A 72,089-nucleotide genomic window follows, 5' to 3' on the forward strand; every position below is an offset into this window, starting at 1 on the left:
TGGTATTAATAAAGATAAGTTGCTGGTCATTTTCTGGTACAATGGTGTTTGTGAGTAGTACGGAAGTTATGATAGTAGAGTGGTTATTAGGAATATAAGGAAGGCATGGAAGGGTCGAAATGACAGAAGGAGTGGTAGGAACTGGCGGAAGATGAACAGTTGCGGACGCCATTAACAGTGACGTCGCTGGAAGGTTAACTGAACTGGTAATGGTCGTTGTTGGTGCAACGGAAGACTGTGTGATTTGCTCCATGTATAGAAAGATGGTGCTGGAGGATTTAAAAAAAAAATTAGAGATGTCGTAAGGCAAGCAGCTCCGATACCATAAAAGATTTAGAAGATGGTTGAATTCCTTGTGTATTATTCACATAATGGTTCAGTATTTATACAGGAAATCAAGAGAAATATCCTACCAAAGATAGAAGATCCTAATTATAATGAAATCCTAATCATGTTAAATACAACCAGATTACAAGGGATTATAATCAAATCATATCAGATTATAATTAAATCCTATCAATCACTTGAGAATAGGGTGATTTCCTTATAGTCCTCGAGTAAGCACTAAAATCACTCTCAATAAATCAAGCTTAGGAACACCACCATTTTGGTTGATACTAAAAATTAGGCCATATAGTAATTCACAACATCATATATACACTTCCCGATCATCATGCAAGATATACAAGTCAACTCAATCGGACAACAACCTTCTAACTTTGTAATCTCAGAGACGGACTCTAACTCATTAAACTTAAGCTCGCTCACCCACTTTGTCAAAAAAAAAAAATCTAATAACATCACCTATCTATCATTAAACAAGTGCCCTCACAAGAATAAATAGTCCACACACTCAAATCAAATAATCGAATATGATTTAAGACTAGCATCAAAGAACAACTCTCGCACTCTCAAAATAATTCACATGTATATACAAAGAACCATAGGTTTGCCCATTATGTAAATCTCTACTAATAAAGTGTGCTCAAATAGAATCAAATAGGACTTTAACGGGTTGTAATGTTGACTAGGAGATGGGTAGGACAACTATATGATAGTGACTTACACTTCCCTAAGTACTTTGTAATTTTAGACTTCAACACCCATTATTTTCATCTCTTTACTTTATTTTTCAGCCATCTCTTCATCAATTATTCCACAAGTATTTCTCATCATATCAAGAACGATTCAATTTTTTTTTCTCAAGCAATTTTTTTCACTTTTTTTTTTTTCATGTCACGTTCTTTCTAAGAGGGCCTTTTCATCACTTTGCAGCTATCATTGGTTATCTTTTACACTTGACCATCCCTTTTCTTCAGATTTATCAATTATAACACAGTCTAAGCTACAGTGCTCAAGGAAGTAGGGTGCAAAAACTAGGGATTCAAATAAAAGGATCTAGGAAAAAATACGGCTAACAAATGAAAGGCTATAGGCTCAAAGGGCTAACTAGTGGTATAATTTCTGAAAAGGCTAACATTCACAAAACATATAAAAGAAATCCTATAATCATCTTCTAAACAGAGCAACACTTTTACTTTGCTTCAATAACATGCAGGGCAAGATCTAGATTAAGAAGCAAAACATGAAATATATGCAAGAAAATCCTCACCACACATGGCACAATTATCAATCAAGATGGATAAATTCTATTCTAAGACAGATAGGGTCATGGCGAACTACGAAATAAGAATAAGCTATATACAAAGTCACAATAATGAGTGTAGGTGTCAGTAAGTCTGCTATCTTTTACATTACTCAAGCACTCACAGGAAAGTACTACTGAAGTTCAGGCCTAAATATGCTAGTATCAAAATAAGTCAAAAGGCTTTCTGCTCTCTCCTTTATTACTCCTAAAAAAATCCTAAAATTCTAAAAAATTACCGGATTCAAAGGCCCCCCGGGGAAAGAACCGAGGCCATAAGAAAATTCAAGGGGGTGGATGATCTATGCCACTAAAAAAGAAAAATAAGCTACAAAAGAAACAAACAAAGTAAAAATCTTTTCGAATTTTAAAAAAAATATATTTTTATATAAGGCTAAGAAAATAAAAAAAAAATCCGATGGCATAATCATCCTTGACCTCAAAAATCAGAAGTACCCACCCCACACTTAAAAGTATGCATTGCCCTCAATACACGTATAACAGAGAAAAAATTAAAACAAGGGTGAGAAATGCTCCATGAGACCCTCTAGGGCCTACTTAGCAGCACAATCCTCAACATCAAGGGTCGGCAAGACCCCACACTTAAGCCCAAACATGCTCCTCAGCTTCATTTCGACTACTCAGACTTTCCCTAATCTGCAAAACACAAATTAAAAAAAAAAACGTAACACTATAAAAATAAAATGAAATACAAGTTGGGTTGCCTCCCAACAAGCACCTTAGTTAACGTCGAGGCCCGACACCATCACCTTCACCACTTTTCCTTCCACTTTGAGGACATAAATTGCGCCCCCAATTTTGTATCAAATTTTCTATCACATTCTTGGGGCGGTGTGGTGCAAATAAAGGAACCAAGCAGTAGATGTCACATCTTGCACTTCTTGGCCCTTAAGTGAGGAATATTGTTCTGCCTCTTTAGTCTGGAAAATTTTAGGATATAAGAGTCTTGTTCCTCATTTATACAATTCTCCAAAGGATTAGAAGGCTCGATTTCCACGTCGTCAACCAAACATAATATAGAAAAAATTTTAGAATGAGGACTGACACGCCCCAAGTCCAAAACTGCATTATTTTTGACATCCTCACTAATGTACACCTCCTCAACATTGGAATCATCAATAAGGATCTGATCTAATGATTGGTATTCTCGTTTTAGCTCCTCAATTTGGCTTTTAAGTGCTTTTTCAACTATACACGACTCGTCACTAAATTGTTGAGTGTAAAACCCATCAACCTTTGCACTCAAATCCCTATTCAAGTAGTGAACAACCACACAAAAATCTTCAACCGCATGGTAGAACTCAATCTTTTCTCTAGCTATGTGATTATCCATTTGAGAGTCTATCACGTTGAGCAACAGATATTTTAAAGTTGTACTCCAAAGATGCCAAGTAATGACAAGATGAAAACTCCATGTAAAGAAAAATACACAAAACAAAGCAAAAATAAAATAACAAAAAAACTTGCAAAAATAAAAGAAAAAGTCTAATCTAGAAAAATAGGTAATTTCTAAGTCCCGGACAACAACGCCAAAAACTGTTGCTCTCAAATGCACATGCAAGTATACGCGGTCGTATAAGTAATATAGGAATAAAGTCTAGCTAGCGTACCCACAGGGACTTATGATTAACTGTCAACTAAATTAAACTAATGCTAATTATCTAAACAAGAAATAAATCCAAATTTATTTTTATAAACTAACTAAAAATAAAACAAAGCAAATCATGAACTTCAACCAAGAAAGAGCGGATTTTTATTGGAGAAGAGATTAATCTAGGGCTATAACCACTAACCATCCGGTTGAGTCTTTAAATCGTTCTACATATGAGTTATTGGTTGACGGGTTGATGCTAACTTTATAAGTATCTTCTGAGTTGCTCCCAAGCCTGTAGATGCTACTATAACGCCTCTATTCCTATGATCACCAGAGGTAACAAGAACGCATTTATATCTCTGTATTCAACCAAGTGAGGCTAAAGGATATATTCCTATGCCCAGCTAAATGATTAATCGAACAAGCTCTATTTATTCTTATTACACATGCAAATACACTATTCCTATTTCAATTCACACACCACAGATAGTGTCTAACTATTTCGTCAAATAATCAAACAATTAAGATCAAGAATAATTAAATATCCCAAAGATGGAAAATCAATAGATATAAACGATAATCAAACGTCAACTTTCATGTTTGAACCAAAACCCTAGAACCAAAGAATTTAGCTCCAGATAGACATGGAAGAAAAATAAGAAATCATCCGAATAAAAACGTAAAAATCAGTATTACAAAGAAGAGAAGGTAAAATCCTATAATTACGGCCTCCACGGTGGCTCCAAGCTCTCTCTAGGTCCAAAGATTTGAACTAAGGGTTTCAAGTTATCCAAAGTTATGTAAAACCATGTCTTATGGACTATTTATAAGTGTAGGAAAAAACCTAAATAAAATAACTGAGTTCAAAATAAAATAGGAAGAAGTAAATTCTGAAAACTGCCTCTCCGGGTCGCGCTGTGCAAGTTTTTCAGTATACTTTGTTGGACGATGCTATTTGGATAGAAAACTGTGGGCAGAATTTGAGCAGAAAATGTAAAATGATAGAGACGCACTTAACAGCCAAAACTTATTTAACCAAGCGTGGTTAAGCTTAACTAAGCAAACGGCTGTTAAGCTTAACTAAGCTTCTTAAGCAAACGGTTGAATTGTTATTTAAAATATTTTATTTTTATTTTTTCTATACGTACTTTTTAATGTTTTATTTTTCCTATATGTGTATTAGACATTCATTTTTCTGCCCAATATACTTGTCAATATACATATTTTATACTCTATATTAGATTAAAATTTTCCCTTCATTTATTCACTTGACCTATACATCTCCTCAACTCATCACACAAACTCACTCCCTATATTATAATTGAGTTTTGTGTTCTTACTTAAAAAATGAACCTCAACAATGATCATATTAGGATTGCGTTATACGAGTCTCTAGGGTTGATGTCAAAAAACAGCTTGATGAATGAAGATAGTGAGTTCAATGATTCAGTTGGCAGTCACAATAGCGGGGAAGATACAAACATGGATCGACAAGCTGAAGAGATTTCTGCTTATAGTGGAGAATCGGAGAAAGTGTACTCTGATGAGCAAATATTAGCAGGTAAGTGTACTCTGATGAGCAAATATTAGCAAGGTCTACTGACAGGTATGTTTTTCAAATCCGTTGAATCGGTGTTTCGTTTTTATAAAAGGCATGCGAAATAAGAGGATTTTGTGTGTTGAAAAGAACACTTTCTAAGAATTATGATCTTTTTAATTGTGACAAGTCTAGAAAACCAACAAAATCAAAAACACACTCAGAGGATTGTTTGCGAGGCAAGAGTTAATGCCTCTACAAAGCGAGATGGTTCATGGAGGGTCACTAAGGTGTGTAGAGACCATAATCATAAATTGGACTCTAGCCTGTCACGGCAGATGGCTGGACACAAAATATTAGTAAATCTGTGAAGAGGATTCTTGAAGCTAATGACAGAGCTGGCTTAAGATCTTGCAAAAGCGTGAGATTTTTAGAGGTTCAATCTGGTGCGCCAGAAAATATGGGTTGTATCTGTCACGACCCAACCCCGTAGGCCGTGACTAGTGCCCGATCTGGGCACCCGAACCCATCTATTAAATATTATCTCAAATTCTATCAACTCATTCTAGTATATGGCGGAAGCCGACAAGGCTTTATTTCAAATTTAGGTAATTTCCAGAAAAATTTCGGCAGAGTTTCCTTTGTTTTACGGACTATCCAATATACCCTGCACGCAGAAAATACCAACGAAAGCCACACAGGGCTAACCAAGCAATATATAAACATATGCGGACCGGCCGCCTCGGCGTATAGGGTCGCCCAAACAACATATGCGGACCGGCCGCCTCGGCGTATGGGATCGCCCAAACGACATGTACATACATTCATACAGAAAGACCCTAACCCACAAACATGTCCACAGACCTCTAAACAGACCGACAGAATCATATGACGGGACAGGGCCCCGCCGTACCCATGAACGAATATATACAAATGCACTAATAAATATATATACCAAAAGTATAAGCTCCGGAAAGAGAGGAGCACTCCGAATAGCAGAAAGGGTGTCCTAAACAGGTGGATCACCAGGCTGTGCGTTTGTACCTGCGGGCATGAAACGCAGCCCCCGGAGAAGGGGGTCAGTACGAAATATGTACTGAGTATGCAAAGCAGAAGGTACAGAAATAAATCTGAATAATAATCGAATCAGATATATAGAAAATAATACATATCAAAATGTTTATTTCCAAAGTATAAATTATGCATAGGGCACTGGAAAATGTGGTCGCCCGCCTGTCGATGGCGCCACAACACAGCATAACACCAGAAAGTTTCAAATCTCCGAATCCCCGTCACACATCACAACACAGCATAACGCCAAACACAGCATAACGCCAAACATAAGTGGAACCCGGCCCTCGAGCAAGGAGCACGGTGAACCATAAACACAGCATAACACCGGAATATATCAAAAAGCGCACGACAACAGAACCGACCCGGGAACCGGCGAACGATATCATAGTAGGCACGAGCGGAGTAGTGAGGAATCATATGCATAAAATCATTATTATAAATCCGAAGGATAAGTAAAATAGTCATATTTGAAATCGGAATAATAATTATCACTTTTTGATTCAAAGTTGTCGAATTTACATAAAGGGCGTCGCGGGACCCACGGACGAGTATAGACCCGAACTGAGTCTGCCTATGAAAAACATACCCATTATACATCAAGCAAACTCCTATAAAAATTATTGGAGCGATCCGAGCCTCTATGCGAAAAATATGGCATTCAGAGATTACAAAATTCCTTAAAGCGAACATTTTCTATGCGAATTTCGGAAAGCGATTACTTCAAATACATCATGGTTCATATTTCATAAAAACATACATAAGAGTGCCAAAGAATATATATATATGGATCATAACATGCTCGGATATCGAATTTGGAATTCCCTTAAAGCTCCAATCTAGCCTATGTGAAACTAAGGCATGCCAAAAGAAGGAAGGTTGCTTTACATACCTCAAACGCTCTCCAATATGATCCAACTCAAGCTAAGTCCAAACTATGATTCGGGATGCCCAAGGTCTACAAACAAGCCATAAAATGCCAAACATTAGCTAAAGACTTTTTGGGCATTAAATTCCAATTTCGCCCTTAATTCTACAGAAATCCGGGCAGCATTTCCCCTGTAAATAGGCTACCCCGAGAATTTAACTCGCTCAAAATCAACAAAAACAACCACAATATCGTTCGTACATTTGATTATTAACCCAAACCCATACTAACAACATTCAAGGGCATTCTAAGCAATTCATACCACATTTCCAACAACCCGATTTTTTTTTCCAAGCTGGCCGAAAACAGCCCCAACCGAGACAGCCCTTTAAAAAAAAATTTTTTCTTCATTTCCAAATCATGGTTTGTATCCTCAAATTACATTCTAACAATGCTATCTCATCAATATACCAATTACAATAAATATACAATAACCTCCAAAAACAGTCTGCACATTAACAACATCATTTTGAGTCAACAAACATTCATTTCCAACATAAGATTCATAGCGACGGCGATTAAAACATTAAGCGACGTTCATTCGTTCATCGTCATATAATGTGACCCATTTCAATCAACACTATATATACACATATATGGAGGATTCTCAATTGTTCTTCACCTTACAATGATCCCAATCAACTAACTAAACATTAATTCATAATTTCAATCACAACACAACAACACCCATCACACGACCCACTCCCAATCATACTATATTTCATGATTTCCAACCACTATAAGATACTACAACATGAATATAACCTTCATAACACAAAAACATAATGAATGCTTACCTTCCTTCTTCACTTCCTTCAATAGTTAGGGTTTGCAATTGGGCACAACTAGTGGTTGGATGACCCAAACAACTCTTCCACGTTACTTAGGGACTTCTAAATAGTTGATTTATACCAAGGAAATAATTTTGGGGTGGCTTGATTTGGATTTGGTTTTTCTTGGTTTGTAGCCGAGAGGGGTGTTGAAGGTGGTCTTCAACTCCTTGATTTTTTTTTTCTAAGTCTTGCAATGGGGAAAAGATGACTACTTGGTCATACTTTAGGCTCATATAGTTGTTGTCCAAGTGTCCTTGGCCCACACATGGAGTGGACCAATTAAAATTGGCCACACAATGTGTGGGACCAATTCCCATTTACATGGCCACCAAGGAATTTATTTTTTATTTTTTATTTTTTTGCACAACATTTTAATTCCAATTTATGAATTGTGGTCCCAAATTTTTCCTAAGTGTTCAATGCCAACAATTCCATATATAACTTATGCCTCGAAATAAAATCAAAGGTCAAAAGTCCCGACTTCGAATCCCGGAATAGTCTTGGCTCTAAATTATCATAATTAATCCGGGTTGTCCCAATGTATAAAAATACGGGGCGTAACATCCTCCCCCCCTTAAGAACATTCGTCCTCGAATGTTGAATTAGTTCTACGGATCTTACTCAAATCCGGGGGAGTTGCTTTTATAGCCATCATATACAAATCATTCATAAATCAACATAGTCAGACAAAGAATTTGAATTACCTGAAGGTACTGGGAATAAGTGAGGATACTTTTCCTTCATCTGCTCCTCAGCCTCCCAGGTCATTTCTTCGCGGTTATTATTCCGCCACAGCACTTTAACCGAAGCCACATCTTTATTCCGCAACTTTCTCACCTGACGATCCAATATGACTATAGGCTGCTCCTCGTAAGATAGCTCCTCTGTGACCTGTATCTCATCTGAAGGAAAAATTCTGGAAGGGTCACCAATACACTTACGAAGCATGGAAACATGGAATACCGGGTGAACCGCTCCCAAGTTAGCTGGCAAATCCAATTCGTAGGCCACCTTGCCTACTTTGCGAATAATCAGATAAGGCCCAATATATCTCGGACTGAGCTTTCCTTTCTTGCCAAATCGCATAACACCTTTCATCGGTGACACTTTCAGGAACACCCAATCGCCAATCTGAAACTCTAACGGTCGACGTCGCTTATCGGCATAAGATTTCTGTCGGCTCTGGGCTGCCAACAATCTTTCTCGAATACGTTTCACCTTATCCACGGCCTGCTGGACCACATCTGGGCCAATCAACTCAGTCTCCCCAACATCAAACCAACCGATCGGTGATCTACACTTCCTGCCATACAAAGCCTCATATAAATAATGTCTCCACATCTTCAAAGCATGAATGACCGCGGCCAGCTCCAAATCATGAGTAGGATAATTCTTTTCATGTTTTCTGAGCTGCCAGGAAGCATAAGCTATCACCCTGCCGTGCTGCATCAACACACATCCCAAACCAATACCAGAGGCATCACAATAAATCACATACCCATCTGGACCCTCCGGAAGAGTCAGGACTGGAGCCGTAGTCAACTTCTCTTTCAGCAACTGGAAGCTACGCTCGCAAGCATCTGACCACTGAAACTTAGCTCCCTTCTGAGTCAGCCTTGTCAAAGGCGCTGAAATGGAAGCAAACTTCTCCACGAATCTCCGATAATAACCAGCCAATCCCAGAAAGCTACGCACCTCTGTCGGCGTCGTAGGTCTAGGCCAATTCTTTACGGCCTCGATCTTCTGGGTATCCACCCGGACGCCATCAACCCCAATAATATGTCCCAGAAATGCCACTGAAGATAACCAGAATTCACACTTAGAAAATTTAGCATATAATTCCTGGTGCCGAAGTGTGCCAAGTACCGTCCTCAAATGGTCTGCATGCTCTGCTTCTGACCGAGAATACACCAGAATATCATCGATAAATACGATCACAAACATATCCAAGAACGGTCTGAATACCCGATTCATCAGGTCCATAAATACTGCTGGGGCATTTGTCAGCCCAAAAGACATAACTCTGAACTCATAGTGCCCATATCGGGTCCTGAATGCTGTCTTGGGAATATCAGCCTCTCGTACCCGTACCTGATGGTAACCCGATCGCAGGTCTATCTTCGAGAAGTACCTGGCACCCTGCAGCTGATCAAACAAATCATCAATCCTGGGGAGGGGATATTTATTCTTGATGGTTACCTTATTCAACTGCCGATAATCAATGCACATCCGCAGCGAGCCGTCTTTCTTCCTCACAAATAATACTGGAGCTCCCCAGGGTGACGCACTAGGCCGAATGAAACCCTTCTCCAATAAATCTCTCAGCTGCTCTTTCAATTCTTTTAATTCTGCAGGTGCCATTCTGTACGGAGGAATAGAGATAGGCTGAGTGTCTGGCAACAGATCAATAGCAAACTCTATCTCCCGTTCGGGAGGTAGACCCGGAAGCTCATCTGGGAATACATCTACAAATTCATTAACCACTGGGACTGACTGAAGAGTCGGTGCCTCTGCCTCTAAATCATGAACACGGACCAGATGATAAATATACCCCTTTCTGATCATTTTCTCAGCCTTGAGGTATGAAATAAACTTACCCCTCGGCGATACTGTATTACCTGCCCACTCTATAACTGGCTCCCCTGGGAATTGGAATCGGACTATCTTCTTTTGACAATCAACATTAGCATAGCAAGAAGCTAGCCAATCCATACCCATAATCACGTCAAACTCGATCATATCTAACTCTACCAAATCCGCCTTAGTGCAGCGGCCACAGATAATCACGGAACAATCTCTATAAATCTGACTGCTATAACAGAATCCCCTACTGGTGTAGCTACCTCAAAAGGCTCTATCGGTTCGGATTCTATCCCAATTTTATCAGCAACGAGTGGAGATATAAATGATAATGTAGAACCAGGATCAATCAATGCATACACATCACGAGAGAAAACCAGTAATATACCTGTGACGACATTAGGCGAAGCCTCCTGGTTCTGTCTGCTGGCTAAGGCATAAATGCGGTTCGAAGGACCGCTAGAACCCGAAGCTCCGCCACGACCCCTGCCGCGGCCTGCTGGTGCTGGAGTACCTCGCCCCGCAGGGCGCATCGCCACCGAGGCTGAAGATGAACCACCGGCTGACCCGGTAGACTGAGCTGAACTGCCTGTACCACCTCTAGCCGGACAGTCTCTCATCTGATGGCCCTGACGGCCGCACACAAAGCATGCACCCGTAGCTCGGAAACACTCTCCCGGGTGCTGTCTCCCACAGTAGGAACACAAAGGTCTGGGTGGCCTCATCTAACTGCTGGAACCTCTGTTCAACTGTGAACCTGAAGCCCTGGAGCTCGGGCCTGCCCCTGAATATCCGACACCCTCAGATCTCCTGCCGGTAAACTGTGGGGGTGTACCCCGGCCTGACGGAGGAGGATGTCTGCCTGACTGCTGCTGCTGAGGCTGTCCGCCTCGAGAATCTCCAGAATAACCTGCGAATCTGGCCCTCTTGGGCGGCCTCCTGTCCCGATCTCTGCTAGAATAATCAGCTCTATGTCGGTCCTCCATACCCAGGGCATAAGCCTGTAGTCGGGCAATATCCATGTCTGCCTGCAATGCCACCGCCATACAGCCATCAATCAAATAGCGGTCTAACCCCATCACGTATCTGTGCATCCGATCGGCCATATCTGCTACTATGGCAGGTGCATACCGGGCCAAAGAATCAAACTCCATATTATACTCACGGACGCTCCGACCACTCTGCTGCAGATGCAAAAATCGGTCAACCCGCGCTCGCCGTAACTCTGGGGGCAAAAAGTGGTGAGTGAAAGCAGTCACGAACTCGTCCCAAGTAGCTGGGGTAGCACCCTCACCCCTGGATAGCTCCCAGGACTCATACCAGTGAGCAGCAACATCCCGTAGTCTATGCGAAGCCAACTCAACAGACTCAGTCTCTGAAGCCCTGACCAAATCTAGTGAGCGCCGCATCCCCCGAATAAAGTCATGGGGGTCCTCGTCGGGCTTAGACCCGTAAAACTCTGGAGGGCCACATAATAGAAACTCTCGAACCCTCAGGCTGTCACGCCTATCGTCATCATCATCATCTCTCCGCCCGCGTCTGCGAGCCTGTCCCGCTACCAGAGTGGTCAATAACTGCACAGCCTCTCTCAGTGTCCTGTCCTCCGCCCCTTGCTGAGGAGCTGGAGGCGCGGGAGCTGAAGCCCCTGGAGCTAATGGTGAAGCTGCTCCAGACTCCTCTGACGATGAAGACGTAGCAGAGTCGGCTGGCCGGGACGTAATATCACGCATCATCTGAGCAAGGGTTCGAGTACCCTTCTGAGCCCGGCTGGTCTCTCCTACTACGCCCTTTTTCTTCTGGGCGGCCGTCGCCTTTTTCGGAGGCATCACTGAAAGAAAAACAACAACAGATCAAAACAGAATCATCCTAATAGCACAGTTCTATCGCACGATCTAAGATCAGAAGAAAAGACAACATCCTAAATGTCCTGTAGCCTCCTGTTTATAGATGTGGTGCACAACACACCGATAAACAAGACTCTACTAGACACGATCTGTGGACACTCCGAGGACAAACCGCTCTGATACCACTTCTGTCACGACCCAACCCCGTAGGCCGTGACTAGTGCCCGATCTGGGCACCCGAACCCATCTATTAAATATTATCTCAAATTCTATCAACTCATTCTAGTATATGGCGGAAGCCGACAAGGCTTTATTTCAAATTTAGGTAATTTCCAGAAAAATTTCGGCAGAGTTTCCTTTGTTTTACGGACTATCCAATATACCCTGCACGCAGAAAATACCAACGAAAGCCACACAGGGCTAACCAAGCAATATATAAACATATGCGGACCGGCCGCCTCGGCGTATAGGGTCGCCCAAACAACATATGCGGACCGGCCGCCTCGGCGTATGGGATCGCCCAAACGACATGTACATACATTCATACAGAAAGACCCTAACCCACAAACATGTCCACAGACCTCTAAACAGACCGACAGAATCATATGACGGGACAGGGCCCCGCCGTACCCATGAACGAATATATACAAATGCACTAATAAATATATATACCAAAAGTATAAGCTCCGGAAAGAGAGGAGCACTCCGAATAGCAGAAAGGGTGTCCTAAACAGGTGGATCACCAGGCTGTGCGTCTGTACCTGCGGGCATGAAACGCAGCCCCCGGAGAAGGGGGTCAGTACGAAATATGTACTGAGTATGCAAAGCAGAAGGTACAGAAATAAATCTGAATAATAATCGAATCAGATATATAGAAAATAATACATATCAAAATGTTTATTTCCAAAGTATAAATTATGCATAGGGCACTGGAAAATGTGGTCGCCCGCCTGTCGATGGCGCCACAACACAGCATAACACCAGAAAGTTTCAAATCTCCGAATCCCCGTCACACATCACAACACAGCATAACGCCAAACACAGCATAACGCCAAACATAAGTGGAACCCGGCCCTCGAGCAAGGAGCACGGTGAACCATAAACACAGCATAACACCGGAATATATCAAAAAGCGCACGACAACAGAACCGACCCGGGAACCGGCGAACGATATCATAGTAGGCACGAGCGGAGTAGTGAGGAATCATATGCATAAAATCATTATTATAAATCCGAAGGATAAGTAAAATAGTCATATTTGAAATCGGAATAATAATTATCACTTTTTGATTCAAAGTTGTCGAATTTACATAAAGGGCGTCGCGGGACCCACGGACGAGTATAGACCCGAACTGAGTCTGCCTATGAAAAACATACCCATTATACATCAAGCAAACTCCTATAAAAATTATTGGAGCGATCCGAGCCTCTATGCGAAAAATATGGCATTCAGAGATTACAAAATTCCTTAAAGCGAACATTTTCTATGCGAATTTCGGAAAGCGATTACTTCAAATACATCATGGTTCATATTTCATAAAAACATACATAAGAGTGCCAAAGAATATATATATATGGATCATAACATGCTCGGATATCGAATTTGGAATTCCCTTAAAGCTCCAATCTAGCCTATGTGAAACTAAGGCATGCCAAAAGAAGGAAGGTTGCTTTACATACCTCAAACGCTCTCCAATATGATCCAACTCAAGCTAAGTCCAAACTATGATTCGGGATGCCCAAGGTCTACAAACAAGCCATAAAATGCCAAACATTAGCTAAAGACTTTTTGGGCATTAAATTCCAATTTCGCCCTTAATTCTACAGAAATCCGGGCAGCATTTCCCCTGTAAATAGGCTACCCCGAGAATTTAACTCGCTCAAAATCAACAAAAACAACCACAATATCGTTCGTACATTTGATTATTAACCCAAACCCATACTAACAACATTCAAGGGCATTCTAAGCAATTCATACCACATTTCCAACAACCCGATTTTTTTTTTCCAAGCTGGCCGAAAACAGCCCCAACCGAGACAGCCCTTTAAAAAAAAAAATTTCTTCATTTCCAAATCATGGTTTGTATCCTCAAATTACATTCTAACAATGCTATCTCATCAATATACCAATTACAATAAATATACAATAACCTCCAAAAACAGTCCGCACATTAACAACATCATTTTGAGTCAACAAACATTCATTTCCAACATAAGATTCATAGTGACGGCGATTAAAACATTAAGCGACGTTCATTCGTTCATCGTCATATAATGTGACCCATTTCAATCAACACTATATATACACATATATGGAGGATTCTCAATTGTTCTTCACCTTACAATGATCCCAATCAACTAACTAAACATTAATTCATAATTTCAATCACAACACAACAACACCCATCACACGACCCACTCCCAATCATACTATATTTCATGATTTCCAACCACTATAAGATACTACAACATGAATATAACCTTCATAACACAAAAACATAATGAATGCTTACCTTCCTTCTTCACTTCCTTCAATAGTTAGGGTTTGCAATTGGGCACAACTAGTGGTTGGATGACCCAAACAACTCTTCCACGTTACTTAGGGACTTCTAAATAGTTGATTTATACCAAGGAAATAATTTTGGGGTGGCTTGATTTGGATTTGGTTTTTCTTGGTTTGTAGCCGAGAGGGGTGTTGAAGGTGGTCTTCAACTCCTTGATTTTTTTTTTCTAAGTCTTGCAATGGGGAAAAGATGACTACTTGGTCATACTTTAGGCTCATATAGTTGTTGTCCAAGTGTCCTTGGCCCACACATGGAGTGGACCAATTAAAATTGGCCACACAATGTGTGGGACCAATTCCCATTTACATGGCCACCAAGGAATTTATTTTTTATTTTTTATTTTTTTGCACAACATTTTAATTCCAATTTATGAATTGTGGTCCCAAATTTTTCCTAAGTGTTCAATGCCAACAATTCCATATATAACTTATGCCTCGAAATAAAATCAAAGGTCAAAAGTCCCGACTTCGAATCCCGGAATAGTCTTGGCTCTAAATTATCATAATTAATCCGGGTTGTCCCAATGTATAAAAATACGGGGCGTAACAGTATCTCAAAGGACTGTAGAAATTATATTGAACAACAAAGGAGGTTGCAAATGCTAGGAGGTGATGCAAACGCTTTATGTCAGTTCTTTAGTGACATGCAGATAAATGATGGTGAATTTTACTACTTCATGGACATGGATGGTGCTGGTAGGATGCAGAGCATCGTATGGGTTCACTCACACTATAAATATGCATATGAGGAGTTCGGTGATGTAATACGCTTCGATACAACTTATCTTGTGAATATATATAACATGCCATTTGCTTCTTTTGTTGGTATTAATCATCACGACCAGTCTATCCTTTTGGGATGTGCTCTTCTTACAAGTGAGGACGCTGAACAATATAAGATTATTTTTAGCAAACGGAAAAAATCCATGAATAATGTTGCTCCAAAGGCTATCTTGACTGACCAATGTGAAAGCATTAAGGTAGGTGTTAGTGTGGTGTTTGAAAACACAATTCACCTATATTGTATTTGGCACATATTCACTAAGTTGCCTATGCATCTAAAGGTGACGGATGGTGGATATAAAGCGGAAAAGAATGAATTCAATTTGTCATGTTCCTATGCATCTAAAGGTGACGGATGGTGGATATAAAGCGGAAAAGAATGAATTCAATTTGTCATGTTCAAATTCCCCAAGTTCATTTTTCCTTATTGTAAACTAAAGATGCATCAGCGCCTTTTTTTTCATCCTAAGGAATTTATTATTTAAGGTTGCTTTGCAAGTAATTGTCGTTGGATTCTTTATACTAAAATTTGTTCATTGGCTTGCTGTTGCCAGAAATTGGTTAACGGATCATTAGTAACTTTTTCTTGAAATGTCTCTTCCTTACATTTATGTTTTCATCTCTTTGAGTTCTCTGTAAGCACAACTTGCAGAACCTTCAATTAAAACATTTAATACATAGGAATTAAAGCATTTAATACATAAGATCCATGGGATGAAGCAGAAATAAAGAATTCAGATGGTCAAATCGGATAAAAAACTGAGAATCATCCCTCTTATCAAGAAAAATCTACAACATTCAATAAAAATCAAAAGTCGTAAAGAGAGATTTTTTTTTTTAAAATTCCAGGTGTCACATATCGATTTGTCATATTTGCTATGTCACCACGTGTTTTGTTGAGTGATTTTCAATTATGTGTTGACTAGGCACACATTGACTTAGGTTAAGCCGTTCAGGCGGTTAATAGGAACAATTCTTAGTACGAGTATCTAAATGAAAATTTCAGTCAAAGTTAAGAGGCTGCATATGTATTCAGCCTAGAAAGAATGAGTCATTTATAAGCTTGTCTTATAATAAGTGATGTTATTAAAGTTAAAATTTTCTGATTGAATGAGCTTATACACAAAATTGACTTATACTAAGTGGTGTCATTAAAGGTTGAATTTCTTATTGAATGAGGTTATAGACAAACTTGACTCATACTCAGTGATGTCAGAATTGATAAATTATTTTTTAATAAAATATTTGAATAATGTTATGAAATTATGGTTACAGATATTAATGTTTTGTCAAATATGTAGTCCATGATGTTCTCGCAAAATGTGTGCTTAATTAAAAAAAATTATCAATTAATTTAACTAAAACATTATTTATTTGAACCTATATATCAATTACTTTTACAATATTAGTTACAATTCTATAATTATTTAACATTATATTTTTAGAAATAATATGTCACGGCCCAATTTATGATTGAGCCGTAACCGAAACCCGGTACCTTAACTTTATTGAGCGAACCTTCTAATATATTTTTTCTATTCTATCAAGCAAGTCATCGTGTAATACCAAATAAATTATCTTTCTTAAAATCCTAAAAAAGTGTATTTTAAAAATAAATAAAAAACACTGAAAATCTGTTTTGGGAGTCAAATATAAAATAAACATGATGACATCTGAACTTTGAAATCTTTGACCGAACTACACTTATGAAGCCTCTAAAAAATCTGGGCAGATTGCTGGGGAAACACCTAACCAACTGAGATCAAAGGTAATAAACTTTATGGCCTGGAATGGAGCTTACCAAAAGCATATAGTAAAGGATTTGTAAATGTTAGCAAATGGGATACTATGTTGATGAACTTTTTCACTATTAAAATGCTGGTTTGAAATGTTTCGTTAAATCATTTTGGCAACCAAACCCCATATCAAAGTGAATAATTTTTGGAGAAATATTTTCCTTCAGGCCAAGCACGTCTTTCATATACTGGCCATGAGCTCGGCTGCATGAATCTCAATTCTCAACCCATCAGACAAAAAATCGTGGAAGATTTTGGATTCCAAGCACGTCTTTCATGTATTGCATCCACCTCGACTATACACTAAATATCTGCTACAAAGAACTGATCTTGACTGTGTATGCAGTCAAAAATGGGTCTTTTACTCGTAGATATTGAACCATCAAGAATATGCTCATAAAATAAGGTGCTCGCTGCATTCAAGCTACAGATTACAAATTATAGAGTTTCAAATTCTATGAATCAGCAAAATCTAATATGATTATATGAAAGCCTTCATAATCTAATGCCTCCACGTTGATCTCATGGAGTGATTTCAATAAATAGATGACCAGTATAGCCAACAACATAACCAATTGTAAGAAGCGTTTCAGGCTCTGATACATAATTGAACTCAGGAATCATCATGAAAATCGATGACCATATGATACGTACTGAACCAATGTTGTTGACATTATTATAGTCGAAAATTATCCACTATCAACTTGTCTACAACTAAAGAATTAGAGTAAATACTTTGAGCGAAACAGATAACACTAGTGAGGCTAATAAAATACCTCCTATAAGCAATCAATGCAAGTATCGTGTTATCAGATTCATAAAATGTTATAGCCAATGAAATGGCAGTGTTAGAGAAAATATCACATTACCCTAATCGATTATATAAGAGTTTCCAATGGGGTTCATACTGATTTTGAACTGCTCCTCCAACCAGAGGCAAATCTGAGATTTCCAGAACATAGGTGCACTACCAAATAAAGTAGAAATAAATGCATTAGTGGGATTTGATACTTGTTCCTCTTAGTAAATAACTAAACTCTTAACCAAGTGCACCATTAAGCCTTTTTGTAGCATGAGTGCCATCAAGAAATATTAGATGAATTATGTACATAAAATATCTTGTTCTACGGAAAGACTATGGGTTTACGTGCCCAAAATTTGCACATAAATTCGCCCCTGCCTCCCACCATTATCCTAAAGCTTTGGATTGAATGCTCAGATATTTGACACCTACATATTAGGCAAATTCCAGCCATTCTTGACCAAGTTCGTAGATATCCCTTCTTATAGTACAATATTTGAACATTTGTGCAGCTTAACAAGTTAACATCAACATGCTATGTAAATTTAAAGTGATGACACCAGTGATTTTAAATAATAAACGCAAGAAATGAAGTGCACGCACCAACAGATGTTTCACAAGGAAGGAATCTGAGAGAATTCCAAATTTCGAGTACTTGTATCATAAATCAAGGATTAGGTTAAACTATTGACATCACCAACTACAAGAACATCTGCTTCCACAATGCAGCAGTCTTCGACAAGGTAGCCTTTTTTTGGATTCTTGAATTCATGTAGCGGCATGAATGCTGACCAACCCCAAGCGGCTACAGCAGCTGAAAACCAATGTGAAGAATCTGCAAAAGAACGTAATCCAAAAAAGATTCTATTCAATTCATATATCCAGTTACCTAGTAAATGACGAAAACTTAATCAGTTCCATTAAATAACTGTTAGCTATTTGTTAAATGAAACTGATCAATCCTTACAGAAGTTTGAAGTGAGAAAAAGCATTTGATCAAACCAACCCTGAAAACAAGTACTTATTAATTACCCCCACTGATTTTACTTTTCCTTTTCTGAACAAAAATAGGGACCCCGTGGAATTTCCTCCAAGAGAAACTCAAACAACGTCTACATAGATAACGCAAACGGGCAAGATAACATACTTAAAAAGACTAGAACATAGAACTTTAAAATTTTGTCCAAATGACGAAAATCCAAACAAAACTAACAAAAATTGTACATGCAAAGCAAAATTCGTATTACCAAAAGTATGTAATTCTACCATATAGCACTTGCTGTGGTTATCCTTTTACTCCCTCTATCCTAATTTATGTGGCATTTTTCATTTTTCGAGATTCAAATGATTTAAACTTTGACCAACATTTCAAAATGTATTATTTCATCATATTGACATGAGAAGAATTACAATTATAGTACTTTTCGTAATATTTAAAGTTTAATTTTAAAATATTGAGTTAATTTAATTCAATATCGTTTAAAAAATTAGTCAAATTAACTCTCGGAAAGGGTAAAATGCCACATAAATTGGGATGGTGGGAGTACTATGTTCACATGCTTTGCAAATGCTTTTTTCCTAGTTCTGTAAGGATCCGTTGCCGCAAACTTAAAGGATCATATGTGCTCAGATAATACAACATGGGTAAAAATAGATCTACCCTAAAGTTCAATAGACCATTTTGTCAAAGCTCACGTAAAACATATCATCAATTAATTTGACCCATGTGTATGATTCTGTCCACTTCAAATTGAGTATAACCAAAGACAAACAAAAGATTAGTTGTACTTTATGGAAGTCCAATTTGCTAAAGATTGAAAATGGTTTGTCTCATAAAGTTTACTTCTGACTTAGCTAGCTACCTTATCCTTGATGACTTTGCATTGCCTGTGTAGTATAGTATATGATAACCTTTCTTTTTTTCTTTAGCTCTTTTTAATTACATAGAGAATCAAGGGAAGGGAAATAGCATGCCTGAGAAGGATGATATTGTTGATCAAATGGATCGCATTCGTAAGGAAAAACTTCTATTCCATATAGACAGAAGTGCAACAAATTAGGGAACAAAAGAACGTAACTCTTACGATGTGCACCACTAATCTGATCCTTTACAGAAATGCTAAGTATTGCCTTGACCCTTTTCTGGCGACCAAAACTTCCAGCATCAACTGATACAAGGTAAATGGATATGCTATGGCCCTTTTCACGAGCATGACCTGCAGGATAGAGCAAAAGCTTCCTACATCCAACATAATTAACGAATTTTATTTACATTACAAAGAGAAACATCGAATGGAAAATGTGAAAGAAGAATATATACGTTATGTATAAGAAGGCAAGAACAACACACCATTTGTAAGCCCCTACAGGAAATTCTTCTGAATACAATTTATCCTTTAATTTTGAGAATCCAGAGATCTCCCATTTGTGCTTATAAGACTTGGTCTCATTCAAAAAGGACACACATTCACCTACTCCTGGCTCTTGATGACAGATACATCCACTCCAAAGATACATTTGTCATTAACAAGGTAACCCTTAGAGGGATCTCTGATTGTTTCATGAGATATACATTTCGAGACACCCCATTCAGTCTTGATATTGTGAAAACGTTGAGCCATTCCTGCAATAAAGTATTGTCTTAGAAAGTCCTTTCAAAATACATTAAGAATCTCCTATTTAAAATTGAAATGGTCTATTTACGTTTTTATTTTAATTTTTGATAAGTTAAAATCATGTATTTATTTTACTTTCATGTTTAGAAAACCTCAACAGACTTCAAAGAGGAAAATTTCTGGAGCAAAGAAAACTATACCTTTCATTACAAGAAATTTGTCATGAATTTGATCAAATATCAAGAAGCTAAATGTGGCATTAACCTCCCAACCAGCCTGTAAAGAGCTTATATCGGCAATGGCCAAGTATACAGAAATATGATCACGCCCGCACTTCCATCTCCGTTAGGATAGATGATCATTTTCCTGTCCAAAATGCATGAACAGCAAAATTCATAACTACTTGTGAATATGCTGGATTCTTGGGAAAAAATAAAAAATATCAGTCTGTTTCAAACTATTCATACGTCTAATTCATTTAGAGAAACTTATTACTGCTATACCTACTCCACGCCAATTTGTAGGCACTATTTCCTCCTTTTTGCCTGTCCTAAAAAGCTTGGCAAGTTTCTCTATTTGTTTGAATCAGTAAGCACCTTTTTGTATTTAGTAACCAGTTAACTTTGATATTCCAATTGACATGATCGTTGTAAGCCTAAACGAATACCAACAAAAAATTATTTGATACAGCGCGGAACTTTTGAAATGTTATTATGATATGTATCCTATGTGTCCTATCAAACTATGCCAAACAAGTAGGAACAGAGGTAGTAACTATACTAGTTTATAAGCTCTCTGGAAAGAGCAATGCCTCCAGCTTTCTCTCCCTAGAAAGTCAAAATCAGAATAAGAAGATAGAAGGGGATAAAAGACTTTGCGGTAACCTGTGAAGCTTTCACGACCCAATTTGCGAGTCGTGGTGGCACCTATACTATCCCTCCGAGTAGGCGAACCACATTACTATTAACAAGTTAAATAAGCGGAAAATTGAATAATAATAAGTTATCAAGTCTTAAATACTTATCATAACTAGAAATGTCACGACAACCCCAAAATTTGGTCAAAGGACACAAGAGCGCTAACATAGTTTGGAATAAAAGTCTGAAAATACCCGAAGGCTACATACTGTCTGTCGAACAAAAAAAACAGAATTAAATAAGAGGGTCCTTCAGGGGCCACGGATGACCAAGTAGCTCACCCTGAATGACCGAAAGATGTCACCCTCGCGTATCAGCCACGGGGCGTAGAACTGGAGCCTGAATCGTACTCTGCACTCAACAAAAAGTGCAGCAAGAGTAGTATCAGTACAACTAGTACCGGTAAGCATCATAGGCCGACAATGATTAGATAACGCATGAAGAAGTTGAAACCAACAAATAACACATAGAGCAAACAGGTATGGTCACGTATCATATACAAGTGAAGTGTAAAGGAATCATGAAATCAACCAAGACAGATATAATTCACCAAATGATCAGTCAAATATATGAGTGGATGAATGCAATGCAATGCAATAGTCATCTCGCTCACTCCACTCTCGTACACGCATGCTAAGGGCAGTGCCTCAAAGCCATGACCCATGAAGGACCCGCGAAGTCCATGTACCATTCGTGCTCTCCGGCAGAAACCTCGGAGGCTTTCAATCACTCTCAATCTCCGACAAAGATCTCGGAGTCTCTCTGTCACTCTCAATCTCCGGCAAAAACCTCGGAGTCTCTCAATCACTTAGCTCACCATCATCACAAGAATAATATGGAAGGCATGTCATGCATGATATCAGTCTCAACAATATCACCAATAGACAATCAACAAATACAAGTCATATTAATGCTACCATTCCTTTTCATATGATGAGTGAGCTAGTATGTGACAGAGATACAGACAGGTGATAATCACAGAAAATAACACATGGCGACAAGCCCACATAACAGCTGACAGAGCCAACTTAATTGGAATCCACCTCCACTCCATGCCCAAAGGCCTATATGCTATCCCCGTCACTTTCTACAACTACATACGATTCTCTAATCAGAGTCTAACTAAAGTAGACCATAACCTACCTCAATGCCGAGCGGGTGACACGAACAATCAAACTAATGCCTTCCCTTTGCGTAGAGCCTCTGAATGATCAAAATCTATCAAATATGCGATCTACGTTAGAATACGAATCTAAGAACACCCATATTGTTATATTTATATTCGAAACTCAAAAACGCACCCCGAAAAGTGACCTTGGGCCCACAAGGGCAAGATTGAAATTTTATTGAAAAATAATTTCACCCATTATCTAAGGATCATATATTTTGAAAATTAGTCAATTTCATCCATAAATGGTCTCTCAAATCATTAATTCCCATTTTTTAAGACTAGGGCTCAAAACTTTCAATTACCTCAAAATCTTAACTTAGGATAAAATCTAACTTCCCACATCTCAAATACCATGAATTTAACGGTGTTTATATGAACAATACACCTAATATCCAGTTACATATACCCAGTATATCAAAATGTAGTCACATAATGGAAATCAAATGAAAAATATTCAAACCCATGAAAATTTCGGAAGTTGTATCTAAGAAACATTCTTTTCGTACATTAGTGTTTGCTACATTCATCTTTACTGTTAGCAATTAATCCATCATGAAATAATCATTAGCCTTCATTACATTAACTAATCATCATCACTTAATTAAAATGGTACATCAAACATGATATGTACTATTAAAGATATCTTAAAGTAAGCCCCTTACAGTACAACGAAATTGAAATGGAAATTCACTGCAACTTAAATTTGATGCTAATCATTGGATGAATAATTACTCCAATCACAATGGCCCACCATTTAGTATTAATTATTATGGTCCAATTATTAGCCAACCCATTATTCAATGAATGTCAACATAAATAGCAAAATATCACACCAACTTTCTGCAATAAAGGGTACCTGATGCCTTGATAGTTTGATAAATTGATGCTCCCTGACTTTTTGTGCACAGTTGAAACGTAACTGCCCTATAATTGTTTCTCTTTTCAGACCATATACTGATTTGAGGACTAGATATAGGGAATTTTACATAAATGACTACACTTTGGGGGTTTAAAATTTGCCATAACTACAGTTTCAATATTTACATTGCGTAGCTACAGTTTTCTCGCTGTATTCAAAAAATGGCTCGTTGTATTCATAAAACGACCTAGTTGTATTCATGAATACAGCGAATAAAAAAATTTCAAAAATTCTTTTCACTGTATTCAAGTCATATGTATTCAACTCAACTGTATTCATGTCAAATGTATTCAATTCAGTTGTATTCATCTATAGCTACTTTTACATTGTATTCACTTTATTGTATTTAAAAATCAGTGGTATTCAAACAACATAAATACAAAAAAAAATTGTATTCAACTTGCACAACTGAGTTGAATTTTCCCAAAAAAATTAACGAATACACTCAAATACTAATACAAAAAATAAAATTCAACAGATCTGGAGGAAGGAGAAGATGATGACCGAAGAAAGAAGGGGAAGGAACAATGCCGATGGTGGCGACAGATCTGGAGGAAAAATGAGATTGTGTGGAGAAGGTGAATGGATGGAGATCGATAAGAAGGGGAAGGAGCTGAGGATGGTGGTGACGTCGGCCATGGTGGTGGCGCAATGGCAGTGGAGTGGCGGTAAGGAGAGAGAAAATGGAAGAGAGAGCAGAAGGGAGGGAGAAGTAGTGGACTTGAAGAACATTGAATATTTTTCATGGAAGAGAGAGCAGAATGGAGGGAGAAGGGAGGGAGGAGAGAGAAAAATGTGGATACAAGGGTTGCTTTTTTATTTTAACCAATTTTGTATGTTTTAGTTATGGAGTGTAATTGATATACAGCTTTTAGCTATGAGGTCTAAATTAATTAAAGTATAGCTACTAGATAAAAATAAGGTCTAATGTTAGTTACACCATGTAGATTTCCCCTAGATATAACCCTTAAGGCCCTTGCACGTAAGGAATATAAGGTGGGCCTGGCCCAATAGCTTATTACAATATTGATCCACTTCACTTATTCACTTGGCCACTTTGAGTACTTTAAAAATTTACATACTCCGTCAAATAATCTATTTACTAAATTATGCCTTATATGTGTGCAACTCATATTCCTATAAGTAGCTATTCACACACATTAAATAAATATATTTCAAGAATTACCCATCAATTATATAACCGTCACCTATTCCCGCAAGTTAAGAATACCATTTAAAGCTACGAAAATGGTATTTTAGCGAAAATGATTTCAAAGTGCTAAATGACCAAACGGGTTGTTACAGAAGCCTTCATAAAAGTCCTCAAAATATTAAAAAGGGAATTGTATAATGCAAATACTTGAAAAAATTGGACATTCTCCTGGAAAAAAAACATATATATTCTTGTCTTCTAACCTAAACTCTTAGGAAGCATGAACTCAAGGACAAGTATACATGCATATATACATGCATCAGTCAATTTATACTTATGTTATCATCGAATTTTGAATTAGACAAACTACTTTAATATACTTTGGAGGAACTTAAGAAATTGCAGAGACACCCTTTAGTAAGAGAGGAGTCATGCTACACAACTTTGCAATAGATTTTCTGCTATGTGTAGACGATATTTGTTTATAGAAAAAAGTACATATACACACTTCACCGACTTGAAAATAACACAAAGTAAACGATAATTGTAACCGGAAATAAAGCCATAAAAACGCAATTCTAGACTCAACCACTTAAAAGCGGGATTGCAATAATAAGCCGACATGTCACTAGAGGCAGATGTAGCCTTTGGACAATGCGTTCAACTGGTCCAAATAGTTTCGTCACAGATCATAGATACATATGCGAAAAATCATTAAAATTTCAAGCTATATTAAATTTTGAACCTATCATTCATAAGTACAATGAGTTAGAGCCTTAAGAAGTGTTTGTCCTCGTACTTAAGAAGTGTAACAAGTTCAATCTAAGAGTCTTAAAGATTGGATCCACCAAGTCAGGCAAGGGGGTTCAATATCTACTAAATATACATAAAAATAATATTAATCTTGCATATATAGTGTAATTTCTCGTCGTAGGGGGTTTGGATGAACCCCTGGGCCTAACCTAGCTCTTCCCCTAGCCATTATACTTAAGAAACACCATAACCATATTAGTATATTACTATTGACATCATATGTCAAGGTAAGTGAATATTGTTCATACCAAAAACTGAAAAACTGATCAATTAAAAGAAAAGAGAAAAAAAAACCCGGAGCACTAAGCTCCCGCTATATGCGGCGTATGGGGAAGGACCGCACTAAAAGGAATAGAATATTTTTCTCAACGTTTTCCATTGAAACCTTGGAATATATACAGTATACATTGCATATAATTAGGCTTAATCTAAGGCTACTAAATATATACAATCCTAAAAACAATAACAGAATATATATTTACATATATATCTTAACACACCCCGCAGTCGAAGTGAGAGGTTGACGGACACTTAGACTGTCCCGAAATTCTTCAAACAGAACACGCGGAAGACCCTTAGTAAAAATATCCGCGATTTGATATCGTGATGGAACATGAAGAACTCGAACTTGTCTACGGGCAACCTTTTCCCGTACAAAGTGAATATCCATCTCAATATGCTTGGTACGTTGATGTTGCACCGGATTACCCGATAAATAAATTGCACTAACATTGTCACAATAAACAATTGTAGCCTTTTTAATCGGACAATGTAGCTCCAATAGCAAATTTCGTAACCAACAGGATTCGAATATTGCATTTGCTACACCCCGATACTCGGCCTCAGCACTCGACCGAGAAAGAGTGGGTTGTCTTTTGGAAGACCAAGAAATCAAATTATCACCCAAAAATACACAATAACCAGAGGTAGAACGTCTTGTATCCGGGCAACCACCCCAATCAGCATCAATATAAGAGACAAGAGATGATATCGAAGATGAATAGAGATGGAGGCTGTCACGACCCGACTAGGGGCCGTGATGAGTACCCAATACTTGTACCGAGCACCCCTTATCTATCGTTTTACCTTTACTTCTCAGCAGGCCGTAGGAACTGTGCCATATATTTTTTTTTTAACATTAACATTAGCAGCATCATTATGAACATAGACTAGTAAACTTCGTTATCACTTTATACAACAACATTAAAATGCCAACACACCATATATCTAACTGTACTTGACTGACTGGGCATATCTGTCTACGAGCCTCTAGACATAGTACACTTATACATAGAAAGGGCCGGGTACTGCTGTGCCCGAATATACATACACAAAATAGTACCACGGAAGTGAGGCTCCGGAACAACTGGAGCACTGTAGAGTACCGCTGGTAGAGCTCCTAAGGATCAAGTCCACCTGTCTGCTGACCTGCGCGGCATGAAACGCAGCGTCCATAAGAAGGGACGTCAGTACGAATAGTGTACCGAGTATGTAAGGCATGGAAGACAATGCAAGCAATAACATAGAGTGCGATTAATAATATCATGGAGTCACAGGACATATAACGAGGCAAGAAAGTAACCTGTACATAGGAAGGCCCCTTTTTGGGCGGCTATCATGCATGGCTTGTCTTTCCCTTTTAAAAACGTTTCCCCTCCATGAACGTAGAAAATAGAACTTATATTATGTCGTATCTTGTCGTATCGTGTCCTATCGTGCCCTATCGTATCCTATCGTGGCATATCGGGTCGTATCCTATCGTGGCATATCAGGTCGTATCCTATCGTGTCTTATCATGGCATATTATATCGTGTAATGTCATGTCTTACTACAGCATGTCGTGTCGTGTTATATCATGTCAATGTCATAGTATAGTGTGTCATAGTGTATCATGCCATAGCGTAACTTGTCATATCGTAGCATAGCTTATCATAGCGTATCATATCATAGCTTAGCTTTCCGTTGAAAATCTTTTCTTGTTCATATATATATAAAAATAGAACATGTCATATTGCCGAGGCGTCGGCAGCCGATCCATTTAGCCATAAATACACATCCCGCGTCCGGGCATCCCGCGTCCGGGACGATATCATGTCATGTAATGCCAACTGATCAGGTGGCTATGCGTGTATAACGCTCTGCCCTTATTCCCATCTTCCCCGTATACATATGCATACATCATGTATATATATCAGCGTCTATAGCGCTCTGAATCTTTTATCATATACATATACTGGTATCATGTACGTATATCAGCGACTATAGCGCTCTGGATCTTTTATCATATACATATACGTGTATCATGTACATATTTTATAAACATATAAATATTTCCATTAGAATGGTACAGTACTTATCGTTTGATAATCGGAACGAGGATCAAAAGTTTCCTTTGGATTCTACTCCAAAATAAGTCAAACGGAGCAATAGGGAAAATCCGGGAACAATGGGCCCACCTCGGGTCAAATGAGGCGGCGTACCAAATTTACGTACATTATATTTCATGACGTCACTTGTGAGGGTTTTAAGGTAGTCGGGTCATATTTATGCCAGTTCTAGATGTTTAGGAAGTTTCTCCAATATTTTACACAATTTCTAATTCAATTCTACTGAATGAAAAAGGGGAAACTTTAAGTGCGGATTCCGGGAAATAGAGTTGTCCCTGAGGCTCGTACCCAACTTATTACGTTTAAGGCATGCCATAGAAGGAAGGGTGAAGCCTTACATACCTTTTCCGCTTCATACACGTCTCCAAAATCAAGTTTCAAGTTCGCCAAAATCTACAATTTGGTCACAATTACCAAATGTTAATTGTAAGGCTTTAAGATTTCAATCTTAACCAATACTTGTCTACAAAAATTTGTGCAGCATCTCCCCTATAAATACACCATCCCCAAAATTCAACTTAGCCAATTTTTATCAACAACAATCCGGGAATTCAACCCGGCCAAACTATCAACACAATGACAACAACCATGACTACAAAACACAATATAACACAACTAGTCTTCTTTCCAACATAATGCAATAGCTTTCATTCCAACTTCACATTTCCAAAACCAATCTCAATGTTTTTACATTCATTACTAATCAAGATCATTACAATATAATTCGGAAGCATTTCATATCATTTCTACCAAATATTCACAAGATATACAAAATATACAAACTTTCTACCAAAACCATAATCCATCCAAAACTTCTAATCTTCAATCTACATATTCCTAACATATTTCCATCTTCCAATTTCATCAACCATAATCATAATTTGCACCTTAATAATTTCATTTTCATAATTACATAAATCTACCATAAAATCACAAAACTTCTCATAACCACTTAACAACCAATCTTTCATGCCAATATGGACTATTATCCTTCCAAATTCATCAACTAACATAATAATTCACATTTAAAACTCCACTTCTATAATTACATAAAAACTTCATTAAAATCATATAATTTCCTATAACTATTTCCAATAATTTTCCATGCCAACTTGAACCATTTTCTTCCATTTCCAATATAAATTTCACCATAACCACAACTAGAATACAACATAAAACTCAACTCATATTATTTATACAACAATATACATATATGTCCACTTACATATATGCACACCCACTTTGTAAACTTCCATATTTCCATAAATTCTACTCATTTCTGCATACTACAACATAAACCAACCTTCATAACATAATAAAAAGGGATTAATTCTTACCTTTTTCTACAATCTTCTTCACTTGACCAAGTTGTCAACTTGAAGAAACAAGTGTTCTTTCTTCCAAAATAATTACACCAAGTTGTAAAGGACCCTTGAATTAGTAGGAATACCACAAGAAAATAATTTTTGGGAGAAGATTTCAAAGGGACAAAAATTGGAGAGCATGGCCGTATGCCATGTCTCCTTTGCTCTTCATTTGTTTTGTTTTTCTCCTCTTCTAATGTTCTTGAAACTTCTATATGTTTCAAGACAACTAAATGACCCCTTTTATTTAATTATCACATGGAAATTAATTAGAATCCATGGGCTTGGGCCATTGTATGGCCGGCCACCCCTCTTTTGGGCCTAATTTTTTTTTCTTCATTTTTTTGGGCCAACTCGGTTGATCCCGAGTTGGGCCTAGCCCACTGACCTTTCGACCTTAAAACGTCCATATCTCCTTGTACCGATGTCACCTGGGAACCCACAACCTATGGTTGGAAAGCTAATTCAATTATCTACAACTTCTATTTCTTGATATTTTTCCAAATTCCAAACTTATAATACCGTTTTTGCCCCTACAAGTCAGATCACCCGAAAACGTTTTCTTAAAAATATTCGTTTGGAGGACTTCCACTTTGATTTGGCCCAAGGGTCCTTCTTGAGTTGTGTTTAACTTCACATATGTGATTCATATGACTTTTCAGATGTCCAAAAAAAAATCTCGATGTGTGGGCCCCACCTCAGCTTACAAATAATCCGACGTAAAAAAAATACGGGATATAACAGAGGCCATGATCAAGCGTACCTTGAATGTACCGGATAATGCGCTTTAGAGCTTGCATATGGTCAACTCTCGGATCATGCATATGTAAGCACACTTGTTGAACAGCATACGAAATATCCGGTCGGGTGAATGTAAGATATTGTAGAGCCCCGGCAAGACTCCTATAAAGAGTGGGATCCTCATAGGTAGCACTAGAAGTAGCACTAACCTTTTCCTTTGTGTCAACAGGAGTAGGAGATGACTTGCAAGAGGACATTCCGGCCCGCTCAATTATTTGTTCAGCATACTTGCGCTGTGAAAGAAGCATACCACCCTTATGTCGGGACACTGCAATGCCAAGAAAATAATTCAAAGGACCAAGATCTTTCATAGCAAATTCCGAGCTAAGAAGGCCCATTATAGACAAACGGAGAGCATTAGAAGAAGCAGTCAGGATTATATCATCAACATACAACAAGATATAAGCCATGTCAGTCCCCTTGCGAAAAATAAACAATGAGTTATCACATTTGCTATTTGAGAAACCAAGAGAAATGACATATTCAGCAAACCGCTTATACCATGCACGGGGTGCCTGCTTAAGACCATATAATGACTTTCGCAAAAGACATACATAATCCGGATGGTTACGATCCCGATAACCCAATGGTTAATGCATATACACTGTTTCTTGTAGCTCACCATGAAGAAAAGCATTTTTCACATCCAACTGATGAATTGGTCATGCTTTTGAAAGAGAGAGAGAGAAAGAACCGTACGAATCGTAGCCGGTTTCACCACCGGGCTAAACGTTTCGTCACAATCAATGCCAACCTGCTGAGTTTTCCCATCACCTACAAGACGGGCTTTATGCCTCTCAAAAACACCATTAGATTTTTCTTTATGAGCAAAAATTCACATAGAACGAATAACATTAACATCAGGTGGGCAGGGCATCAACTCCCACGTCTTATTTTTAATAAGAGCATCATATTCATCATCCATGGCCATTTTCCAATTCGAGTCACGAAGGGCCTCGACCGGGTTATGGGGCAAGGGAGAACGAGTAACTGAAGCCTGCATAGCATATTTTTTATTTGGCTTAAAAATGCCCATTTGACTTCGGGTTACCATGGACGGCTGAATTGTGTGGATGAAGTAGATGTTGGCTATTGGGTCACTGATGCATGTAGAGGAGTAGGATTTGGCCTTAGAGAGATAGGGGAGTTGGTTTGGCTTGTAGAGGAAGGAGAAATGGTGGAATCTGGGCTGCCAGAGGAAGGCCGTTTAGCATTTTGTGAAGGTGGGCTGACCGGCCTTATTGGAGATGGGCAGCTGGCGGGATCTGGGCCACCAGGCTGGGTCCGGTCAACATGGGAAGTTGATGGGTTGACTGGGCTCAAAGGAGGAGGCGAGTTGGTGGGATCTTGGCCACCAAGTTGAGTTTGGGCCATTTGTTCAGGCTATTGGGCTGACTGGTGACCGTCCAAAGCATTGGATTGATTTTGTATGTGATGAAGAGTATAAGGAGAAATGCTATCACACAAAAAATCATAAGCATTAGAAGAAGGGGTATGCAACTTTGCAAATGGGAAAACATGCTCATCAAATAACACATGAGGATAAATAATAATTTTATTGGAAGATAAATCATAACATTTGTAGCCACGATGATTCGAAAGATAACCCAAAAATACACATGGAGTAGACCGGGGTTGCAATTTATTGATAGTAGTTGACTGAATTAAGGGATAACATAAGCAACCAAATACCCGAATGTGAGAATATGAGGGAACCCTTTGGTATAGAATTTGTAGAGGAGATAGATTTCCCAAAAGCTTGCTCGGAAGAATATTAAGAAGATACATAGCCATTTGTAAATCATGATGCCAAAAAGAAGGAGGAAGAGATGCATGAGCAAGAAGAGTATGAGTGATATTATTTATAGTCCGAATTTTCCGTTCGGCTTTACCATTTTGAGAAGAAGTATGAGGGCAAGAAAGACGGAAGGACATGCCATTAGTTTTACAAAAATCCCAAAAAGGACCATTGTCAAACTCCCTCCCGTTGTCACATTGCACATTTTTGATATTACGTTCAAATTGGGTGAGTATGTGGGCTTTAAAAATTAAGAATTTCTCAAAAACATCCGATTTTCTAGCCAACAGAAAAGTCCACAAATTATTAGAATAATCATCCAATAATAAAACATAATATCGATGTCCCATAGAACTCAAAATAGGTGATGTCCAAAGATCACTATGAATAATATCAAAAGTCATAGAAGTGCTTGAATTAGAAGAACCAAATGGCAACTTAATATGTTTTCCGAAAACACAAGATGGACAAATACTAGAACTAGAAACCCGATTACAATCAATGCTTTTATTGAGCCTAAGAGCATCTAAGATAGGAGCACTCGGATGACCCAATCGATCATGCCAAAGTGTAGGAGAGACGGCTGCAAAAGTTGAGTGGAGAGCTTGATTGTTGATAGAAGTGGTAAGAGGATAAAGGTCACCCCGGCTATCACACCTCAGTATTGGCATCCCTGTCCAAATATCCTTCACAGAAAACCCAAAAGGATCAAACTCAACAGTCATATTATTATCAGTAGTGAATTTTCTAACTAAAATGAGATTTTTGATAATTTTGGAAGCATGAAGAACATTGTTTAGGGATAAGGGAGGACTAGGGGAATGCAAACAAGTATGACCATAACCATGAATTGGAATAGAATGACCATTACCGACAATAATACCACTATTATGATTGCTCAAATCAAAATAAGACGAGAAATTACCATTGGAAGATGTCATATGAGAAGTAGCTCCGGTGTCCATGTACCATGACGGATCGGGTGGATTAAGAGACATAGTATGCATTGCCGCTTCGATGTTTGTAGGAGAGTAGGAAGCGGACTGACCATTCGGGTTTGCCACAAAAGCCTGCTGAGGACGCAGCCCAAGGATCCCAGGCTGCTGCTGCTGTTTCTGGGCTGCTGTACCACGAGCCCACCCTTGGGTTGGATAAGGGCAAGGAGGGACAGCCCATGGTGACATCCAAGCCCAAGGTGGGAAATTTCCCCATGGAATCTGATTCGCCCACTGCTGCCCCGGCTGCTATCCCGACTACTATTGTTTCTGGCCACCACCACCGCGGCCTTGCTTCCCCCCGCCCCCGCCGGAACCACGACCAGCACCGCCGGACTTCCGGCCACCGTTTTTCCAGTTGTCGGATTTCTTGCCTCGGCCCTTTGATTAATCCGAATGAGAGAATCCATTATCAACATCTGAATTCGAGGCGGCCACCATTGCGGATTTGGAGCCCGTGGCAGCCTCCTTCGCCAATCCGGCCTCCTCGAGCGTAAGCATCGAACGAGCCTGATAAATGGAGGTAGAGGATCACTTTGTCGGATCAATGTCCCCACACCCCTATAGGCCCGAGTAAGGCCGGAAACAAGTTGAATGACGAGCCGACTTTCCGATACCCGTGCTCCAACATTCTTCAACTGATCAGCGATTGTCTTGAGACGCTGACAATAGGCCGATGCATTTGGAAAATTCTCCATTTAAGTATTGGAGAATTCGGCCTCTAAGGTTACCACACGGGAATTTTTATTGTCTTGGAATATATCCCGTAACCGGTTCCAAGCATCCATGGTCGTAGCATCGGGTTCAATGATTGTATGCAAAAGATCATTGGAGATGGTAGCATAAATCCAAGAAAGAACCGTAGCGTCAAGGGTCGACCACAATTCCTTTTCATCCTTGGTAGAAGGGGCCTTCGCCTTGCCATTAGCAGGAGGAATAATATGGTGAAGGACCTTGTGAGAACGTGCGGTAATTTTGAAAAGCTCCGCCCATGTCGAGTATTGAACATTCTCCATTTCAAGAGTTATGGAGATATGGTTGCGAATATTAGACATCGCGAGAGCCGGATGAAACGAGCTCTTTGAATCAGACATGGCGGTGAGAAGAAGGATAGAAATGAAAGAGAAGAAGAAACGGACTGCTAGGGCGCTGCGAAAGAGAAAGACGTTCGTGAAAAAAATGCCCTAGAAATCTGATACCATAATAGAATATTTTCCTCAACGTTTTCCATTGAAACCTTGGAATATGTACAGTATACATTGCATATAATTAGGCTTAATCTAAGGCTACTAAATAGGCAAATAAATATATACAATCCTAAAAACAATAACAGAATATATATTTACATATATATATCTTAACAAAAAGGTCTATTGTACGCAGTCTTACCCTGCATTCTTGCAAGAGTCTGTTTCAACGGCTCGAACGCGTAACCTCCTGATCAACAACAACTTTACCACTTACTCCAAGGCTCCCCTTCATTAGTAAAGATAAAATATGACTTGGAGAAATTAATGATGAGCAATACCATTTATAGCCGCTGGACTCGAACACAGTTGATTCATACTTGTTTATACCATTCGCTGAGAGCAACGAAAAAGATTCAAACTTCAACAAGTAACGACCTGGTGATGCATCTCTATTTCCAACGTTAACTTCAACAAGTAAAGAGACAAACTTAGAATCCAACATAAATAGAAGAACAACAAGAAAAAGAATCACATGATAATGGTATACCATCACTTTCCAAAGGCACGGGCACCATAGTTGAAGAGAAAAAAGAGCCTGAAGAAATTGCCCGACGGCAATAGATTTTGAGCGATCTTAGTCTCCTCGTTATTTGTGCTAGCGTGGATCACTTAAATTAGATGTTAAAGAGCCCGTTTGGATTGGCTTATAAGTTGCTTATAAGCTGTTTTCAGTTTTTTTAATGTTTGACTGGCCAGCTTATAAATCATTTTGTGCTAAAATAAGCCCAAAAAAATAATTTGACCTATTTGGCTTAGCTTATCTAAAGTAGCTTATAAGTTGGTGTAATCCATAGTATAAGTTGTTTTCAGTTTATAAGTAGCTTTTTTTAAGCCTATCCAAACAGGCTCAAATTCACTTCATAAAAAGTAGAGTTAATGACCAAAAGGGTAACTCAATTTATAGTAATTCATTATCAAACTCACTTCTTTTTATTTAATATTTTAAAAGTTCCTCCGTTCATTTTTAGTTGTCCACTATTCTTAAAATAGATTTTTATTTTTACTTGTCATTTTTCACATTTCAAGATAAGATAATATTTTTTTTCCTGTTTTACCCATAGTGTTAATTACTCACTTCAAATCATTTTTCAAATCCAATAAAAATATGCATCAATTAATATGTGTACATTGGTAAATTATGTACTCCATTTATTATTTCTTAAACAACGTGAAAAGTCCAAAGTGGACAATTAATATGGGTACATTAGTAAATTATGTACTCCGTTCACTTTTACTTGTCACATTTTGACTTTTCACGCTGTTTAAGAAACAATGATTAAGATAGGTATTTTACCACAATACCCCTATTAAATTGTGTATAATTGTATTAGAGTTGGGAAAATGATTTGAAATGAGTAATAAATGCTAAGGGTAAAACAAGAAAAAAAAAATTGTCTTACCTTGATATCTGAAAATTGACAAATAAAAATGAAAATCTATAAAGAGAATAGTGGACAAGTAAAAATGAACGGAGGAAATATTTAACTTTGCATAATTAGCTTTTATGGTCATTTTATAAGAACAACTTTCAATATCCAACTGACGTGGCAGCATTAATTTTTAAAAGAAGAACTAAAATCAGTATTTAAGTTTATTTACGACCCAACCCACTTTAAACCTGTCTCCCTTTCCTCGTGAAAGGGAAACTTTGGAGACGAGGACTTCTTTCTTTGAGATGATATAATGGACTAACTTTTATGAGTTATTCAAGGAATCATAAGCCAAAAGGAGATGTTGGCAATGTATTCCATTAGTCTATGTTAGTTTACGCAGGTACTAATACTAATTAGGATTAAATAGCAAAAATATGCTTTGACTACTCAACTTGTATACGGAGGCGAATTCAAGATTTAACATCTATGTGTTCAATCTATAAGTTTTATCATTGAACTCATTATATTTTTAACATTGTGAGTTCATATCTATTACTCCCTCTATCTCAAATTGTGATACACTTTCCTTTTTAGTCTGTCCTAAAAAGAATGATAGATTTATTTATTTGACAAGAAATTAACTTTAAAACTTACCTTTTATTCTTACGAGATGATTTATAGCTATAACCACACAACTATCTTTGACTTATTTTAGATCACAAGATTCAAAAGTCTTTCTTTTATTTTTAAACTTCGTGTCCAATCAAACTATATCACATTAATAAAATTTTACATATAAATGCATACTCCACTCAAAAATATTGGATTCATATGAAAAAGCTACATTCGCCCCTGCTTGTATACATGAGAAGCGTTGCTGTAGTTTTGCATAGAGGATGATAACATATCTGAAGATTTCTCCTTTCAAGAAGACAAGAGGAATTACATAGAAACTTTGTTGAATTGCAGTTTCAACTCAAAAAAGGAAGAGTTTCAAGCTTCAATATGTAGGTTAAATACGGTTTCATGAAAAAGGAAGAGGTAATAAGAAACCTATAATCAATTCAAGCACTTGCAGAACAGAACATATACCTCCCAAACGTTATGGTGAATAAAGTTGCTAGCTAACCGAATCACTGAACATAATGTATATCAGATGTTTAGCCTAAGTGCTAGCAAAAATATAATGTAAGACTTGCTTGTTAAATGACAAAAAACAACTATTAGGTTATAAACCATTTACAACAGCAATGACAGAAACATCTGCCTCCACAATGCAGCTATCATTGACAAGGAAGCCTCTTTTTGGATCCTTGAATTCGTGTAGCGGCAAAAATGCTCGGTAACCCCAAGAGTGTTTAACAGCTGAAAACCAGCTTGAAACAACTGCAATAGAACAATGTCAAATTATTCAAAGGACTTAATCAGATTTAGAAAGCAACGAAATTAAGAATCTGTTTGATACAGACTTTGAAACTGCTTCTAATCTTAAGACTAAAATTCAACCAACTCCATAGTAATAAAAGTTAACTGGGTAAAAGAATTCAACCAAACTTAGCTCAGATAGACAGATCATTATTAACCACGTATGATTACTCTCAGAGGCGTATGTAGTATTGCATATAGGGGTTCAATTGAACCCCAAACTTTCGACGCGGAGCATAAATTTGTGTGTAAAAAATTACTGAAATTATGATAAATAGTAGATATGAACCCCTAATTTTAAAAATATAATGAGTTCTATGCTAAAAATCTTAAGTTTGAATTCATAGAGTTTAAATCCTGGATCCGCCTCTAATTACTCTTCTACTTTAATTTTGTGTGGTGAGTATGTTGTGGAACTTAAAAGTCCATATATAAATACAACATATCATTGTTTTATCATATTGTGAACACTTCAACATTCGCTTAAAGGAAGACAAACAATGAAACAAATTAACAATGGTATACTTTCTGAAAGTTCAATTTTCCAATGACAGAAAATGGTCTACTAGATAATATTTTTAAGGCAACAGTTTTTTCCTTTAATCGTTTAGCATTGCCTGTGCAGTGCAGTATGACAGTTTATCCTTTACTCCCTTTGAAATGTCAAAAGGGACATCATCTTCTTTAAAATCAATTGTCTATGATTTAAAAAAAAAAAAAAAAAAGAATCTCATATGAGAGACCATCCTAGTGAAATCTAAACTTTCTTCTTATGCAATTATTCACACTGAAGGGAAAATACGCTAAGGAGGAAATGTTGATCAAATGGATTTCACAAGGAACAACAACAACTGTTGGGAATAAAATAGACCCGCAAAAATAATATTCACGGTATTAGTGATAAACGCGGAACACTAAGTTATGGTTAAATCAGCAAGAATAAAATGCAGCAATAATGACACCAAGATTTTACGTGGAAACCCTTCTGAATAAGGGAAAAACCACGGCCAAGAGGAGCAGCTGATATCACTATAGTAAGGAATTTTACACTGTGTAGTCACGAGTATAAATACTCCAAAGACCACTACACACTCAAAAAGAAAAACACTCTTTTGATTTTTTCCACCTCACTACAATATCACTCGCACTCTATTTTTCTTCACAGACTATTTTCTTACAGTCTATGGAATACCTCACTTTGCTCTCACTCAGATGTATTGTCTGAGATTTTGGTGTGTATAGCAAATGATCTTGGTGTTGATACAAATGAACCATAAGCCGCCTATTTATAGGAATGAATTTCCTATGATGAGGTAAGCGCTTACATCACGACTATGATGAGCTAAGCGCTTACATCACGACTATGATGAGGTAAGCGCTTACATCACGACTAAGATGAGGTAAGCGCTTACATCACGGCTATGTGAACAAAAGAATTGACTTGTTGGCCAATTCCACAATTGCTACCAATGTGATTTTGTCAAAGGAAGAAAAATCTTCCTTTCTTAAAATATGGGATAGAGGACTGGATCCCACAACAACATACTCAGCGTAATCCCACGGGCGGGATCTGGGGATGATAGAGTGTACTCAGACCTTTACCCTACCTCGTGGAGATAGAGAGGTTGCTTCCAGACCCCCGGCTCGAGTAAAATATTTCAAAGCAATTTGAGAAAAGGGAATACAGAAATGAAAGCAGTGACAACAACGAATAAATGCGATATGGAAAGCTTTGTATAGCATACAGAAAAAGGAACAGTAACAACAATGAAATAATATGATAACCGAAGCACAAGAAACACAGGGCGTAACAGAAAACGAAGAACAAGTAATTACGAGGATAATGCTAATACTACTTGTAAGAAAGCAGGTGCAGATACGATCGTCAAGCCTATCCAACTGGAAAGCGAGAGAACGTACAACTACCAACTAACCTTTTACGCTAATCTGCGACCTCCAAACTCTCTTATCTAAGGTCATGTCCTCCATAAGCTCAAGATACGCTATGTCTTGTTTAATCACCTCTCCCAATACTTCTTCGGCCTACCTCTCCTTACACCCACTATTGTCAACCTCTCACACCTCCTTACTGGGAGAAACTACGTTTTTTCTCTTCATATGCCCAAACCATCTCAGTCTCACCTCTCTGATCTTGTCCACCACAGAGGCCAATCCACCTTGTCCCAAATATCTTCATTCCTAATCTTACCTCTCTAGTATACCTACACATCCACCTCAACATCCTCAATTCTGCCACTTTCATCTTTTGAACAGGAGAGTTCTTAACTGGTCAACACTCTGCCCTATACAACATAGCTGGACTCACCACTACTATGTAAAACCATAGTACCTTCTTATCACACAAGAGTCTGGAGGCGAGCCTCCTCGTTCTTGCTCACCGCCAACTTCGCATGAGCAACCTTCTTTGCTTCCACTTTCCATTGTACTTCACCATTCCACCACCAATCCCCTTGATGTCTGGAAGAGTTACCCCTCGAAACCCCAGCACCTCTCTTGCAGCTTACCTAATGCAACTAGTAGTTTTATCTCACATATTGTTCGCATCCCACCTGCTCCCTCAAGCCCTCATCACCACTAGCTTCTTCTCCATCTCCTAAGCTCTGCAAAAGGCAAGTCTCACCATCTGATCCTTGGCCCGTCATACCAAGTTCTCTTCTTCCTTTCCCTCTTGATCTACAAATCCATCGCAAGAGCTTATGTTGGGTTGTAAGATTCTCACTCAGGATAACTTTGCAGTCCTTACAAAGACCTCAGCGCCCTTTTTAAGGAGTAAGTAATCTATATGACTCTTAGCCATCGCGCTACGGAAGGTAACCAAGTGATCCTCCTTCGAAACTTGAATTTGCTATCACCAACTCAAAAGCTTTTGTAAAATCCAAAAGTGAGGCTCCTCCATCATTTCTATCCCCGAGACCAAACCTCCATGCACATCTTCATAGCCCTAGAGATTGTGCCGATGTGGACCATTGAAAACTACTCCTACGAATAGCTTTTCAATAGGTTGTATGCCTCTCAACCACGTTCAAATCTTCCCAAAAGCGCTTCTTGATATCCTCATCCAAACCCACTTGCGGCGCGTATGCGCTAATAATGCTCAAAGTAAGCCCTCCAATGACTAGCTTAATCGTCATAATCCTATCAGTGACCCTCCTAACATCTTATCACTTGATCCCTTAGTTCTTTGTCTACTAGAATGCCTACCCCATTCCTATTCCTCTAACCTCCTGAGTACCACAACTTAAACCCGTCCACATCTTGAGCCTTAGTTCCTACCCATTTGTTTTTCTGGACACAAGCTATATGAATCTTCATCTTCTTGAGATTCTTCACTAACTCAATGGATTTCCCTGTAAAAAAAAACCTATGTTCCAAGACCCTTACCTACTACTGCAGGAATGCAAATGAAGGAACAAGAGAATACTGACCTATCTTGTGATGTAAACCATTAATCTGGTCTTTGATAGAGAGGGTGCATTTTGCCTGGACCCTTTTTCGGCGATCAAATCCTGTAGCATCAACTGATGCAAGAAAAATGGAGATGCTTTGGTCCCTTTGACAACCATTACCGTTAGGATAAAGGTGGAGTTTCCTGCATCCAAGCATAAGAACGTCTATTTACTCAAACATCAAACTGAAATAGTTGAAGAAAGAAGAAAAAAATATGACATAGAGAAAAAGCTCAAAATCGTGAGTTTGGGAATTAACTCAAAGGGACGATTTTGAGTTATTGCCAAACTTAAGGGACCATTTTGGGCTTTTATTCTCTGACATATACGAAGACATACCATTTGTGATCCCCAACAGTAAACTCTTTAGAAGAACATTGCTCCCCTAATTTTGAAAACTCAAAGATGTTCCACTCGTGCTTAATACACTCGATGTCTTTTAACAAGGACACACATTCACCAACTCCTTGGTTCTTGATGACAAATACCTCAGCTCCAAGAATGCAATTATCATCAACAAGATATCCATTGCAGGGCTCTTTCAGTGATTTGTGAGAGATAAACTTGGAGCAACCCCACTCGGCCTTGATCGAGTGAAATCGCCGCACTTGACCTGAAGCCATAAATCTAATAATCGTTCCTTTGGCATAACAAAAATCTTATATCCGAGAGAAGTTCCAGAGAATGGTTTATTTCGATCAAAGAGTTCAAGGAATAGAAAAGAACAATTGACAAGTCAAAGTGAAAATGTAAGTAGAAGCAGATATATACCACGTATGACAAGATAGTTGTCACAAAGTTGATTGAACAAAAAGAAGCTAAACACTGCATCAGCCTCCCAACCAGCAGGTAAGGAGCTAGTATCTGCGATCGCCAAGTAGACAGAGATGTAATCGTTTCCCTCTATGCTGTCATCGCCGTTGGGGTAGATGATCATCCTCCTGACCAAGTCCATCAAAAATTTCAGAAATTCATATCAAACGCATGAAGAGGACGAGAAAACATCATAAATGTGCATTAATAAAGTGTAACTTGTGTTTTTAAATAATATAAAGCACGTTGTGAGTTGATTTTTAGAGAGTTGACTTTTAGAGGACCGAAAGGAGAGTCTTGGAGCAACAGTAAAGTTGTCTCTGTGTGACCTATAGATCACGGGTTCGAGCTGTGGAAGCAGCCACTAATGTTTGCATTAAGGTAGGTTGTCTACATAACACCCCTTGGGGTGCAGCCCTTCCTTGGACCGTACTAACGTGGGATGCTTTGTGCACCGGGCTGTGCTGCCCTTTTTACGTTTAGTGGGCTGAATAATAATTATTCCTTAGTATACTCTTAACTATCAAACTTAATCTTAACCAGAAATGTTAGAATCAAATACACAGGAAGAAAACACTACAAATGCAATATGAGCAATCTGCATCAATAGCAACTAATTTTAGCTTTCAAGTATAATCATATTTTCCATATAGTTCTGCAAGTATACATGCAAGGGAAATTCAAAACACCCTTGATTATAAAAACAAAAATTCGGAGAAAATAAAAGTAGCTTATTCATTAACATTTATAGCTGAAGGCCTCAAATTCATTGGATTCATACTTGTCAATGCCATTCTCTGATAGCTTGGAAAAAGATTCAAACTTCATCAAGTAGTGTGATGGGGATGCCTCCCTAACTTCCACAGTAACCGCTGCACATTTTCAAATTTCCACAATCAAAGAAAATCATAACCCAACATGAAAAAGAAGAAATACAACACCAACCCCTCCCCCCCCCCCCCCCAAACAAAAAAAATCAATATTCCAAAAGAAAAAAAAATCTTTTTAAATAAAATAGTAACGTCATATAGAATAAACCAAATGGAGTAAATTAAAAAAAAAAATTAATGGTGTAACCAACGTATAAGAGGTATTTACATTTTAATTTTATAACAAATCGTATATACAAGTTATTTTTATTTACAGCTCGTAGCTATAAGGTAGGTATATGTATTTGGCTAACCGTAGTTTTTGAGTAAACTGGATGTATATTTGACTGTATGTGTTCTTTGACCGATCCATATATAGATATGTTTTGACTGACTGTATTTTGGCAAAGTAAAGTATTTGACTGTATGTGTTGTTTAACTGATTTATATACATATGTATTTGGCTGATTGTATTTTGAAACTGTGTATCTAAATACATCTAATTATACGCGAAACACGTAAAACGTAGCTATAAATTGTAATTATAAAACGTAGAGATTATTTAGAAGCCTAGAAGCTATAACTGTTTATGTAAGTTAAACATAAAAAAAAACTCTAAATTTGATGGGGCAAAAAATGAGACCAAGAACCCATAGTTGCAAGGTTAAGTGATGGTGATCAAAAGAGTAAAAAAAAACACAGAAGAAAAAGAACCAAAGCCTTGAGTATTCTCTGTGTGTGTGTAAATACTAAATAAATACCTTCATCTTCGCAAGGAATCAAAGCCATGTTGAAGAGACCTCGTTTCACAAACAACACTGGCTACCCTAAAAAGCTTCACTACAGTCTATAAGAAGAGTCCTAACTGCACCACTGCGCTAACGAAGAGATAGATTAACATCAACTTCTTCAATTTCAGTTTTTTTAACCATAAATACAAGTATTTTACTATCTTCAAATACGGTCAAATTTCTCTCTCCATACATAGTACAAACTATGTAAGCTATGTAAAAATTCTAATATCAGGAATTTTAAAATTAACTAAAATGTTACTATAAACTATCTATCTATATCTATCTATCTATATTATTTTAAAGCATGAATATAAATGTTGATCGACCAAAATAACCTTTAAATATTGAACGACTTTTATACCTTTAATTGTTTATATTATTTTTGACAATAGCTCACCACGAAAGGACATAACTAAAAACTGTACACGTTTGAGTTCTTTGGAAAGGACTCAAAATTCTATAATCTCAAGCTTAGTAGATTAATGTTTCGTAATACAGTTGTAACTATGAATAATTTTGTTTTATTTAATCATCCAATTGATATATTTAGGTTTTTTCTTTCAATCAAAATGCCATTGTTATTTTTAACGTTATTATTTTCTTGAGAGGTATTCCAATTAACTTAAAATAATATGCAGAATATAACTCGTAGGACCATAAGTGCTCATGTATTTTAATTATTACTTGTTTGGCCACCATAAGCGCTCGTATCTTCATTATTACTTGTTTGGCCTTTGTGACATAATATATTTTAATTATAATTTTTCTCAGCTAAGATTCCGATGCTTTAATTTTACTTTTTCAAAAAACATATCAGTAATTCAATTTCTTGAATATTTTAAAATACTAATGAATTTCTCGAATATTTTAAAATACTAACGATTAACGAAAGCTAATAGGTTCTAATAGCAAGAATTAATACGACTAGATATGTAGACTATAAATTATGTTAAATACCCGCTCCCCTCCCAAGTTATGAGTCGTTACTTCGATTTGGAAAGCTTGAGTTTTGTTATATTTGAATTTGAGTAAAAATTATTAACATTGTTGAAAACTCCATGTCGAACTTATGATCAACATTGTTGGCAGGGGCGGAGCCAGAGGGGTGCAAGGGGTGTCAATTAAACCCCCTTCGTTGAAAAATTATACTATGTCGACAGGGCAAAAATGTTTTTTTTTTTTTGCATATATACAAGTTGTTGAATCCCCTTGGCATAATAATTTTTTTTTTTCGAATCCCCTTACTCCTAGTTCCGCCACTAATTATTCACAATACAATAATATTATAGCCAGTTTGGTCAAGCTTTTGGGAGGTCAAAGTTTTTATTTTAAAAAAAGTGACGTGTTTGGTCAAGCTTTTGAGAGAAAATAAGTAATTTTGAGAAGTAGCAGAAACTGTTCCTAAAAAAAAAAAAAAATCCATAAGTACTTTTTCAAAAAACAATTTTGAGAAACATACATTTAGAAGAACTTTTTAAAAGTTTGGTCAAACACTAATTGTTGTTCAAAAGTATTTTTTAAATTAATTAGTCAGACATAAACTGCTTCTCACCAAAAAAAAAAATTTAAATAACTTTTCAAATATTTTGGAGACATGTTTTAGAAGCTAGGACAAACTGGCAATTAGTCTGCAAAAAGGAACTGATGATCAATGTAATTCTCAAAACAATTTTATGCAATACAGGTGATTTTAACTTTAGTTTGGTTTAATATTATAGCATTCATGAATAACTAACATATTTTTCCTTCTCTTTCTCTTTGGATATTCTCAAATAATAATTTGTTTGCCAGTTAGTTTTTGTTTTAGTTTCTCTACTCTAACTATAATTCTGGTATTTTCAATGAGTTTTTAGATTCAAAGCACTTGCTAAAAAATTGACATGATATTAACATGCGAGGCACGTTCGTAGATACTAGTACTATGTTAAAAGTACGAAAGGCCTTAGAAATATTGATTGAACTTTTTGTCCTTTATTAAGAGACACTATACAATAGACAAAATCGTCATTTACTATTTTTTTCAAATTATTATAATTTTTTTTTTAGTCAACACAAAACTCGCATGATAGAAAAGGAAAAAGAAGAACAAGTAGTTTAATAGGAACCAAATTTTCGTAGGTTAACAAAAAAGGAAAAAATTGAATTACTAGGAGAACAAACTTATTACTATTTAATAATATCCTTATTAAAGAAGAAGTCAGAATTGCTTAGATTCAAAAGGAAATAGAACAATAGCATAAGTAGGAAACTTATATTACTATTTAGTGTCCCTATTAAAAAAGGTTTCAAACGTCCATCAATATCCCAGTTTTTTATTCTCCGTGGATACTAGGGTTTAATTTGATGGTTGGTTAATTCATTTATCAACCTATTCTCCAAGGGTTTAGACATAAAGATGAAGAGAACAATGTTAAAGTTAGTTGTTTCGCATCCACGCAGACGTATTTGACAACATTGAACAATATTGTTCTCTCTTTCCTTTATTTCATGGTGAGTTATTTTATACTATTTGTTTCATTACATAATATGATGTAATAAAGCACTGCAGCACAGGTAATCAGTTGTTTTTTTATATCTACCTTTGTTATTAGATTTCACAAACCACTTCTGATCGTATAATTGTCTTTGTTCTTCTGCCAACTTCTTTCATGCATCTTACATTCCGTTAGTAATTTATACTGTTTGAGTTATTAACGTTTTGATATAACACTTATCCTTAAAAATTAATTGAGTAGGCAAACCTGGGGTTAGAGTATACAAAAGTGTTTCTGCTAATTGTTAATATTCTAATAAAACATCGTTAGAAAAGAAATAGATATACAAAGAATTGCATATACTTTTTAAGAGTGGTAGTAGGGACAAAAACACCTTAGTAATGCACCTCTTCTGAATTCAACTTTAAGGAATTCTTACAGACAATGGTTGAAAGGTCTGAGGAGTCAACAATCATAAGTTTGGTTTGTGATAAACAAAGAGATGTTATAATGATTATGTAAAATGCAAAGATATGTTGAGATCTTTTTAAGTTTTAGATGACTTCAAATCATTAAGGAAGAACATGAACAAAACAATCCATTCACTGAAGGAATTATTAATTCTCTTATGCTTACTTAATTACTTTAGTTTGGACCATCTATTTCTGATAAGAGAATTCTCCTCAAAGTCTACAAAAAGCCCCGGTTTGATATAATCATCTAAAATTAGTTACATTAGTAGTACTCTAGATGATATTTGAACTTGAGATAAGGATTAATTTTAAAAAAAATTGTACTCTTTGAGACAAGGTAACGAAAATTCTTAGCAAAATGTGTTCGCCCTTTTTACCCAATAAAAATGGATTTTACATTGGATGAAATCGTTATTCTAGCACATAAGAATATAGACTAAAATTAGATTTTAACCCAATAAAAATAAATTTTACATTGGATAAAATCTTTATTCTAGCACATAAGAATATAGACTAAAATTGCCTTATAATTTTTATGAACTTTGAATGAATAAAAATAAAAAATTCTATAAACTTAAATTAAAAAGAACAAATTAGAACAAATTCCATCACTATATTACAAACAAACATATAACATTCAGGGGGGGGGAAGAATAAGAATCAACCCAAGAAGGGAAAAGGGGAAAAAAGAAAAACAGAGCATGTTTTCAAGAAATATATCTTTCTTTAGTTGAATTTTTTTCTGTTATTTGAACATAATGATATAATAAACGTTCAAAAAAATGATATAATAATTTCTCGAAAAGACTAAAATTTAATCATTTTTATTAATCAATTACTGTGATTAATTTGATGCATTTTGCATCTAAACACAAATGCACATTAATCTATTATTGTTTTTATCAAATTCTAATTGTTAAGATATCTAAATTGAAGGATTTAATAGATAGACAGTGCTTTGATAAAAGCAAATAAAATTGATAATTGAAATGAAGCAATCATTGTGGAGTCCAAGTTAAAATCAAACATTAAATTGTATGTACAAAAAGTTAGTTATGAGCAATTTTGCAACTGATTAATTTTGAAGTTCGTAGCAAATGCAATTTTTTTGTAATGGTTGTTGTCAAAAGAGGTACGCGTTTTGGTCACACACAAAGCGCGTACACTATACTAGTTTATAAATAAGTCTTTCCCTTATTTAAACTATGTAACGTAGTTTTACTACTATATATAAGGGACAACTAAAGGACTTTTATAGTCCTCAAAAAAGTTTTCAAATTAATGTCAAACATTTCAATTAATTTCTTCTAGATCATGACCTTACTTTCTAAAGTCAAATTTACTTTTTGTTCTTATAGTTTATTTTTCAAAAGCTGTCGAACTTCCTGCCTTATTTCCCTTGTTATATTTCTTCTATTGATCTTATCTGTTAACCTAAAAAAAACAATCATTTCTTCGCTAAATATTCTTGTTCTTATTGCTCTCTCTTTCTTCCTTTTTCATTTGTTGTTTATTATTCTGCGACTTTTTTTCTCCTGTATTGATTCGTTTGTTATAGATTCTTACATGGAGGCATTTATTTTACTTTATATTTGCATTATGGAATTTGAAAATTTCTGAAATTTCTTTACTTACATGTAAGCAAGCTCATATGTGTCTAAAAGATTTGTACTAAAATGATTTTCAGGTATGGCTTTAAAAATTATTTAGTCTTTTTGGTCTATTTTATCTAAAATATTTGTTATTTTAGAAAATCAAGATAGATTTAATTGTTTTTTTCACCTTTATCCTTAGTCTGATAAATATGGAGAGAGATTAATATGGTGAACGAAAAATTAATAGTAATTGATATATATATATATATATATATATATATATATATATATATATATATATAAGTTTAAATTTCAAGAATGTAATTTTAACTGAATAACAAACTTATGGACAATTTTATACTCGCCTTTGAAATATCTATGATTTGTTCTAAATACAGAAAATAAAATTTATTAAATGATGTCATATAGTGTCGAAAATGAAGGCAGTGTTATCACTCAAGATTGGGTTATCTTTAAAATCTCCTGTTTGGTTAACTAAATTTAATCTTTTAAGTATAAAGTATATATGAAGAATTAAAGTTTTTTTATTCTTGAGGTTTATTTTAATAAATATAGGTTATTTCTTGAATTTCATCTAAAACTACGGTTAAGCTTCACATTTAACTAGCATAAACCCTTGACACAAAATAATAAGAGAAAATTAATAAATATTAAAACAAATCATTTTTTATCTATAAATAAAATCACACAAATTCAAAAAATACGAAAATATTTCTCCATTTATGATTCTTTGCAATTTGTAACTATCATACTTTATCATGTTAGTATAGGATATTAAACCACATGTGTCCCTTTGATATTTACTATTTTTTCTACTTAACTTTCTCCTCATAAATAAATTTTTCGTTAAAAATTATCTAATAATGTGATGAAGAAACTTTAATAATTATAAAACTTATCAATAATATATCATTAAATTGACAATACATTAAATTAATTATACGGCAAAAAAATGTGGCACATTATACTTATTTAATTTTTTTTATTTATATATTTTGAGTTTGGGCCCGGACTTAGCACGGATCTTCCGCAATTAGTATAAAGATAAATTACACTAAACAGCACAATGTGACTCAAATACAAATGCATCTCTAAAGCATTAAAAACAAATATTTAGAGCTCTTGTATTATAAATATCCTACATAAAGATTAAGGGAAAATACATTAAACCCCCCCCCCCCCAACGTATAGCCAGATTAATTATGACGCACTCAACCTTTGCGGGCGATCTATTACCCCCCCAGTCTTAATTTTTCTGTATTTTAGTAGCATTGTTGGCTGACGTGGCAAAAAAAAATAATCTGGCGAGTGAAATGAAATATTTTAATAAAAAATTATTTTTAAAAATTTATTTATATTAAAATATCTCACCCACCCCCACCCTCCCTCTCTTTCTTCTTCTTTCTCCTTTTTCTCTTTCTTCTTCTTTCTCCTCAACCACCGCTGCTGCCGCCGCCACACCGCCGCTGCCGCACCCCCGCCACACCTCCGTCGCCGCCACACTGCCATCGCCGCCGCCGCTGCCGCCAGTAGCAGCAGCAACGGGCGGTGACGTGGGGGTGGGTGAGATATTATTAATGTGTTATTTTAATGTGTTAATTTAATTATTAATGTGTTAATTTAACTATTAATGTGTTATTTTAATTATTAATGTGTTAATTTAATTATTAATGTGTTAATTTAATTATTAATATGTTAATTTAATTATTAATGTGTTGTTTTAATTTGAATTATTAAATGAAAAAAAAAGTGGCGGTGACGTGGCAGTGACGTGGTGGAGAGTGTGCAACACTCTCCACTGTGCAATTGGGCTTCAATTTTTTTTTTTTTTGGCCACGTCAGCCAAAAAATGCTACTAAAATACTGAAAAATTAAGACTGGGGGGGTAATAGGTCGCCCGCAAAGGTTGGGTGCGTCATAATTAATCCGGCTATACGTTGGGGGGTTTTAATTTATTTTCCCTAAAGATTATTTTAAATATCATTTCTAGTTAAGTATGTAAGTTTTTATTTTTTTTAAAAGAAATAATACGTATATAATTACCCCCCTGAAATTATACTACCTTATTTCCAAGAGACACGTTAACTTTGCTGAGTCCTATTACCCCTTGAATTAATTCAAAGTGAAATTAATACAACCTTCCAAGCTCAATATCAGTTTTAAAGTGGGTGTGTTCATCACACACCAATCATATTTGGAGACGTCAATTTTCTATTTTTAATTATTTTTATATGTTTTGTTTTCCTTATTTCTTTTTCTTGACTTCTTTTCTCTTTTTTTTCCCCTTGTCTCTTTATCCCTCATCTCACGGACTTCATTTCCCCTTCATCACTTCTCCCATACTAGGGATGGGTATGGTGTTGTATTGAAAATTTCGGTAAGGTAATTTCAGTATTTGACTTTTAAAAATACTATGTCATCACCAAACCAAATTAATTCAGTATGGTTCGGTATTTTAAGTTCGATTTTAGTATTTCGCAATACGGTCGGTAACCATAATTTGTTCGACTTATACTTACATATACTCATATAACAGAAAGTTATGACTTCGGCTATTTAGGAAACGTCTCAATTATATCGTATTAACACCTACACGTGTAAAAATGTTTTAAAGAAAGTAGAAGCAATCCCCTTAGTAAATCAATTACACAAAAGGGCATTTCAATCAAGGTAGATTAGTCAAAACCTCAACATTTAAACAATTTATTTTGTACTAATACTAGTTTATATATTTGTAAGTATTATAATACTAATATATATGAATTGTATATGTAATTATATACTTCGGTACGTTATTCGGTATTTTCTTTATAAATACCGAATACCAATTTTTTTTAAATGCATACCAACTATCATAATAATAGCGGTATAAAAAATTTCATTTTTAATATGATAATTGATATCTAGAGTACTATGCTCACTCCTATTCCACATCTTCTCTTTCTTCTTTTCTTATTTCTTTCTTTATAGACAAATTAATTGATGGGTTTGATAAATGAAGAAGAGAAAAAGGCCAATGGAATAAGTTAAGGGATGTGGAATTGTTTTATTTGCCGGAAAATTTACTCATTGGCGTCAGCCATTTTTACCTACGAAGTGGTATGTTTTTCTTTTAAAACACTAATCTGAACACTTTCTCAGACTTCCTTTGTAAACTCAAACTCCTAATATCTAACAGAAGAGACTGAAAACATCCTATCTTTACCAAAAATAATCCTCAATGGCCTCTTTTTGCCAGAATTTTTTTTCCGTGGCCAGCAAAGAAAAACAAATATGGGCAAAACTTGATATTTTTCAGTTAAGTAATAGGTAAGAGAAGGTCAAGATATAATATGTAAGGAAGAAACTAAAAGTGGAACCTCCAAATTTATAGCTTAAAAGCTCCGAACAACGATGAAGATTTAAGTTCTATGAAGAAGAAGAAGAACGTCCAACAAAAAAAAAAAAAAAAAAAAAAAAAAGGAAAAGGAGAAAGAAAACAAGAATATAACACAATAACAAGAGAAAATAGGAAAATGAAAAGAAACAGGATGAGAAAATACATTAAATAAAAGAAAATGCTATAAAAATAAAATTTTAACAATATTTATGTTGCTTAATTTCTTAAATAGATTAAGAGCCTGTTTGGATGGGCTTAAAATAAGCAGCTTATAAGCTGGAAACAGCTTATAAGCCAAAAAAAAAAATGGGGTAAGCTAACTTTTTTTTTTTTGGCTTATAATCTGCTTTAGACAAGCTAAGTCAAATGGGTCCAATTATTTTTTTGAGCTTATTTTATGCACAAAATGACTTTAAGTTGGTCAGCCAAACACTCAAAAAAACTGAAAACAGCTTATAAGCAACTTATAAGCCAATCCAAACGGGCTCTATATCACATGCCCCATGCGACATAGATATAAAAGGGGTTGTTAATTCCTCTTTAAATTGATTCAGGGGAATAATAGAAACCAACCCCCCCCCCCCCCCACCACCACCACAAAGTGGCAAAGGTGTAAATATACTCCTCAACTTTACGATTTAGAGCAGATATTACCCCCGTTAAAAAAGTGGTGTATACATACCCTTGTCGTTACAAAATGGTGCAAATATACCCCTGCCCTTATACAAATATGCCCTTTTCTCAAATGGGATTTTTTTAAAAAAATCATTTACCTTATTTTTTAATTAAAAAAAATGTCATGTGGCTTAAAAAAAAGTCTACCCATTTTTTGAGTAGACATATTTTTTTAACCCCACATGGTAAAAAAAATCCTGATGGGTCGTGTCAAGTTCGTTTTAAAAAAAATAAGTCTATCCATTTTTTAATGGGCAATTTGCAGGAATGCCCTTCTTTTGGGGTGGTCTTTAATTTTCGCCCATTAAATTAGTGGTCTTTAATATTTGCCCTTCACCTAATACCATGAGATTTGTGGTTCGAATCCCGGCTCAGTTAAAAAAATAAAAAAAAAAATCGCAAAGCAAAATTTGTAGCAAAACTCTACCTGCAGGTAGAGTTTGCATTCAAAATTCTGCTTAAGGCATAGCAAAGTTAGGCCTCATGCAGAGCTTTGAATGTAAAACTCTACCTGCAGGCACAGTTTTATATGCCTATAGATAGAGTTTTGCAAACTCTGCCTGCAGGTAGAGTTTTGTATGCCTGCAGGTAGAGTTTGCATTCAAAATTCTGCCTGAGGCATGCAAAACTCTGGCTTGCGAATCCCAACTTATGCCTTGCGAATTTTTTTTAATTTTTTGACTGAGCGAGAGTTCGAACCCGGAACCAAGGGGCTTCTAGTGAAGGGCAAAATTTAAAGACCACCAATTTAAGGGGCAATAATTAAAGACCAGTGCTTTTGAAGGGCAATCCGCACAAAAACAAAATATTTTTTAAACGAACTAGACCCGACTCATCAGAAAAAAAAAATTATCATGTGGCTTTAGAAAAATATGTCTCCTAAAAAAATGGGTAAACCACGTGGTATTTTTTTAATTAAAAAATAAACTAAATGATTTTTACAAAAGATTCCGTCAGCAAAAAGGGTATATTTACACCACTTTTATAACGGGGGTATATCTGCTCTAAATCGCAAAGTTAAGGGATATATTCACACTTTTTCCCTTTTTAAAATAAGGTACAAGTTCAAGGGGTGATTATGTATTATCTTTTTTAAAACATGAGCTATGTATGTAACTTAGTGTAACAGCTCAAGATATGAAGACCAAATATGATTTTGTATTCTTTCACTTGTCTGTTATATACACATAGTAATACATGGAGAAAAGGATTGAGGAAGTCTAAATACAATCAAATAGCTTCTCAAGCCTATCTAGAGTAACCTTTAGGGGTCATTTGATAGTTGTTTGGAGGTGAGTTATGCAGGTATTAAATCATGAATAAGTAATGTCACGTTTAGTAGCTGGTTAGGAGGTAAGTTATTTATGTATAAAATTAATACGGTGTTAGTTTGCAATATAAAAACCCGCATAACTAATACATGTATAAGTTATAGTAGATGAATTACGTGAGTTTGATTTTGAAAAATATGGATAATACCGTTAAATTTCTGCAAGATTAAATAAGGGATGTAAATATTTAATTTTAAAATATAGAGGGTGTATTTGCAGTTGAGTCATAGTACATGAGTATTTAGTTTAATTTTCCCTAATTAGAATATCTTCCATGTTACTTTTTAAAATATTAGAACCTTGGAATGAACAAAAAAAATTATTAAATTCTATGTCGGCAGGGGATTCGAAGATCACAACTTTGAAAGGTGAATCAATTGTGCAAGACTAGCATGAAATAGAGTGTTTCAAAGACAAGTAAGACACTTAAATTAGGACGGAGAGAGTAACGAAAAAGACAAATTCCAAAATCGATAACAGTGTTAAGGTGATGGAGGAGAAGAAAGTGCTAGTGATGGGAGTCCGGAACCAAAATGTCCTCAAAAAAATCACTTTGAACCAAAATATCCCAACAAAAAAAAGGTTACAAAACTACCTTTAGCGCAGTATTTTACTGCGCTAAAGCAGTGCACGGAGACGGAGTCGTTAACTGCTTTAGCGCAGTATTTTATTCCGTTATACAAAAAAAAAAATCTATAATGCAGTAAAATACTGCGTTATAGAAACAGTACCAAAAAAAAAAAAAAATTGGTCAACTTTATTTTTTGCAACACTTAGTGTTATTTTTCATACTTTGACCAATGATTAGTCGTGTGTCAAGACTCCGAAACGTCAATATTTTATATAGAACCTGATATTTTATTTTTTTTTTGCGTACAATAATGTAGGCTCAATACATCAAGGATACGTAAACGTTCGGATCGTCATTTTAGAGGTTGAAAAGGTGCCCGAAGTAAGTTTTGTTTGTAAAATTTAGGTTTAAGTGTTCTATATACATAGACGTCCATTTTTGTTTGAAGACTTGTTGTCATTAGCTTAAGGTTTTTTATTTTTAGGGTTTAGATTTATTGAAAATAGAGCCGTTGTCAAAAGGTTTTTAACTGCAAGAATTTTTTTTATTTTTTTTTTGTATAGCGCAGTAAAACAGTACCAAAAAAAAAAAATTGGTCAACTTTTTTTTTTTTTGCAACACTTAGTGTGTTTTTGCATACTTTGACCAACGATTAGTCGTACAATAATGTAGGCTCAATACATCAAGGATACGTATACATTCGGATCGTCATTTTAGGGGTTTAAAAGGTGCCCGAAGTAAGTTTTGTTTGAAAAAACTTAGTGTTTGACTGTAAGGCTATTTTAGTCAACTTTATATGTTGAGAAAATTAGTCAGCTTTATTTTCAAAAATTGAAACCGCAGAAGTGAAATTGACATTCACAGCTACATTACCCCAGGATTTTTACGTTGAAATCTATTGTGTATCATCATCTTAGAAGTAAATAAAACTGAAAAGTTCACGCGAATTTGGGAGAAAATTGAAATTGAATGGGATAAAAGGTGTTTTTTTTAAAATCGGCTCGACCAAACCGCCTTACCGCAGTTTGTCCGCATAGATCTCGAAAAAATACGCAAGTTCAAAAAAAAACGCGTAAAACGGACGTCCGAGCGCAAAGTTATGACCATCTAAAGTTTGACAACTTTACAACTAGTTTTTCTCCCTATATTTTTTAGAATTATATTTATATTCAAAATAAAGTTATGTCTTGATTAAAAAATAATACGCTTAAATTAAAATCTTAAAAAATACGGCAAAGGCTCAAATATGCCCCTAACCTTTGCGCAATTGTACACATTTGTCCGTCGTTAAAAGGTTGGTGTAAAGATGCCCCTAACGTTTTTTTTTTTTTTTTTTGCCATCCATGCCCTTGAGTTAACGAAAAATATTGGAGGGCATATTTGTTCAGTTTCGCAAACATTAGGGGCATATTTGAGCCTTTGAAATTCTTGAATATTATGCCACAAAATATCATTGCATTCCAAAACATAAAAAAAATATTTGTAATTACAATCCATCTACCATTGCATTACATCAAAAGTATACAACTAAAAGAGCAAATGCAGTTACAACCATCTTTTAAAGATTGTTTTCACAAACAAGAGCACCATTTCCCCTTTTCAAAAGATTTTTTTTTACTGATGATAATACCATTTTTATTTTTCAATTTATTGATGATCTGGATAGTTTTTTATGGATATTTTTTTTTGTCTTCTCAGTCTCAATATCTACACAATAATGGATGCAACAATTACCGCAATAAAACATAAACATAAAAAAGGAGATAACTTACATTAGACTTATGACACATGAAAAAATTTCTCCCGCAGTGCTCAAAATTTTGATAATAATAATAGAAAGAGTATCACATTTTAAGCATTTATACGGTTTCTTACATAACATTCAATGTGGTTTGGCCCTTTCGTGAATTTCACGCATGATCGAAATTTAGTAGAATTATTTGAAGTCCATAAGTGAGATGGAGTGCAGTAACTCCACGTCCACAAACCCTTCCACAACTCCACATCCACAAACCCTTCCGCAGCCATTTGAAGAACTCGAAGCTTCCGACATTTCATAAACAAGTGAAAGAATAAGATAGAAAAGCGAGGGGTTGTACGATAAGTGTGAAGTTTCAAAATGCAGTTGCAATAAATCATTGGCTAGCATAAAGTGCACTACAAAAAAAATCTGAGAACTATTTGTGCTATAATATTCAGGAATTTCAAAGGCTCAAATATGCCCCTAATGTTTGCGAAACTGAACAAATATGTCCTCCAATATTTTCCGTAAACTCAAGGGCACGTATGGCAAAAAAAAAACGTTAGGGGCATCTTTGCACCAACCTTTTAACGACGGGAAAATGTGTACAATTTCGCAAAGGTTAGGGGCATATTTGGACTTTAACCGTAAAAAATAAAACACCCTAAAGTTTCCAAACAAAACTTACTTCGGGTACCTTTTCAACCCCTAAAATGACTATCCGAACGTCTACGTATCCTTGATGTATTGAGCCTACATTATTGTATGCAGAAAAAATATCAGGTTCTATATAAAATATTGACGTTTCGGAGTCTTGACACACGACTAATCGTTGGTCAAAGTATGGAAAAAACACTAAGTTTTTTCAAACAAAACTTACTTCGGGCACCTTTTCAACCCCTAAAATGACTATCCGAACGTCTACGTATCCTTAATGTATTGGGCCTACATTATTGTACGCAGAAAAAAATATCAGGTTCTATATAAAATATTGACGTTTCGGAGTCTTGACACACGACTAATCATTGGTCAAAGTATGAAAAAAACCCTAAAGTTTACAAACAAAACTTACTTCGGGCACCTTTTCAACCCCTAAAATGACGATCAGAACGTTTACGTATCCTTGATGTATTGAGCCTACATTATTGTACGCAGAAAAAAATATCAGGTTCTATATAAAATATTGACGTTTCGGAGTCTTGACACACGACTAATCATTGGTCAAAATATGAAAAATAACACTAAGTGTTGCAAAAAATAAAGTTGGCCAATTTTATTTTATTTTTTTTGTACTGTTTCTATAACGCAGTATTTTACTGCGTTATAGAATTATTATTTTTTTTGTATAACGCAGTAAAATACTGCGCTAAAGCAATTAACGGCTCCGTCTCCGTGAACTGCTTTAGCGCAGTAAAATACTGCGCTAAAGGTAGTTTTGTAACTTTTTTTTGTTGGGGTATTTTGGTTCAAAGTGATTTTTTTGGGGGCATTTTGGTTCCGGACTCTAGTGATGGAAGAACAAGGGGTAAAATGGATTAGAGCTCTGAGATGACATGTTTAGGGGCGGACCTAGTAAGAGCCCAGGGGGTTCATCCCGAACCCCCTTCGGCGAAAAATTACACTGTATATACAAGGTGAAAATTATTTTTTATGTATATATAGTAGACGTTGAACTCCCTTAGCTTCTTCATTTATGACTTCTTTATATTTTTGAACCCCCTTGACATAAATCCTGGCTCCGCCACTGGACATGTTACGTGGCCTTCACCTCATCACATGTCAGTGTCATGTGGGATTGAGTATAGCCCTAACGGAGGAAGGATATATTTAAAACATTTAGTAATAGCGGGATATTTTTATACGGATAGTTTAACCAAAGTAAACTTCATCCTGTTTTGCATGGTAGGGCAAATTTGACCATTTCCGTTTTGTTTTAAATCGTTTTTTCTCCATAGCATGTTCTATCAAGCCAAATTGAGGTATCTCGTACACGGTAAACTCGTTACCAAAAAAAAAAAACTGTAGGCTCATGTATATAACACAAACAAATGAAAAAAAAAAAAAAAAAAAAAAAACAAATGGTTGAGGTTGACCTATTCACCCTGATGATTCAAACACATGAGATGGGATCTGCATTGCAGAAGCAATGTTTTAAAAGGCGGGGCGTAAGACGAGACGTTTTACATATGTCTCAGCGAGGCGTATGCCTCATGGGTATTTATTTTTTAGTATTTCATAAAATAATATAATTATAATGAATACTTTTAAACAGGTAAAATTATATAAAAAATAAAAGATAATTGTAAGTATAATTATACGCCACTTACAACTTGTAATTATATATAGCATAATTTTACAAGTATAAACAATACAATGAGATAAAAGCTTTTATGAAATGCAAATCAACTATAATATCTTAACTTTCAAACAATGAAAAAATCACAATTTCTTAAAACAATATTTGCTATCATACTATTGATTTTATCTCAGTATTATAATTAAAACGTAACTCCTTCATGAATAAAAATAAAATTACTTTCAAATAGCAAAATAATAAAATATGATAATTTTGATACATAAGACAAAAGACCACTGACAAGTAAAAATGTACAATTCGGTTATGTATTTTTAAAAGAAATATAAAGTGATATACACCCTCACGATGTTCTCAAATATATGCAATACTACGACTTGTTATTTGAATTACACTCAATCTTCTTATTTCTATAGATGAAAAACTATTAAGTATCATTCATTTGTTAAAGAATTATAAGGGTCAACGATTCTAATTAAGGAATTTAACATATAATTTGTGTAAGAACTGTTAGGCGAGCCCCGAGCGTTGCGTATTTAGGACGTACAGTCACACGCTTGAGGCGTAAGCCTCACAGGAACTAAGCCCCGGAGCATTTTGCCAATGCCCCACCCCGGGACGACCCTGAAACTGCCTTTTAAAAGGCTCTGCAGAAGTGAATTTTATCCTCCTTTTTACTTGATCAAAATGAGCTTCATCTCTTTCTTTCTTTTCTTTTTTTTCCATATTCAGTTGAATATATTTACCAAACATGTATAACGTGATATTCACCCATACATTTTGGTGGTTTGGTTAAGAGATAAAATGGATAGTGGAAATTTGATGAAAGATCACTACGCCACAGTTCTTTCCTTTATTTGCTAGTCACCCGGGTTCTAATGCAATTTTACAGTGGAGGTCGTTTGATTAAAAGGAATTACATAACTAATCATGGGAAAAAATTACCATTGAAATACCTTAAGATTACCAAAGCAGATCAGATCCCAACGAAAACGTAGACTAAACTGATTTTCACTTACCGTGACTACTACTCATTAGCTAAAAGCCTAAAACCATCATAAACCATAACTCAACGAGGCTTGTATTAACTGCATAAAAACGTGACTACTACTCATCAGCTAAAAGCCTAAAACCATCATAACCATAACTCAACGAGGCTTGTATTAACTGCATAAAAACGTGACTACTACTCATCAGCTAAAAGCCTAAAACCATCATAACCATAACTCAACGAGGCTTGTATTAACTGCATAAAAACGTGACTACTACTCATTAGCTAAAAGCCTAAAACCATCATAAACCATAACTCAACGAGGCTTGTATTAACTGCATAAAAATTGTGCCTCCACTCAGCTCTGTATACACTTCTACTTCACATAACGAGTTTGGTGCTCTAATCCCTCTGTTTTCTGTATCGAATACGAGCCTGCAGAGATAGTATGCTTCAACTGGCGAAAGTGATGTGCTCCCAAAGACAAATTTAATATAAATCCACTTAAATACCATCTTTCATATCAGCCCTCTGTCATAGGAATTCAGAGATACGAGGGATACAAGTCTAGCGGAGGCAAAGATTAGAATTGGGCAAAATTTGAACTTGTGACTTGCACCTTCTAGCTGCAAACTTGCAATCTTATCACTAGACCAAAACCTTGGGTATGAACACAGCCTTAACATCTTATAACTTTCAACCAAGATACTACTTAACAAAAATCATGCAAAAGTTTATCCGCCTACATAGAAGTTAGCGTACAACTTGGCAAAGGGATGATCACCTGAAAGAAGCACTGCACTGCCAAAACTGTTTAAATTGGAAAAGGATAACATAATTCAACCACATATATGTCCCATGAACTATGTGAAATCAATAATTTAGAAAGCACGCTACAAGGACAGACAATTTCTCTAAGGAAAGACAAGATAGTGTTTAAAACAAGAATCTAAGTAAATTTGGGAGGACAAAACATGAGTAAACTATAACCTCAGGCAAAAGGAAACATTGCCGCATGCAACAGAGTGTTTACTTGAAGCATTTTGCATCCAACAGAGCCTCTCCCTCAAAAGGCTCGAAATCTTCAATCATTTGGCTGGCACGCTCCTTCTGGGCTTCATCGTTGATGTCTACTTCCTTCCATTCATATAGCTCCATGTCATAGACTTCATCCATAATGAACTTGGGAATTTCCTTTCCACGGAAAAGCCACAATCCCTTCACCTTGAATGGGGCCTCAGAACCAATGATCAACATCTTACCAAACGCGTACTTGCGTGCCAGATCCATCCTTTGCAGAAAACCACCAACCTTGTTCAAGGTTACAAAGGAGACTGTGTTCTCATCATTGTACTTGTAGTCACAAAACCAGAGAGAATATCCTTCAGGATCATACATGTCCCAGAAACCTGCAGAACATAAAAAGGTACAAGGTAAGGTTACAAGGAACCAGTTCAAGCGTTTTCACTAAATTACAAAATTCCCTCTCCTATAACTAGGTTCTGAACCCCCACCTTTCCCCAAAAAGTTTATACGTGAAACAAACAATGGTCAGAATATAAACTTTACTGTGCAGACTAGTGATTTTTTTTAAGTTCGTTTAGAAAACTATGTCACTCAGATATAGAACATCACACATTTGATCATTCAAAAGAGAGAATCAACTCTGTAAGAAAAGAGCAGACCTCTGGCATCCTTCCTTCAAACAGATTGTAGGTTAAAGAAAAGAAAACTAAACATGCATTTAAAGCAAAGATCTTTAAATGACCCCTGACGGTCAACAGGTCAAGACAAGGCATGCTAAAAAATCTCTCTAAATTTATAATAAGAGGGATAGGTAACATAACAGTAAAAAATAAAATGTACCTTTAACGGCAACCTCACGGAAGTTGGTCTTGGTGTTGGAGTAAAGCCTCTTCCAATCATCCAGAATCATCTTACTTGGAGGCAAGAGATCAAGAGGATTCTTTGGCTTAGGCTTGGGTGCTGCTTCCTCCTCTTCAGGCTTTGCTTCTTCCTTCTTAACCTCTTTCTTTGGCTCAGCCTTGGGTTTTGCAGGTTCCGCTGGCTTCTTGGATTGCGGAGCTGGGACAGATTCAGCTTGTTTCACCTCACCCAATATCTTGCAGAAATTTGGCTGATTAACCACAGTCCAGAAGTATCTCTCCACATGTGGGAACTCCTTGGTAAAGCTCTTCGTCATTATCATCCTAAAACCAATGCTCAAGTTGCAGCCCATGATGATGTCAGCCAATGTGATTGCATGTCCAACCAAGTATGTGTTAGATGCAAGATGGGTGTTCAAAGCACCAAGAGCTCTCTTCAGTGCAGCTACTGCAGCTTCCTCAGCCTTTTTGCAAAACAAGAAGAGTTTCAGTTGAGTAACTTTTTCCAATGGTTCAGAAAAAAATTAATAATGCATAGTACGAGACATACTGGAGGAATGTGTACACCATATCCAAGGCGTGGGTACAACCAACGTGCAATATTTGAATCAATCTCGGTGGCAGAAAAATCATTCCATTGTTCGATTTGAGCCTATCAAGGAGAAAAGGCAAACATCATAAATACAGGAATAAGAATTTCACACAAGAAATTATAATTGCTAGATGAATGAAACTAAGAAACCAAACCAACCTGAAATACTTACATATTCAATCAATGAAGAGCCAAAAAGAGTACTGTCGGGCTTGGATTTAGCAACTAGGAGAATTAGCAAAGGTCAGTGTCAGATTTAACTTTCGTTATATGATCACAGAAGTCAAATAAAAGAAAATGAGACATGGCCTCACCATAACGTGCAATAGCATTGCTCTCAAAAACAGGTCCATCGGGTGTTTCAAGCACAGGAACCTATAGGACAAAAAAACACACCAAGATTAGCAAAATCTTACTGAAGCACATGAAAGACCATTCAGTAGAATAAGACACCTTTCCAATTGGATTCATCTTGATAAACTCGGGTGTCTTGTTAGATACACCCATCTGGAAATCCTTTGCAAGTTCAACCTTTACACCAGTGTACTCAGCAGCAATGAGTGCCTTTGAGGCATTTTTGTTGTTACTTGTTGAGTGCAAAACCTGCAACATACATAACGAAGACAATTCAAATGCTAGTATAACAGTCAAGATATTAAATCCACAACAAACAAACAAACAAACAAAAAAGGTACAAAATTGGGCATGTCATCTGTGCTTATTCTTTAAATCATTTTACAAGTACAAAGTAGCTTAGGGCACTCAAAGCATAATGTCCCCTTTTTGTATAGTAAAAACACTATTTCTCCGTAATAAACAAGCTTGCAAATCACGCTAATTCAAACCCTCAATTCTAAGTTAAATAATAGCCAACAGGCAAAATAATTAACCTCCGCTTAGATTCAAGATGAGATACTTAAAAAAAACATCACAAACACCCAGATGAAGTTATCAAAATAAAGTAGAATAATACTTCAAAAAACCCACAATCAGAAAAGACGAAATATAATAACAGATTCAAGAATCAGCAATAAAGATGACATCTTTTACTTTAAAATCATCAAAAATTGAAAACCCAGATCTATGTTTTACATAAAAAGGAATAATCAAGAAACTTACTAGAGCCATGGTTGCACAAGAGTTGAAACTTGCTCACCCTTTACCAAAAACAAGGAAATTAATTAATAAAATATAAAGAAAATAAAGGGAAACAAGTAGTTCTTGATTCATTCCATAAACCACAATCAAGATCTTGCAATAGGAGAAACAGATCAAAGGAAGAAAGAGAGAGGCTTTACCAAGTGTGCGTGTAACGGCGAAAGAGAGCGATGCGAGAGAAAAGAGGTTTAGGGTTTGGCAGTGTGGTATGTCTATGTCTATATATGTAGTGGACTGGCCCTCGTGGCTCTATAGATCTGGACCCGAATATGCTTTTGTTTGTAATTTTACTTTACTACCACTTGACCATGGGACAATTTTGGAATATCATGCTAAATTTCTTTTCTTTTCGTTTTTTGCTATTTTTTCCTTAAATATCGTGTGTGAACAATATTTAGCAGGCGTTTGGCCATTAAAATCATTTTTCACTTGATTTGGAATTTTGAAGTTGGAGTTAAAAATGGAGTTATGTTTGGTTATAATTTTTGCAAATAATATTCAGTTGTTTTAATGTACTAAAAGTGAAAATAAAGTTTTTGGTTTGGAATTTTCACGGCCAAACGCTAATTCTCAAATAAAGTGGAAAAAAAATTAGGAAAAAAGTAAAAAATTCTCATGCCCAAACGGGTCCTTAATATTTTTGTTGTTAGTTCCTCTCTCTAATTCTGGACTATTTGTTTTGGGTTTTGGTGAACCCTCGAGTATTTACTCTTATTCTTGCATGTTAGTTGCATCGTTTCTCCATTAATTGTGGATTCTTCGATTATTTTTATTGTTCTAGTGTTTAATTTTGGTGAAATCTTGTCTATTTTTACACCTATTATCCTGTGTTAGTGACTTTTGGGTCCGATGATAGTTTAAAGTCATATCCTCGTTTAGGGGCGGAGGCAGGGATAAGGGTGCCAAGGGAATTTCTAGGTTAAAAGTTGGGTCTTTGAACATAGGGACATTGAAGGGTAAGTTGATTGAGTTAGTGAACATTCTTAAGAAGAGGAAGATCAATGTAGCTTGTGTTCAAGAAACCAAATGAAATAGGAACCGAGGCTAAAGATGTAGACGATCATAATGTTATGGCCCGCATTTTGAACGTTTGAATATTTCAAAGTCGTCGCGGAAAGTCAAGGACGAAAACCTTTTCAAATATTACATTAATGCACAAGTCGTTAAGAATACTATTTATGACCATTATTAGTATGAAAATATTGTGAGAGGCTAAGGGCAAGAAGAGAAATTGCAAAATGATCAATAGAAACAATGTGGAAGGTTAGGGGTAAAATGGTCATATTGAGAAAAGTCGAAGGACGAAATGGGAATTTCACAAAAAAAAAATCATGAAGGTTCAAAGGGCCACATTGGCCATGTGTTGGAGAACATAGGGGTCAAAGTGCACATGGCAAGACTTGATTCATCTTTTAATTCAAGGAAAATTTCAAGAAAATTAAAGAATCTTCTAGAGAGGGGGGCATGTGCCCCTCACATGCTTGAATTATATGTATATATATATATATATGAGTGCCTAATTAATTCAATACATGAGAAAAGAAGATAAAACAAAAAAAAAAAAAATAGGGTGAGGGTTCGGCTAGGGGCTGGCCGAAACCAGCCCCTCTATTTTGTTCATCGAGGATCATTTTCTTTTGGTTTTCTTGCTAAGTGGAAGGTGCTTGTTAACATGGTGGAGTTGTTGGAAGAAGTAGAACACTTATATGGATGGTTTATGAGCTTTAACCAAGTGGAAAAGTTGAAGAATGAAGGTAAAGAACTAACCCTCTTTTATGTGTTATGAATGTTGTTGAAGTGTTGTAGTATGTAAAAATGAGTGAAATTTGTGAAATATGTGTGTGTTGATGTGTGGCTGTGTGTATGGATAGTTGCAAGGCAATGATTCAATTGTTTTATTTAGTATTGTGATTGTTGTTTGTGTTATGGGTGATTTGTATATGTTGTAGAATGGAGGAATGGATGGAATGCATGAAAATGTGTATGTAGTGTTGAGGCCGTGTGTGATGTTGTTTATTGAAAGAAGGATGAATTAATTTTATTTAGTATATTAGTTTTGTCGTTGTGGATTTTATAACGCAAAAAGAAGGTTAATGATTCAAAGTTGAGATTATAGTAGTTTATGGTTTGTTGTGGAAACTAATGTGAGCCAAATATAGTTCTTGTAATTTTGATAATAATGTGGTAAAAGTATGGTTTGTTGGTATAGGTTGTGAAATTTTGGAGAAAGAAATGTGTTGTGATGGTTCCTATGGAAGTTGGAAGGTTTTGGATTCTATGGTGCGTTGTTTGAATTGTTTGACTATTTTGTGGTTTGTCCGAGGCATTCTTGAACCTTGTTTAAATGGTTTATGTTGGTACTTGAACGTATGAGCGTGGGTGTTGGGTCGATCGTATGCGGTTGATTGAATGAAAACGAAATAGCGTCGAATGGTATAATAAAGAGTTATTAATGTTAGAATGAGCTTTGAACCTCTTATTGGTGTTGTTAATATCATTGTTGGTTTGGCCGGGTTACATTCCCGGATGGTTGTTGTTGATTTGGGGCCGAGCCTTATTCTCGGGATTGGTACACTTACAGAGGAAATGCTGCCGAAATTTCGGTAGCAAAGTGTTTCCTTAAGATTTTAACTCAAAGTATACTAATGAAAGTTTTGGTAAAAATGACCAATTCGCAGATTTCGACGAGATTGTGACGTGAATTTGGGATAGCAAAAGGAGCGGAAAGAGGTATGTAAGGCTTCACCCTTCTTTCTATGGCATGTCTTAGTTGTAATAAGTTGGGTACGAGCCTCGGGGACAACTCGGTTCCCCGGAATCCGCACCTAAAGTTTTCCACTTTCTGTTCAATAGAATTGAACTAGAAAGGGTGACAATTGTTGGAAAACTCTCCTACACCCTTAGAACTTGTATAAATGGGACCCGATTACCCTAAGACCCTCACAAGTAACGCTATGACACGTAACATACGTAAATTGTATACGCTACCTCATCCGGCCCGAGGTGGGCCCGTTACTCTCGGATTTTTCTATAGTCGTGGTTGACTTACTTGAAGTAAATCCAAAGGGGACTTTTGATCCCAATCTCGTTACCGAATGATAAGTACTATGACTACTCTAACGAGAATGTTTCTATGAGGATAATGATAATGACAATGTTAGACAAGAGAATGTACCTTTGACAAGTACGACCGGGACGACTCTATGACTAAGATGACTAAGCTAAGTATCTTATGTAAACATGAAAGTGATACACAAATTTTTGAATCGAAATTATATTTCCTAGCTATATCTTCATTTTCTCTGACTCCAAAGCCTATGACGGTCATCTATGATGCCCACGATTTCATTCTACGGTTACTGTAATACTATTCTCCGTTGATAGTCTCGCCTTAAAATACTTGTTCCTTCAAGGTGAGACAAAGCTATCACTAGCATTCCATAACGTAATCGGAGGTCACCGACCTTACGTCACTCCGATGGATGCATGATTTTCCTTGGCGCTTGTGTGCTTATATGATATATGTATATGAAACAGGTATATGTGTATGGATATGTATATATAAGTAAGATAAGTAATTGTATATGAGACGTGTATATGTAATAAAGATAAGCAAATGTATATGTATATGTGTATGGGGAAAGGGGAAGGGCCACTGTTATATCACCACCTGATTCAGCTGGATTCCATCCTGGACGCGGGATATGGGAGAGCCGTACGCGGCGTCTGTATATATATAATGTATGGTATATGTATGATATGATATGATGGGACACCGTTGGGGAGGGGGTTGGGAGAGCCGATTGTATTCGGCGTCTGTAAATGTGAATAAAAGATACTGTTTACTGAATTGTACTGTTTTCTGTATACGAGAATAAGGGACACCGTGGGGGTGGAGCCGATTGTATTCGGCGTCTGTAAATGTGAGCAAAAGGTACCGTTACAGAAATGTACTGTTTTCTGCACACGAGAATAAGTAATATGTAAATGTTAATTCCTATGCTTATGAAAAGAAACGTTTCAAAGACGAAAGGACAAGCCTACATGACAGCCGGCCTGAAAAGGGGCCTTCCTATGTACAGGTTACTTCCTTGCCTCGTTATATGCCCTGTGACTCCGTGATACTATTAATCGTACTCTATGTTACTGCTTGTATTATTTTCCATGCCTTACATACTCGGTACACTATTCGTACTGACGTCCCTTCTTGTGGACGCTGCGTTTCATGCCGCGCAGGTCAGCAGACAGGTGGACTTGATCTTTAGGAGCTTACCAGCAGTACTCTACAGTGCTCCAGTTGTTTCGGAGCCTCACTCCAGCGGTACTATTTTGTGTATGTATATCCGGGCACGACAGTATTCGGCCCTTTCTATGTTTAAGTGAACTATGTCTAGAGGCTCGTAGACAGATATGTACAATCAGTCAGGTACGGTTAGATATATGGTGTCTTGGCATGGTTGTTGTATAAAGTGATAACGAAGTTTACTAGTCTATGTTCATAATGACGCCGCTAATGTTAATGTTCAAAAAAACAATGGCACTGCTTATACGGCTTGCTAAGAGATAAAGGTAATATGATAGACAAGGGGTGCTCGGTACAAGTATCGGGTACTCGTCACGGCCCCTAGTCGGGTCGTGACACATAAATTGTGGTATTCAGGGAAAGAGGTGTAAGAATGGAGCATTTTAGTAGACAGAGAACTCAGGGAGCAGGGTGTGGAGGTTAGGAAGGTGAGTGATAGGATGATGGCCATTAAGTTAATTTTAAGAGGATTAACCTCTAACATAATTAGTGCATATGCGCCGCAAACAAGTTTGGACGAGGAGGTCAAAAGGCGTTTTTGGGTGGAGTTGGACGAGGTTGTGAGAGGTATCCAGTTTAATGAGAAACTAATTCTAGGAGGACATAAGGACCACTTTACAGGATACTGTGATGTCCAATGTGGTTTCGGCTTTAGGAATAGAAATGAGGAGGAATTTCACTTTTAGACTTCGGGAAAGCTTTCAAGTTGGTCATAGACAACTCAAGATTCGAAAAGAGGGAGGAGCATTTGGTAACCTACTGTAGTGCGATGGCTAAAACTCAGATAGATCGCCTGCTCTTGAGGAAGTGCGATAGAGATCTTTGCAAGGACTGTAAGGTTATCCCGAGCAAAAATCTCACGACACAACTGTTAGAAAATTGCAGGAAGTTCGAAGCTGGCTTTGATAGTGTATTCACCATCCTTAAAGAGTTTAAACCTCCCACTATAATTGCTGCATGGATTTGGCAGAACTCTTCAAGGATTTACAAAGCCACTAAAATTCGAATATCAGCAACAAATTCGAATTTCCCACAAGAACAGAATGTTGTGATTTGTAGTGAGTGACTGAAAGAGAGAGCGAGAGAGAGAGAATATGATACATATTTTTTGTTTTGGAATAATCAGGTATTTATAATATCTAAGTGTCAGTTCAGACCAACAGACTTGAACCCTTTAGGAATAGACACCTTTTAGTTTAAAACATTTTAGGAATAAGTACCTTTTTAATTACAACCAGCCATTTTAATAATTAAAATTGACTGAAAATATATTCACCAAATCCTCTTCTCAGTACTTCCCCATCAGTAACACTAACTAATACTAATAATCCCACGCATATTAGTGATTGATGATGTTTTATGAGATTTATGCATATGGTATGTCTTTTTCGAGTTGAACCTTCTAGTTGTTAAATGATTCAAATCCTTGTCGAAACTGAAAGCGGTTAAAATTCTATAGAACTACAATTCCTTAATGACAAAGACAAAAAAATCTTTATTATACACATAAATTATACCAACTTCACAAGTTGTTCACTGTGAGTTTTAGCACCCGATTATGACCTTGTGCTACCTCCTGAATTCATGAACACTTTACCAAGTTTGTCTCTCAACTTTGGCCAAAGCGGCACCACTTCAAGTGTTTATATAAGTGAAGTTTCAAAACAAGTCCTTATGTTGGACTTACCAAGTCATTACGTTGGACTTTACTTAGTTCTTAGCCCAAACTCTGAATTCTTCATTAAGAGTACTTTTGTATGCACCCTCATTTTCGTAAATACTAATTTGTAGTACTTGCTAACAGTCACAGAATAACTTGTTGTATCCTTTTGAACCTTTAGTATTTTTGTAAAGCAATAATAGAGGTAAGGTTCCTATTACCTGTGACAATTAAGGTTCCTATTACTTGTGACAATTAAGGTTTCTATTACCTGTGACAATTTAATTACCTTACCATAGCATTCGTTGTGTGCCTTATCATATACTTCGCGAGTCCTTTTGTAAGTGAGACGCAAGGTCGTCCTTAGACTTTATATAAACAATTGTGATAATTCCTTCCGAAATCAGTTGTCTTATACTCATATCTTAAAGCAATAAGTCTATATTTTTCATTGTATATCTTATTAAATACCTTAGACATAGTTGCTTGACTACGCAGTGCAAGAGGATAATGGTTGGCATCGCTTGTGGCCACAATTCTACATCCTACAATAAATTTCTTAGCCATTCTGCCTTTCTACCTGCAACTGCCAATGCAATAAACACAGATTCCATAGCGGAATGAGTGATAGACGTCTATTTTTTATAAGCTCATGAAATCGCTCCTCCACCCAAGGTGAAAATCCATCCAGATGTTGACTTGTTATCACAAATATTAGTTATCCAACTAGCATCTCAATATCCATCTAAAACAAAAGAAAATCTTTTGTAACACAAAGCAAATTCTTTTGTTCTTTTAAGATATCGAAGTAACCTAACTATACGTCTTTAATGATCATTACTTGGATTATGAGTATATCTTGACAACTTACAAACTGTAAAAGCAATGTCCGGCATAGTGCAATGCATAGCGTATATTAAGTTGTCGATTGCACTAGCATAATCTAATTGACTAATAGATCTTTCGGAGTTCTCAATCCACTTAATGGAAGCATCAAATGGAGTATTAAATTTGGAAAGAGTCTTATCAATATAGTGAGATTTTTTTTCTCTCTATGTAGTGAGATTGACATAAAGCAAGACCCCCGCTATCTTTTTAAACTTTAATACCTAGGATAGTATGAACCTCTCCCAAATCTTTCATTTTAATTTGACAAGTTAAATATTTCCTAGTTTATTATATGCCTTCACTATCGGTTCCTATAATTAGCATGACATCAACATAAAGACATACTATCACTCCATAATTCTTTGTGAATTTGGAATAAATGCATTTATTCGCTCCATTGTGTTTAAAACCATTTGATAATATAACATCATCAAATTTTTCATGCCACTGTTTTGGAGCCTGTTCTAACCTATACAATAATTTTACCAATTTAGAAACCTTCTTCTCATTTCCTGGAATTACGAACCCTTTCGGTTCCTCCGTGTACACTTCGTCATCAAGATCACCATTTAAAAATGATGTTTTAACATCCATTTTATTGACATATTGTTCAAAGTACTTGAGTTGGTCTCTAAAATGGAAATCTAGAAAGACTTTGTTACACCCCGTACTTTTATACATTAAGTTTCTTCGTGAGTTGGTTGTTTTAGATTTGAGACACAAAATTATCTTCGAGGTTTCATAAGATTAGACATGTTCATCTTGAGTATATAAGGGTTTAAGTTCATGCTTAATATGTGATGGAAGGATTAGGGGTTAAACAAATCGACGAGAATGCATTTCGGGAAAGTGGGGCTTACAATTGGATATACGGACCGTATATCTGGTTAACCCCCACCGAAATTAATAATTGAGGGGTGAGCCACTGTTGGAATTTTACGATCTAATTACACGGACCGTATAATCTTTACGGTCAGTAAAAGTGGACCGTAAATCTAAGTCAGTGCCAGCTTCTTCTTTTTTATATATTTCGTACCCTTCTCATTTTCCTTATTTCCTCAGACCCCAAACACTTGTAGAGTCTCTCAAACATATGTGATCAACCTCCCCAACTGAAGTTAAGGAATTCAAGTGAGAATCAAGTGCCAAAGGGTTCCAAAGAGTTGTTGAAGCTTGTTTCTCCTTCTTGTTATAGCTTTTGAGGATGCTTCAAGGTGAATTAATCTTGGAATTGAAGTGTTCATGAGTTCTTAAGGTAAGATTCCATCTTATTTTCATGTTTATGTGATAGTTATGCTAGGTTTTGAGGGAAAGAAATTGGAGGAAAGGTTCAAACATGAACTTGAGTTATTTTGAGTTATAATCTAATTTGAGCCATGATTGTTAGTGTGTTTTTGAGTAAATTATTGTTGTATGGATAATAGTTGATGTTGAGATTGTGTTGAGGTTGTTATACTTGGTGTATTTGGAAGAAGGAGGTGTATCGGTATCGTATGTGAAGCGTATATCGGACTATTTGATTGTACATCTCTAAATGTTAACGATATGAGTTTAAAGAGGATCATATGAGGTTGCTGTGTTGATTGTTGGTTATTGGATGGGTTGTGATGATTAAGAAATAGGGGAAATGCTGCCCGTTTCGTTTTAGAATCAATTTATCACTTGATATACGTGAAATACTAATACCAACTAAGCTTGTAAATGCCTTCCTCTGTTATAGGAATGGAGTACTAGTTCGATGGATTCATTATGGGATTGTGTGGACGACTTGAGGTACTAACTTTCCTTATTTTGGCATGATCCTTATGAATGAAACGTAAACGTAACACTTCTCCATAATGAATCTATTCTTAGCAGTTAGGGATGTTCTATGTTGATTCATGTTACAGTAATATTGTTCTTAGTAAGTTGTTTTTTAGATTCAGTATGCTTCATAGAGGCACATGTTGATGACAATGCTATTTCATAATGATGATCGGAGGTGAAATGACCTTATGTCACTCCGACAGATTCAGGATGCACTCTTATCATATTCATGCATTACATTATATATATATATATATATATATATATGACGCTGGTCAAGCTTCTGTGGGCATAATCATCATCGTATGACCTGCTGATCCGGTGGTAGTGCGTACGATGATGATTATGCCCACAGAAGCTTGACAAGCGTCATATATATATATATATATATATATATATATATATATATATATATATATATATCATTAGCCCTCATATACGCATATATACAGTACTTATGCATATCATTGGCCCTCAGAGGCAGTTCATATGTACAGGTTGCATTCCTTTTATCCCATGTATTTTTATGTCTTCCTTATGCATATATATATATATATATATATATATATATATATATATATATATATATCATTAGCCCTCATATACGCATATATACAGTACTTATGCATATCATTGGCCCTCAGAGGCAGTTCATATGTACAGGTTGCATTCTTTTTATCCCACGTACTTTTATGTCTTCCTTATGCTACTTTCAGGCCTTACATACTCAGTACTTTATTCGTACTGATGCCTCTTTCACCTGGGGGACGCTACATTTCATGCCCGCAGGTTCAGGTAGACAGGTTGACGACCGGCCTCAGTAGGTTGCCATCTAGCTGATATTGGAGCACTCCACTTATCCCGGAGTTGCTGTCGTGTTTTGGTATGTTATATTTTTGTTGCATATAAGGGTAAGGCGGGGCCTTATCCCGACCTTATTATGGCATGTACTCTGGTAGAGGCTTGTAAACAGTTGTGGTACAGTTAGAGTTGTATGGCCCTCTCAGCCTATATTTTGCTGTACAGGTGTCCATAATGGCCTTGTTGACCCGTACAGTTTTATCCAGCATGGTTATATACATATATCCTTTTGGGCTCACTCTTTTTCAGTATAGTTCTCTTATGATCTAGCAGGTTGCCATCGGATGACCCTCATGGTCCACCGTTGTTCATGATTATGATATGAAAGCATGATTAGCGGTGCTCGGCAGGTAGGGATTGAGTGCCCGTCATGGCCCTCCGATTGGGGTCGTGACAGACTTACTACTAATAACTTCTATGTTCTCATTTGATAAGTAACATCGAATAAT

The 72,089-nt window shown here is 36.3% G+C and overlaps 2 protein-coding genes and 1 long non-coding RNA gene across 4 annotated transcripts; all 3 read right to left on the reverse strand.

Annotated features, from left to right (window-relative positions):
• Window positions 1-18,671: 18,671 nt before the first annotated feature.
• LOC132628783 (ubiquitin C-terminal hydrolase 12-like) lies at window positions 18,672-41,068 on the reverse strand. Its single transcript, XM_060344549.1, has 3 exons — window positions 40,785-41,068; window positions 20,082-20,236; window positions 18,672-18,832 (listed from the first exon to the last, which is right to left on the reverse strand). The coding sequence occupies exons 1-3, from the start codon at window positions 41,066-41,068 to the stop codon at window positions 18,672-18,674; spliced, it is 600 nt and encodes a 199-aa protein (XP_060200532.1).
• Window positions 26,673-30,019, reverse strand: LOC132621591 (uncharacterized). The gene is made up of 3 exons (XR_009575584.1): window positions 29,310-30,019; window positions 28,315-28,365; window positions 26,673-27,013 (listed from the first exon to the last, which is right to left on the reverse strand). It is a non-coding gene; the product is annotated as an uncharacterized LOC132621591 (long non-coding RNA).
• An 18,198-nt stretch (window positions 41,069-59,266) lies between the features above and the next one.
• LOC132626884 (elongation factor 1-gamma 2-like) lies at window positions 59,267-62,381 on the reverse strand. 2 transcript variants are annotated; one of them, XM_060341908.1, is made up of 8 exons: window positions 62,263-62,381; window positions 62,084-62,121; window positions 61,418-61,567; window positions 61,279-61,339; window positions 61,137-61,189; window positions 60,923-61,024; window positions 60,353-60,836; window positions 59,267-59,895 (listed from the first exon to the last, which is right to left on the reverse strand). In XM_060341908.1, the coding sequence occupies exons 2-8, from the start codon at window positions 62,090-62,092 to the stop codon at window positions 59,516-59,518; spliced, it is 1,239 nt and encodes a 412-aa protein (XP_060197891.1). In that variant the 5' UTR covers window positions 62,093-62,121; window positions 62,263-62,381; the 3' UTR covers window positions 59,267-59,515. The 2 variants fall into 2 exon arrangements, with proteins under 2 accessions (XP_060197891.1, XP_060197892.1); XM_060341909.1 differs by lacking the exons at window positions 62,084-62,121; window positions 62,263-62,381 and having other exon boundaries at window positions 61,418-61,591.
• Between the last annotated feature and the right edge of the window lie 9,708 nt (window positions 62,382-72,089).

Source organism: Lycium barbarum, chromosome 2, assembly GCF_019175385.1.
Source record: "Lycium barbarum isolate Lr01 chromosome 2, ASM1917538v2, whole genome shotgun sequence".
In the NCBI taxonomy this organism is placed as follows: Eukaryota; Viridiplantae; Streptophyta; class Magnoliopsida; order Solanales; family Solanaceae; genus Lycium; species Lycium barbarum.

Coding starts and splice junctions, on each gene's coding strand:
- LOC132628783 (XM_060344549.1), bottom strand. CDS start 41,068: ATGGCTTCAGGTCAAGTGCGGCGATTTCACTCGATCAAGGCCGAGTGG. Junction 20,237..40,784: donor ACTGTTGGGGATCACAAATG/GTATGTCTTCGT, acceptor TGTTGGATGTAG/GAAGCTTTTGCTCTATCCTG. Junction 18,833..20,081: donor TCAGATTAGTGGTGCACATC/GTAAGAGTTACG, acceptor GTTCTTTTGCAG/ATTCTTCACATTGGTTTTCA.
- LOC132626884 (XM_060341908.1), bottom strand. Junction 61,340..61,417: donor AGATGAATCCAATTGGAAAG/GTGTCTTATTCT, acceptor TTTGTCCTATAG/GTTCCTGTGCTTGAAACACC. Junction 61,190..61,278: donor CAATGCTATTGCACGTTATG/GTGAGGCCATGT, acceptor TAATTCTCCTAG/TTGCTAAATCCAAGCCCGAC.